Source organism: Papaver somniferum, chromosome 8 (genome assembly GCF_003573695.1).
Source record: "Papaver somniferum cultivar HN1 chromosome 8, ASM357369v1, whole genome shotgun sequence".
NCBI lineage: Eukaryota > Viridiplantae > Streptophyta > Magnoliopsida > Ranunculales > Papaveraceae > Papaver > Papaver somniferum.
In genome coordinates this window covers 151,557,126-151,629,214 of record NC_039365.1, presented here as the reverse complement: position 1 = coordinate 151,629,214, position 72,089 = coordinate 151,557,126, and the positions used below count along the sequence as shown (strand labels likewise).

General features: G+C 37.0%; 2 protein-coding genes and 1 long non-coding RNA gene across 3 annotated transcripts; 1 reads left to right on the top strand and 2 right to left on the bottom strand.

Annotated features, from left to right (window-relative positions):
• Window positions 1-48,601: 48,601 nt before the first annotated feature.
• LOC113303521 lies at window positions 48,602-50,678 on the top strand. Its single transcript, XM_026552559.1, has 6 exons — window positions 48,602-49,189; window positions 49,310-49,388; window positions 49,492-49,551; window positions 49,772-49,893; window positions 49,997-50,068; window positions 50,210-50,678. Exons 1-6 carry the CDS (start codon window positions 48,705-48,707, stop codon window positions 50,310-50,312), a joined length of 921 nt encoding a protein of 306 aa, XP_026408344.1. The 5' UTR covers window positions 48,602-48,704; the 3' UTR covers window positions 50,313-50,678.
• Window positions 50,606-58,972, bottom strand: LOC113303520 (testis-expressed protein 2-like). Its single transcript, XM_026552557.1, has 7 exons — window positions 58,575-58,972; window positions 56,534-56,769; window positions 55,322-55,994; window positions 54,284-54,635; window positions 53,723-53,817; window positions 51,778-51,972; window positions 50,606-51,510 (listed from the first exon to the last, which is right to left on the bottom strand). The coding sequence occupies exons 1-7, from the start codon at window positions 58,749-58,751 to the stop codon at window positions 50,851-50,853; spliced, it is 2,388 nt and encodes a 795-aa protein (XP_026408342.1). The 5' UTR covers window positions 58,752-58,972; the 3' UTR covers window positions 50,606-50,850.
• Window positions 58,973-71,334: 12,362 nt separating this feature from the next.
• Window positions 71,335-71,835, bottom strand: LOC113304007. The gene is made up of 3 exons (XR_003337977.1): window positions 71,740-71,835; window positions 71,485-71,566; window positions 71,335-71,352 (listed from the first exon to the last, which is right to left on the bottom strand). It is a non-coding gene; the product is annotated as an uncharacterized LOC113304007 (long non-coding RNA).
• Between the last annotated feature and the right edge of the window lie 254 nt (window positions 71,836-72,089).

The following is a 72,089-nucleotide window of genomic DNA, read 5'->3' as shown; positions in this document are numbered from 1 at the left end:
CCAACATTCATATAAAGATTCTCCCACATTTTGCTTCATCCCGAAATCTCCTTCCGAATTTGAGTAGCCTTTGAGGAAGGAGAATACCTCTCTAAAAAAGTTTCTTCAACCCATTCCATGTTGTGATACTTCCGGGAAGTAAATAACACAACCAATCCTTAGCACTATCCATCAATGGGAATCGAAAAACTTTTAACATTGCACCATATGCTTCAATATCCGCTGGAAGCATGGCCGTGACAATGGTGTGGAAGTCCATAAGATGCTTGTTTGGGTCTTCATTCACCATGCCATGGAAATTTGGTAATTATCTAAGCAACCCCGGCTTGATCTCAAAAGTAGAGTTTGTTTGAATACACCCTTGTTGTGTATCCAACTTGTGAGATGCCAAGTCCTTGAGTGTACGATTTGCATCACCCATTGCTTCTTCTTCTTCTTCTTCAAAATGTGGTTCTTGTTCAACCGGTTCCTCTTGTTCTAGAACTTCTTGTTGTAACTCTTCTTCCACTTCTAACTGTTGATCTTCCGCTGTACCTTGACTTGGTTGGAGTATTGTGCCTCTTCGAGTGGCTATTCCGCACCTTGGATAGTTCCAATCTTTAGAAGCCAGGGATTAGGTACCTGAAAACAATTCTCGCAAACAAGTGAGAAACAAGACAAGAAACAAAAAGCAAATATGGAAACAGAAGTAATGATAAGAAACTAAAAACTTAATAACAAGTCGTACGCCTCCCCGGCAGCGGCGCCAAAATTTGATCGGTTGTCAACCGTCAAATATAATTTCACTTTCTTACTTAACTACAATTGTATGGTAAGTGATAGGAAAGAGTTCGTATCCACAGAGAGGCTTTTGTTGTTATGTAATTTTCAGTTTCTAAGATAACCAAGGGGGATTTTTGTTTTAGCAAATAAAATAAAATAAAGTAAAGCAAAGCAAATAGTTGGAATAATCAATAAGGAGAAGATATTGGTCATGGGATAGTATCAATCACAAACATGTATTTTCATCAATGACTAGAATTGATATTTTAATCTCTCATCTATTAAAAGCCCTAGGATACCTTGATCGCAAGAATATCCCGCTAATTCCCTAATTTCATCACAACCACATTAAAAGATGCATATGTGAATTCTTCCTAGAAAGTAACCCAAAGTGTAAAAGCACAATTAAGTTTAACTCCCTAAAAGCTTTAAGATTTATGGAATAAGACTAATCAAAGCAATCAAACGTGTAAAAGCACTAATTCGATTTAACCAAGGTTATGATTCATATGTGACTAGTAGGATATATCTCTACAAGCACTACCCACAATTATGCTACTTAAAATCAGGGACAATCAACTTTTTCGTATTGAAAACCCTAATATAGCTTTAAAGATGAATGCAAATCGGATTGATTCCGGACTCAACCAATCAAACAATCAAATCCTATAACAATATAGACCATTAATCATAAACAATAAAATATTGAGATAAAACTAATCCATAGATTCAAATAACATATTTGAGAAATCAACTTTTATCCCATAACCAATAGTAGTATTTAGTTACTCATAATAATGGAGTTCATCATAATCATAATCATAATCAATAAAATAAAGAAGATGAAAACAAACGAAAGCAAGCCCTAGAATAAGTTCTCTCCAAAGCTCAAAGTAGAAAATAACACGTGATATCCAAAGTTGTAGAAAGCTTTTCCTTTTTGTAGCTTTTCTCCCTTCCAAAACTAGGTCAAAACTTCAAAGCCCATTAGATAAAAATCAATCCACGTGGCCCAAAAGCGAGATGAACCCATGTAGAAACTCTGCCAAATCTTCACCGAAAAGTGGCCGGAAGTTGGCCGGAGAGTTGCCGGAAATTGGGCTCAGGTGACCTACAAAGTCAAACTGGTCACCGATCAACGGGTCAACTCGGTCTTGGTCAATTGAGTCGGACTGGGGTCAATTCGGTCAAAGTCAGACCGAGTCAGCTGGATAGTCAGATGGTTAGTCAGAGCTGCATGAACTGAGTATCCATGGTCTCGGCTTTTGCACTGCATGAACTGAGTATCCATGGCCTTGGCTTTTGCACTGCCTGAACTAATGCAGCGCAATCATTGTGCATCACCAACTCTTAACCAGCCATGATGGTTGTTCCCTGTAAGCTTCTATACTCCTAAATATTCATCTATATTCATTCTGTAGCTTCAGTCATTGCTACCACCAATACCAGCAGACTCCATGATGCTCTTGACTGCAATCCCAGACTCATAGCCACTATTACAGCTGCACATCAGCCATTTCTTCCTTGCCTGCGAGTTCAATTTCATACCCATTTTCTTTGTTTTCTTGCAACACCAACAACACAATCTCCTCTGCAATCAGTTTTGACACAGATGCAATACCCCATTAGCTCATCATCAATTCCATTCTCAAAACTTCCCTTCATCTGTGATCTCTGAAATTCACCACAAATCCTAACATCCTTCACAGCTGCAACTCAGCACCACCAGGACCACCACCTCAGTTCAAATCTCTGTCCCAGCTCCAGCTGCACTTCATAGCAGCATCAGATCCCTGCAGTTCTTTGTTGGCTGTGAACTTAGCCAACTGCAATTTCAGTTCAATCCATCAACTTCAGTTCAGTTTAGCCCACACAAACCGTTCCATTACTAAATTCCCTTCACGCTGCTTCAAACTCGAGCCACAACCCTGCAGTCCATTGCCAACTGCAGCTGCATCACTTCAGTACAATTCATGCATGTACTTCCATAGAACTCTCAACAGAATTTTAGCTTAACCTGCGACAGCTTCTATCTCAGGCCAAAACCAATTCCACCACTGCATTGCCATCAGCATCACCTGCTCTGTGCAAACTCAACATCTTAGCAACACCAATCTCATCTTCCATTCACTGCTTCATGGCATCCCAGTAATCAACACCAGCTACCACCTCCCTCCTTCATCACCAGTAGCACTAACAGAACCAGCACAACCGACTCCACCTGAAATATTCATTAGCAGCATCACTGTAACAAGCCTGCAACTCAGACTTGAGTCACGCAAGGACTGAACCTGTACATCATCACCACACTGTACAGATGCAATTTTAGTTTCATACCCTCAGCTCAAGCCTCAATTCTCATCTCAAGTTCATTCCCTGCCTTTACCACCAGCACTGTGAAATATCTCCTCAAACTTGAGCAACTCAGCTCCATTTCCTGCATACTACCATTCAGTTGCAACACCACTAACATCAGCCATCATACCCTGTAAACCTAACATACATCTACAAAGAACAACCACCATCTTCTTCCATCTGCCATTGCAGCATCATCTTCTCAACCTTCCCTGTTTCAGATTCAAAACCCCAGCTTATATTCTTTCTCAAACCTGTACCAACACACCCACAGACAACATCTCAATTTCTTCCTCAGACATAAACCCTCCATCTGAGTCTTCCTTGTTCTTCTTCAATCTAAGAAGCAAACATCAAACCCCTCTTTAATTTGTCACCATGTAGCTTCTCAATCTTCTCCACAGTAGCAGACTCAACTTTCTCAGATCCTCTTTCTCACAGAAACCCCTTCAATTTCTCCTCCATAATCACCAGATCGAAAATTTATCTTCATCAGATCACTGGTTCAACCCCCATTTCAACTCTATCAGTAGCACCACCATCTCTGCGTTTTACGCTTCAAACCATATCAACTTCTCCATTGTTTTTACGAATTCACACAAACCCCATCTCTTAATTCCTCTATTCAACTCAAACACAGCAAAACCCTAACCTGATGGTGAATATTGGTAGTGATTTCATATCTTCTTTCTTTGATTCTCTAATTCAAACTAAATCCAACATTTCCCTGACAGCATCAGCAGTATCAATTCAGCTCAAATCCTAAACTTCCATCTCTGAGATTTACTACTGAGCCATTTTAGGTTTTGTTGTAATAAATCTAGAATGACTAAAAACGCCCATGGGTGTTTTTAACAATTATCCATAGACTCCAATTGGGTGCCCCCTATCCTTGACTGTGATCCAGATGGCATTTGGCTCTAAAATGACCTCTTTGCCCTTCTTTCTCCAAATGAATGTTCTTCCTTGAGTAGCATCCGCCTCTCATTTCTCAGACCCACTTTATCTCTTCAATTTCTTGACATCACTAAAGTTGTCATGCTTTTCAGACAGAAATTTGCATCACTAAAGCCGACATACTTTTCAGAAAGAGATGAAGAAATAAAAGCAAACAATGAGAAATAATACGCCTCCACAACATTTGCACCTTTTTGCTCCAAATGGACACTTTCTTCTTCTTTTGCTCCGAATGACTCCAAAGTACCTAAATACTCAAAAGCAACCATAAGATACATAATTTACAAGAAAAGTAGCAAAGAAAGCATAAATACTAGATATAAAATTAGGTGTTTTAAACACCTATCATTGGGGTTTGGGAACGGCTTCTCCGGTTGGAAACAGCTGCTTCCCTGATGCAGTGCGGTTGAGGGCTGCAAATATTCCTTGACGTTGCGCCTTGGGGAAATATAAAGTCTCACATAAATGTTTCATCATAGACTGCACGATTTTGCGGGCGAAGTCCCCAGAAATCATGCATCTTATGACAGGGAAAAAAGTCTTTGTGAACTCATGGGGGTTGCTGATTTTTCTTTACTTCGATTTTGGAGAAGTCGTTCCTGATCTTTTCATGTAATGAAATTAGATTGCTGATTCCCTTCTACTGGGCGTTCAAGAGTAACGCTGGAAGGATGCAAGCTGCTGGCGCAGGGAAGATGCAAGCTGTTGTAAAGATGCAAGTTGTTAGCGCTGGAAAGGATGCAAGCTGCTGGCGCTGGAAAGATGCAAGCTGCAGTAAAGATGAAAGCTGTTAGTGCTGGAAGGATGCAAGCTGCTGGCGCTGGAAAGATGCAAGTTGTTAGCGCTGGATCGGCTTGGAATGGGCGCTGGATTGGCGTGGACGGTGGCTTGGAATGGACGCTGGATTGGATTTGGTATGGCGCAGACTGTCGGCTGGGTATGGCGCGGACTGTTGGCTTGGAACGACGCTGGCTTCGCGTGGCGCAGACTTGTTCTTGCGGGCCCAGTTGCCTCTTTCTATACGTAGTTCAAATAGGAAATCATTTCCTTATTCAAATTCCAAAAGTATTATGCGTATGAAAAGGGTTAGCTCTCCTTTTTATCTCGTATCTTTGTTCTCACGTCCTGGTGTTAGCGGTAGCAATAAAGTGGGCAAGCATATTCCATCTATGTACTTCAGTGTTTCTCTTTCAATTTGTTTTCTTGTGTTGGTGCAAACCTTAGCCATCGGTATGCATTCCATAAATATGTAGAAATATTGTTCTTCTTAACTGGTGTAAACCCTAGCCGTGGGTATGCCTTTCATAAACTTGTAAAAATACTTCGTCATAAACAATTCCTCTTCGAATATCACTGTAGTAATGTCGGCTACCTCATGAATAGTGACGGGTAATCATTATTATGCAAAGTAGGCACGTACGGGTAGGTGACTATTTTTTTTGAAAGGCAAACAAAGCGCTTGGTTTATCGTTTTGATTTTCTGGATTTTTGGGTTGATAGACAAGTATTACCCCTGAGGGTTTTGGATTATTATTTGGAATGAACTGTTTTAGAATATTGATATTTTTGGTTATGAATATAAGTGGCATGAGTACCTCAGGGAAGTCATGGAATTGTGAATGTTGTGCGATAGTAGAAAGCATTGAAACACGGGAAAAATATGGTTATCGGTTTTTATCTCCCCAGTGAAGATTTGAAGTAGTAGACCATGTATTTTTTCTGGCAAGACTTACTCGGTTTTTCGGATCTCCTGATGAAAAGGAATCTCCCAGGTGTAAGACCGACTTTTGTGGGAAGCACCGTCGTGACTGTGGAAAGTCCCCAGTCATCCCTTGTCGTGTCATGACTGGTAACCGGGCCGTCTGGTAACTGAGTCGTCGATCCCCGGGCGGGTCTTTTGGATTCTACCGTCCTGACGTCTGGGTCGAAATATGAGATCGAGGATTGAAAGTTGACATTGTAACCGAAAGATCAATCTCCCACTGTGGTCGCCAATTGTTTGAGGGTGAAAACGGTTTCTGCTGATTTCGGTAACTTCGGGTGTGTGGGTGAGAAACGAGTCTAAACCCTAAACAATATACTGCAATGGAGTACTTTAGATTCAAGAGATCAATCTGTACAAATCCATCCTAAACCAAGAAATGGTCGTTCCAGACTTGCTTCGGTCACAAAGAGGAGGAGAAGGATTGGTTTTGGGGAGGGAAGCGAAGAGAGTGTTGAGACCAGAATAGTTGATCCTGGAAGAGTAGTTGTTTTGTGACTTGCATCAGAAAGTAGGAAGCTAACAGATGAGAAAGCTAGCAAACGTTTTCTGAGTGTTGTATGCTCCTGACCAGAACTTGTTGTTCGGTGGAAATAGGTAAGACTTATTTATACAAGTCGAAGTGAAACGTATTCTGGTCTCGTAAGAAATGGAAAACGGATGAGTAAATGGAAGGAGGTGGTAACTGGTAACGCCTGGAATTGATGTTCCATAAAAGAAAGCGTTTTACCATTACTCTCTGTAATTTACTAACCGCCTCATCCTTATGACACTATCTTGTAACGGGCATAGTGTACGCCACACGCTGTAAACCGCCAAACCGATACCCAATGAGCATCCCCCAGTTTGTGACATGTGTTGATGTCTCGAGTGTTTTCGTGGAAAACATGTAGCATGTTGTTGTTGTTTGGCAAGTTGAGCTTGGGAGACTTGCCGGCTCGGTGGTGACCTTCGACGGTCGAGATTTTGCATCTTGAGAGGAAGGGTAGACGTTAATTATTGCAACACTTCGTTTGGTAGCCAGTGGCATGAAAGCATTACCGGCATGGATTTAATATGGCCTATTTTAGGCGTGGCCAAAAGCTAGGGTTTTGGCATTGTTTGGGCGCGACCAAAACTAGGGCTTGGCGTCGAGCCAAAAGGTTTCCCTGCGTTAGCTGGTAACCTTGGACGACTAATATCCGCGTTTTAGATGGAAATGTGGTCGTCAATTTTTGCAAGCCTTCGTTTTGGAAGCCTTAAAGGGAAGGCCGGCATGGTATGGTTTAGGCGCGGCAAGGTAGCTGGAACGACATGCCATTGACACATGTGGCATGGTCGGCATGCCTTGACGCGGTTTAGGCGTGGCCAAAAAAGGGTTTTGGTGTTGGGCCAAAGGTTACAATGCGTTGGCTGGCGACCTTGGACGGCTAAGATTTGCATCTAAGATGGAAGGGTGGTCTGATTGTCGCACGCCTTCGTTTTTGCAGTCGTAAAGGGAAGGCCGGCATGGTATCGTTTAGGCGCGACAAGATGGCTGGAAGGGCATGCCATTGGCACATGTGGCATGGTCGGCATGCCTTGGCGTGGTTTAGGCGTGGCCAAAACTAGGGTTTTGGCGTTGGGACAAAGGTTACCATGCGTTGGTTGGCGACCTTGGACGACTAAGATATGCATCTCAGATGGAAAAGTGGTCGTTGATTGTTGCAACCCTTCGTTTTGGCAGCCAGCGGCATGTGGCTTTGGCATGGAATCGCGGATGGCATGGTTTTCTATTGGCATGGTGGTGCGGATGGCATGGTTGGCATGCCTTGGCGCGGAGATGTGGCTGGCACGGTGTCGCGACTGGCATGCTTTGGCGTGGAGACGTGGCTGGAATGGTTTGCCATTGGCACGGTGGTGCGGCTGGCATGGTTGGCATGCCTTGGCGCTGAGACGTGGCTGGCATGGTTTTCCATTGGCACGGTGGTGCGGCTGGCATGGTTGACATGCCTTGACGCGGAGATGTGGCTGCACGACTTGCCATTGGCACGGTGGCGCGGTTGGCATGGTTGGCATGCTTTGGCGCGGAGACGTGGCTGGCATGGTTTGCCATTGGCACGGTGGTGCGGCTTGCATGGTTGGCATGCCTTGGTACGGAGATGTGGCTGGCACGGCATGCCATTGGCACATGCGGCTGGCATGGTTGGCATGCCTTGGAGCGGAGACGTGGCTGGCATGGTTTTCCATTGGCACGGTGGTGTAAGAATTTAGGGTTTGGTGTACGAAGGTGATGTCGGCCAATACTAAGGGTTCTACCGTGGAACATGACACATATATATGCAAAAAAAAAAGGTACCATGGTAATTCTTACGTAGGCGTGTTGAATGATTCAATAAATGTGCTAGTGGTCCTAGTGACATCATGTCAGATGTAAGGTTTTACGATTTTAACCCTAAGCTAAAAACCACCATCAACAACCTCATACAAGGATCGGTTCCCCTTTGTGATGTACTGCACCTCTTACTAAGATCGGTTCCCCTTTCCCATATCTGGTCAGACATAAAATCACAAACCCGATCATACCATCTCAGGTGATTACTTAAGATCAGTTTCACTAATAAAAGTCATACCAATACACAAGTCAGGCCTTTGTGAATAGTTCTACCAAGAACACAACAAGTCGTGAACGATTATACTCAATCACACATACTGGTTGTTCATAAGATATGCAATGAATAACAAAACCAATAACGCCTAGAGATTTCATTTTCGATTCACAAACAAGTTTATGAACTAACTTCCTTAGAACACATGTAAAACATTGTTCCCTAGGATGAAATCCTCACCTTATACCCATACGTAATCACAATAGCATTCAAATGATTATGGCGATGTATTATCTACAAAGTTTAATGGTTAAGCAATAAACCTCGTATTGTATTCCTCAATACTATGTCTATCTAGAGTTCAAATATGTAGTTTTGTTTTCAATATGCACGACTTGAAAGCTACGTTAGGGAATGAAACAGTTCAAGTCAAATATCACTAACCTCAAGTGTAAGGATGATTGTTGTCTTTGTAGCTCCTTGATTTTTCACATCTTCAAGTCTTCGCAATACTTGTAATGTCTCATTATCCTAATACTTTCAAGCTAACCTATACGAAGTTGACTCTAGTACATAATCAAGTGACTCTTAACATGAGTTTTGATTCACTAAAATATGACAACCAAACTTGAAATACCAACGTTTGGTGGGTTCAACCGAGCAATGCTCTAACAATATCCCCCTTTGTCAATTTTAGTGACAAAACTCTTACATCATATGGATAAACAAATTTCAAGAATTCATTACACATACGCTTGATTCCCGATTCAACAGCACAGTAAACTGCTTACATTCAATCCTTGAAAATGCTGTTGTTGACATTATAATAACAAAGAAAATACTCCCTCTAAGGAAGATAGGTAGATATTCAATCCACACGTCTTTGTTATACCAATTCATATGACATGTTACTCCCTCTTTCGTTTAGATAAAACGTTTAAGCACCAATGTTCTTTTCCTTAGCGACACCAATAAATATCAAATCAATGCCAGTATCACTTGTTTACTCCATATATTTTCCCCCTTTTTGTCACAAATGACAAAGAAACAAAAAAATAAAGGAAAGCACGAAAAAAATCTTACAAATATCAAAATAAATTTGCAACCTGTAGAGTTAGGAACGAGGGTTCCACATATCATGTTTCGATAACCAATATCAAAACCGAAACTACATGTAGTTTTATTTTGATATGTTACCAAGGAAACAATTTTCCGAAACAATTTTTCCAAATTAGTTTAGCAAAACAAAAATCAACTAAGCACCTTAGTCCCTTTGCTAAACCGATTGTTCAAAAACAACCGCTTAATTCGATAAGACCAAAATAAAGATAAATCTATTTTTCTCATCAGGTTCTAATTATCCATAAACTTAGACCTTTCAATTTTAAACAAGACAAGTACTAGGTTAGTTAACTAGCATTTCTTGTTAAGGCATTCGATTAGACTTGAATAACCGAAACCTCACTTTGATAAGTCTAACTAAGATCAGAATTAACTTAGTTTCTCTTATCCGGAATCGAATTGGACTAAACAACTCATCCCGTATTCCTTTTATTTCGTTAAGCCATAAATAATTCATACAAACCAACATAAATCAACTTTCATAATTATTCACCTCAACTGGAAGCAATTGAAACAAAATAAGCAGTAAGACACCGCAATTGCACCGAAATTTTGTAAGCCTATACAATTGATACCACACAATAAAGCAAGATAACAATAGTTTTTCTTAACCGGAATCAATTGAATCACACACATCATGGAATAAACGTCAACTGAACCGAAATTTTATTAAGCAAAAGAAATAAATATATATGATATAAACTTAGGCTTTTCTTAAACATGAAAACAATTAACTAACAAGATTGTTACCTCAAATTTTGCATCCGCTTCTTCAATATGATTGCATCTTCGTCCAGGGAGAATTGTTATCGAAATATCATCATGTTGTCATCCTTATGTATAAAAAAAAGAATAACAACAACCAACCTTTACCAGAGAAAGGTTGAAAATCGGTTTTAAAAATTGCAAACAAAAGTTGAAAACCGTCAAAACATATATGCTTTTATGCTAAACCAAAACCGATTCAACATATTGTGACTTTTTCACATATTGTTTCTACCAGAACCCCTCATGATTCTTTGATAAAGCCTACCAACATGGGCTAGAACTTAATCATGCTAAGTCACCCAAACCACAAGGGTTCACAATGTATGAGATCGAATATAAGGTAGTAAAACCGAAATCAAACATCCCACAGACATACATAGCAATAAGATAAAAGCATTCAAGCACAAGCTATTTAAACCGAAAACTATCACAAGAAAATTTATAAATCAAATAATTTTGTTCATAATAGACTAATACAATCAATAAAAGATATCAAAAATTGATGTCTATTTTTCTCTTGCAACCTAGTCCTTCATATCAGAGCTGAATGAAGGTGGATTACTACTCTTCAGTTTTTGAATTTCTTCAAGTAGAAAACCTTGTTGCTTGACCAGAATCTCTTGCAGATGAGAAATTTTCATGAAGGATTCTGCAAGAGCATGTAATTCTGTCTTTGATTGAGCACAAAAGTATGTCAATGCCTCAATACACTAATCTTTCTTCAGAGTATTCTCTCTTTCCTTCTTGCTAAATCAATCTCCCTTTCTGATTTTACTCTTAATATCAAGGGATGATCCGGACTTAGTTTTAAGATGATCTTTATGATCTAACATCTTCTCTATAGAAACCATTTTATCCAGACCCATTTGTTTCGGACAAGGAATGGCCAAATTAGAAGAAGGATCTCTTTATAATTTTCATACTACCGAATATAATATTCCTAAAAATACGAATATATCAAATATCTTCAAATACTAGATATTATTTTCATAATCTACACAAAAGTGCCTTGATTTTTCTTCTTCCTCACTCAAATATTTGACACACGTGGTGAGGAAAGAATTCTAATACCGATCAAGTGGCATTAGTATGAGATGTTCTCTCATTATGGAATTTTGAACAACCAGAGTGTTCTTGATCTAGTATAGTATGAAAAGATCTCATTTTGTTACCCCGAACTAACGAAGTATCTTTAGATTGACTGGATTTGCATATGCAACTCTTAGCAATTCTGTTTTTAAGACAGTTTTTGCATCTTGTCTTATTTTTCCCTTTACCATTAGGTGATTTAATAACATCGGAAGACATGTCCATTCTTAAAATGGGTAAATCATTAATGGAGGAGGAAGAAATAAGATTGAAAACTAATGCAATATTAGATGTTTCCTCTTCTTCAGAATCGTATGAATCAGAGGTCTCATCTAGAGTTACAGCCAATTCCATGCTTCTAGTGTATTTCTTAAGATTGAGACGGTCTTTAACAATATGACCAAACACTTTACACTTGAAGCATTGCGGCTGATATTCATCATCTTATTCATGATCCTTTTTGGCAGGAACTCGATCATGTGGGCGAGAAGATCGATAAGTATCCTTAACGAATCTCTTGTTTCTTTTCTTTAAGAGATCTCGAAACTGTCTAGTAATTAATGACAATGATTGTTCAACTTCATCATCAGAATTTTGTGCAATCTGTTCATCTGAATCATCCATCTGTGTATTCCTTTCCATTGGAGTTTCGGAATTCTTGCATCTTTAAAAGAGATTCCTTTACCTAGAATAGACTGTGATTCATGATCAAAGATATTTAACTTGCCAACGAGTATGCTTCGTGAGAGAGTTGAAAGATCGTTTGTTTCTATGATTGCATGCTTCTTAAAATCATATCTAGATGGCAACGATCTGAGAATCTTGCATACTATATCTTTTTCAGAAATAGTCTTTCCTAACGAAAAAGAAGCATTAATTATCTCAGAGAATTTAATATAAAACTCTTCAAAAGTGTCGTCGTCATCCATTCGAAGATTTTCCCAATCGGAAGTGAGAGTTTGAAGTCTAGCTTCTTTCTCTGATGAATTTCCTTCGAATACGATCTGAAGATTATCCCAAGCTTCTTTCGAAGTTCAACATGTTGACACATGATGTTGTAAATCACGACTTACACCATGAATAATAGCATTCAAACCATCTGAATTCTGCTTTGCACGTGCCTTTTCTTCGTTTGAAAAATCCACTAAGTGTTTAAACTCAGTTTCCAAATTTTCTATCTTTGGAAGAATATAACCATCTACGACTAATAGCCAAGTATTAAAGTCTCGTGATTGATGAAAAAATCTCATAGCATATTTCCACCATAGATAGTGATAGACACATTTTTGTGTCTGAATTGTCCTCAGTGTCTGTATTGCTAGTGCTTGATATTATATTTATCATGGTGTTTTTATGTTTGTGTAGGTGTTTTTGGAGAAATACACTTGTGTGGAAAAAGTTGCTCAAAAAGTGCTATTTGGACCCCTGGAGGACATTTGTTATACGGACCCCAGATTTGGCTAAGGGACACCCAAGGTTATGAGTAACCCAAATTCATCCTCAGCACCCAAATTTATCCTCAGCACCCATCTGCTATTCACACCCTAGAAAAGGATAGGGGCACTTCATCTTCAACAGTTCAAAAATAAAAATGGCGGGAAAAATATTCACTTCACTAGCAGATTTTTCGATCGGATTTTGGAGGGGTTTTTGTGCGATTCAATCGTTGAAACTTCATGGGTAGTTGTGATATGTACTAACAGAGCTGGTATGGGTGTTTGTTTTGATCAAATTTGGCTAGATAACTTGGTTTAATCCAAATAGGGAGTTGGAGGAAAAACATGAGCTTGCACGAGTTGTGAGGAATTTAAACGTGTTCTGCTCATGTTTGATGACTCGAGCAACGCTTTGGACCTTGACAAAGATAAATAAGGAGATTTTGCAGATGTAGAAACGCGTGAGAAGCTAAATCAAGGAAGAAAATATTCCCAGAATATTTTTCATCAAGGCCGATTTAAGAGAGAATTATCTTGAGTTATAACGAGATTTCTTGGTGCTACTGGGTATAAATAGGTTCCTAGGATCACATAGAAGCGGTCTGGAGAGTTTGGGAGAGTTTAGAACAACAACAGAGGAGATTGATCGTGTTGCAGAGAAAACTTTTCTGCTGCTGCTAGGAAGAACACGAAGAACAAAAGACCACCAAAGGCAGTCGTTTATCAACAGTGACAACGACAGACACACGAGGGTCGCAGAGATACAACAACAACAGTTTTTTTCTATCGTTCTTTGTAACAGTGTTTTGCAACAATTATAAACGTTGCAAACACCCGATTTTTCATTATTTTCTCTCCATTTCATCTTTGTAAACAAATTTTGAGCATGAATCAATACTTTGAGCAAGTTTATACAACGATGAGCTAAACCCATCCTCTGGGGAGACGGAGGAAGCTATTTCGCCAATAAAATGTGGTAACCTCTATTTTATTTAATTTATGCAATTATTGTATGATTATTTTCCTTGATAAATAAATAGAAAAAAATGGTTTTTGTTAAACAATTGTTATTTCAATTGATGGAGCATGCTAGCCTAGGGTTTTGATGTCCCATACTTTCGATTTACAATTGTTATTTCTAAAAAAATCAACTTTTGCAATATTTAGAATCAATTTGAACGAAGGATTTGCATAATTATAATTAGAGAATATAAAATCACTTTGATATTGGTAATTAATGGAATCCATACCCCCAGTCTTCTCCATATTTTTCATATCACTTTTATTTAAGTTTCCTATATTTTTATTTAACATTAAGTCTAAAATATGCTTTCACAAGTCTTGAACGAATTTTATTACTACAACAACTTTGAAAACACATCAAATTTTTGGCGCCGCCGACGCGGACTTGTCTTTAGGCTAGATTTTTTTAGGTTTTTATTTTTATTTTTATTTTTATTTGTCCTTCTTTACGTTTTTGAGTTTTTGTCTTTTTCTTTCAGATTTTGGAATTTGGAGCGAAATAAAATTTTCCAAAGCTTTTGGTGAATACTTAAAGACTGGAGTAAAAGGAAAGGCGAAAGGAGCGAAAGAAGAAGATTTTTTTTATTTAAAAAAAGAGAGAAAAAAAAAAGAGAGACATTTTTATTTTTGTAGATTTTTATTTTTTTTAGACATTCTTTTTCTTTTGCACTTTATATTTTTTTTTTTTGGACTTTGGACTTTAAATTTTGGGACATTATTTTTAAACCCTACGGAAGGGTAGTTTAAATATAAATTGTTTGCAGAGATGGACGGTGATTACGATATCACCTCGTCCCCTCGGGTTCGTACATGACATAGGAGTCGTGGCCCGAGTCGACTACAAAGGTTCATCCCCCGTCTGGTACGGGAGGTAAGTTTGTCGAAACACTCGCGAATCCCCTGTCAGCGAGTTACTGTCTTCCTTCGTATGCATATATGTTGAGGACTTGAAAACGGCTGCTTTAATTTCCTAGTAAAGGGCAAGGACTGGCCATACAAGATAAGGGTTCGGATTTCATCACCGTTCTCTTCTTGCCCGCCTTAGGAAAACGACACCAAACGCGAACCTAAGCCTAAAATATTGACTAGAACGAGACCGATAGGGTAACGAGCTTAACAGGAAAGTCATTCGAAAAATATTGGTTACTCTTTTAAGCATACTTCGAAGTTCTTGACGGTTTCTGTAAGTTGAATGCGTGACTGCGCCGCCTTGTAATACCGGTGAGGCTTTGGGTATCAAAGCTCCACCGAGCTTCCCTCTCCTCTATTCAACTTACTTTGACTCGGATTGATTCCAGAGGGGTTTGCTTAAATTGTAACGAATTCCCGTTCGAAGGATTAGAAGCTGGTATAGAAACAATCTAAGTGGAGCCATCATGCTTTTTGTTTGCTAGAAATCAGTAGGTTTGCTGTGGTGGAGTCAGCCTTGTTTGTGTTTGCATAGAACATCCTTTCCGTTTTAGGACTTTTTGATTTTGTGTTTCTAGTGTATGCCCGAAGTTTTTAAACGGGATTGGAAAAGAAACACTCTAGGTCGTCTGATTAGTGACAAACCTAGTAGTTCTTCTTGTGAAGGCGGGGAGCTCGAAGACTCTTCTTTTGAGATCCCCGTTTTTGGAAACTTCAGTTTTGAGAATCTGTCTCTTCGTGAGGAAAGTGCCCCTAGTACTCCTAGTCCTTTGGTAGTGCCAGAAATGGCAACTTTGAAAGCTTTGCTAAACCCAACTAGGACCTCTCGTCCGTCTTGTATCAAGTTAGCTGAAACCGAGGCAAATTATGAACTGAAACCTGGGACTTTACAGATGCTCCCAATATTTTTAGGGAAGGAGAATGAGAACCCTTATTTTCATGTTAGCGAATTTGAGAAAGTTTGTAGTACTCTGAAAATTAAGAACCTAAGTGATGATGTGTTGAAACTTAGGTTATTCCCCTTTTCCTTAAAAGATAAAGCCAAATCTTGGTTGTATAGTTTGGACTCTGAGTCAATTGAAACCTATGACCAACTTACTTCTGCCTTTATACATAAGTTTTTCCCAAGGCATAAAACATCGTCTATTAGGACACAAATATGTACTTTTTCCCAACAAGAGGGAGAATCTTTATATAGGTACTTAGAAAGGTTCAATGACTTGATATCTCAATGTCCTCATCATGGTTTGGAGAAGGTTAGTTTAGTTCAGATCCTCTATGAGGGTTTAAATTATTCAACAACAACCATGGTTGAGTCCTTATGCACAGGTGGGTTTGAGAATAAAACTGTTGATGAAGCGATGACATTTTTGAATGAAATCGCCGATAAGACCCAACAATGGGAAAATAGGGAACCCCAGAAAACAATTCTTCTAAGTAGAGGAAATGTTAATAGGGTAGAAGGATCTCATGAGTCAGATGCCAAAATAGCAGCTATAGCCAAAAGGTTAGAAGCCTTAGAATTAGGTCATTCTGGTGGTAGTAGTGGAAGAAATGAGCCTTTTTGGGAAGGCCATGCTGTTGAAGAGCAAGCCAATGCTCTTTATAATAACACTAGGTTTGATAACCGACAGAAGTTTGACCCATATTCAGAAACCTATAACCCTGGCTGGAGAAACCATCCAAACCTTTCTTGGTCCAAGGGACAGAATCAAGGTCAGTCTAGTAATGCTCAGGTTCCCCCAGGTTTTGGCTATACTAAGAATCCTTCAGCTCTGGCACAGTTTCAGAACCCTTCGGATAAGAAGATTATGAGTTTAGAAGAGTTTCTTGCTTTTTTAACTCGTAACATTGTGCAGTTTCAGCAATCTGTTGCTCAAGGTTTAGAAGAAAATAAGAGAATAGGTCAGGCTAACTCTCAGGCTATTTCCGAGTTGAAAACCCAGGTTAGTCAGATAAATGAGTCTTTAAGAGAAAGAGGTAAGTTTCCTAGTCAGACTCAACCCTACCCTAGAGGAATTAATGAAATAGGTGAAAGACCATCTGATCATGTGAATGCTATTAAAACCCTTAGGAGTGGTAGAGAGATAGATAAAAAGGTTTCCATGCCTGATAGTGAACATGTTGTAGTTCACATTTCTGAACCAGAAACTGAGGAGACTGATAGAGTCTCTAAAGATACCAATGAGGGTCATATAGAGCCCGGCTTTGTCCCTAGAGCCCCATTCCCACAGCTACTAGTTCCAACTAAGAGGGAGTCCAATTTTAATGATATATTGGAGGTTTTTAAGAAGGTAACTATCAACCTTCCACTACTAGATGCAATTAAGCAGATTCCCTCTTATGCCAAGTTTCTCAAGGATATGTGTACGCGAAAGCGAAAGCTTAATGTCCAGAAGAAAGCCTTTCTAGCTAGTCAGGTGAGTTCTATTATTCAGAATACCACTACTCCTAAGTATAAAGACCCAGGGTCCCCTACCATTTCTTGCACAATAGGTAAATACCGTGTTGAGAAAGTGTTGCTTGACTTAGGAGCTAGTGTGAACTTACTACCATATCATGTGTACCTTAAGCTAGGACTTGGTGAGATGAAACCTACCCATATGACACTCCAGTTAGATGATAGGTCCGTTAAAATTCCTCGTGGTGTGATCGAGGATGTTCTCATAGAGGTTGACAAGTTTATTTATCCAGTGGATTTTATTATCCTAGATACCCAACCTGTCCCTGACCCAGAGAACCAGATACCGGTAATTTTAGGTCGCCCGTTTTTAGCTACATCCAATGCGATCATTAACTGTCGAAATGGTATTATGAAATTGTCTTTTGGTAATATGACTATTGAGCTGAACATTTTTAATATTAGTAAGCTACCCTCTGAACTAGATGACTCGAACATAGAAGAGGTGAACATGATAGGAACATTAGTCGAGGAGTCATTACCAAACACTTTGTTAGAAGATCCATTAGAGAAATGCCTAGCTCACTTTGGGATTGATTTTGATGATGATAATGTGATTAATGAGGTGAATGCTTTGTTAGATTCAACCCCTTTGTTAGATACTAGTAATGGATGGAAACCTAAAGTCGAACCACTACCAGTTTCTAAGTCTACCCTAGTTCCTTCGTTAGAAGAGCCTCCTAAGTTGGACCTAAAACCATTGCCAGACCCTGAAATATGTTTTTAGGCCCGTCTGAGACTTTACCTGTGATTATTTCTTCCGTCTTGGATAGTGACCAGGAAAGTAGGCTAGTAACCGTCCTTCAAAACAACAAGGAAGCTTTAGGGTGGACCATATGACATTAAGGGTATAAGTCCCACTGTTTGTATGCATCAGATCTATTTAGAGAGTGATACCAAACCTTCTAGGGAGATGCAACGTCGACTAAACCCTAATATGAAAGAGGTAGTTCGAAACGAGGTCCTTAAGTTGTTAGATGCAGGCATTATCTACCCCATTTCAGACAGTAAGTGGGTCAGCCCCGTTCAGGTTGTACCCAAGAAATCCGGTATTACTGTAGTCCAGAATGATAACAATGAGTTAATCCCGACCCGAGTGACCACGGGTTGGCGTGTTTGACTATAGGAAACTATAGGAAATTGAACAAGGTCACTAGGAAGGACCACTTTCCCCTTCCCTTCATCGACCAGATGCTAGAGAGATTAGCTGGACATAGTCACTACTGCTTTTTAGATGGCTATTCTGGATATAATCAGATCGTTATTGCCCCAGAAGACCAGGAGAAAACCACTTTTACCTGTCCCTTTGGTACCTTTGCGTATAGACGCATGCCTTTTGGGCTTTGTAATGCCCCTGCGACTTTTCAGCGTTGCATGATGAGCATATTTTCTGACATGGTAGAACGGTTCTTAGAGGTCTTTATGGATGATTTTTCAGTGTTTGGTTCGTCTTTCGATGAGTGCTTGCATCATTTGTCACTAGTGTTGACTAGGTGTAAGGAAAAAAAATTAGTGCTTAATTGAGAGAAATGTCACTTCATGGTTCGTTCAGCAATTGTTTTAGGGCATATCGTATCTTCTAAGGGTATAGAGGTAGATAAAGCCAAAGTTGACCTTATTAAGACTTTACAGGTTCCAAAAACCGTAAGAGATATTAGGTCATTCTTAGGGCATGCAGGTTTTTATCGTCGATTCATTAAGGATTTTAGCCTAATTTCTGGACCTCTTTGCAATTTTCTTGCAAAAGATGTTAAGTTTGTCTTTGATGATGCTTGTTTAGAGGCTTTTGAGAAGCTTAAGAATTTACTCACTACCACCCCCATAGTCCAGGCACCCAACTGGAACCTACCCTTTGAGATCATGTGTGATGCTTCAGATTATGCTATTGGTGTTGTGCTAGGTCAGCGAGAAAACAAATTACTTCATGTAATTTACTATGCTAGAAAAACTCTGAATGATGCCCAGTTGAACTATACCACTACTGAGAAGGAACTGTTAGCCATTGTGTTTGCGTTAGACAAGTTTAGACCCTATCTCTTAGGTTCTAAGATCATCATATATACTGATCATGCTGCTTTGAAATATCTTTTGTCTAAGAAGGATACAAAACCTAGATTGATTAGGTGGATCCTTTTGTTGCAATAGTTTTCTCCAGACATTAGAGACAAAAAGGGTGCCGAAAATGTTGTAGCAGACCACTTGTCTAGGCTAGTTGTTAGGTCCCCTGATGATTCCCTTCCTATAAGGGATAGCTTTCCTGATGAACAATTGTTCTTTGTTACCCAATTACCTTGGTATGCGAATATAGTGAACTATCTTGTTACTGGTCGAATGCCCCAACATTGGGGTAAACAAGATCGTTCTAAGTTTTTAGCTGAGGTTAAGCACTTCTTTTGGGATGATCCTTATTTGTTTAAGTATTGTCCAGACCAGATTATTAGGAGATGTATACCTGAGAGTGACTAGTCCAGTATTATTTCCTTTTGTCATGATCATGCTTGTGGGGGTCACTTTAGTGCTAAGAAAACTGCTGCTAAGATATTGCAGTGTGGATTCTATTGGCCTTCGTTGTTTAAAGACTCCCATAGTTACTGTGTGACTTGTGAACGTTTCCAGAAATTAGGAACCATTTCCTGTAGGAACATGATGCCCTTGAACCCTATTTTAGTTGTGGAGGTCTTTGATGTGTGGGGTATTGACTTTATGGGTCCATTTCCTAATTATTTTGGTAACTTATACATCCTTGTCGCTGTAGACTATGTCTCTAAGTGGATTGAGGCGGCTGCGTGTAAAACCAATGACCATAGGGTTGTGATTGAGTTCTTGAAAAATAATATACTTACACGTTTTGGTACACCGCGAGCTATAATTAGTGATGGAGGGTCGCACTTTTGTAATGGACCTTTTAGGCTTTTGATGAAGAAATATGGTATTACACATAAGGTAGCTACCCCATATCATCCACAGACTAGTGGTCAGGTAGAAGTTTCCAATAGGGAGATTAAACGTATATTAGAGAAAACAGTTAATCCTAATCGGAAAGACTGATTGTCTAGGCTTACTGATGCCTTATGGGCTTACCGTACTGCGTTTAAGACCCCCATTGGAATGTCACCTTATCGACTTGTGTATGGCAAGGCATGTCACTTACCTGTTGAGTTAGAACATAGAGCTTATTAGGCTGTTAAGCAGCTAAATTTTTCACTTGACAAGGAAGGATCCCATAGGAAACTCCAACTCAATGAGTTGGAAGAGATTCGTAGAGATGCATACGTTAGTGCTAAGGAGTATAAGAACAAAATGAAACTTGTGCATGATAGAAATATCTTAAGAAAGTCATTTTCTCCAGGTCAAAAAGTTCTTCTGTATGATACCAGCTTGCATCTTTTCCCTGGGAAGTTACGTTCTCGGTGGACGGGTCCTTTTATTGTTCGCACTGTCTTTCCTCATGGAGCTGTTGAGATCGAGACACCGGATGGTAGTAGTTCTTCGAAGGTTAACGGTCAGAGATTGAAAACCTTTTTAGAGCCCTTTCCTACAGGTGATATTGAGGAGGTCCCTCTAGAGGACCCTGTTTACCCTTGATTGACCATCGGGGCGATTGTATGTTGTTGTATATTAGTTTTTGATTTCTCTCTTCACGCAGGTACTATCTTTCCGACTTCTCTCTTTACTAATTCCTCATGTTACTTTACTATTTGGTATTGCTCTTTCATTAGAAACATTGAGGACAATGTTAGATTTAAGTTTGGGGGTGCGGAAGAAACTTTTTGTTAGCTTTTAGTTGCAATAAATAAACTCCAGAGCCTAGAAATTTATGCTTATTAAGGTTGGCACTAACTAATTTAAGTGGATGGGAACATATTGGTTATAGGAGTTGAGGAACCAATCTTATTAGATGGAAACATCTAAAGAGTCTATTCATAAAAGCACAGAGCTCAGGTGTTAGAATTAAAAAAAAGCATGGTAGTTTCGCCATATCTCGTTGAATCCTAATCCTTCTGGGTTTTTTTAAGTGATTTGGTGGGGCACACGATTCAAGTTGTTACCTTTGCTAGGGTGGAATAGAGTGATTGAGATACAAAAAAAAAAAAAGAGACCAGACCATTAGACCAACCGGAATAAATTCAATAAAGTCGACCACTGGTGCCCTTGTATATGCCAGTTGTGTTGACCTAGAGTTAGGTTTATCGACCACTGGTCCCCTTGTATATGCCAGTTGTGTTGATATCAGTCAGACCGGTATCTCAGTCCATTAGGATAGGTTCACCTTGACATAGGCCTTCAGACAGATATGGGAAACACCGTTCACTTTTAACCATCTCTTATCCATCTTCGTAATCTTTCCATGTGATTGGTTGACTCCGGTTATGATGTACAGAAACTATCTGAGTAGAGCTCTGTCACTTATATATGAATTTTAGTATGTTGAGTGCAAACTCGTGTACAGCAATTGGAATTTCGCATCAGGGTACTTCCTCCTGTAGTCAATGAGAGTATGCCAACCAAGGAGATTCTTTAGTGCTTTCCAAGGTTCTGCATAGATAGCTAGGGTCTGGAGTAAAGGTTTTGTGGGTACACCTCTGGTAAACCCTCCGGAGACAACACTCCGCCACTAGGGCCACCTAGTGGTTTAACGGCTTGTTGCACGTGCTAAGTGTAGTCATTTTTATTTTCTAGATTAGATTTGCTCGAGGACTAGCAAATAATAAGTTTGGGGGTATTTGATAGACACATTTTTGTGTCTGAATTGTCCTCAGTGTCTGTATTGCTAGTGCTTGATTTTGTACTTATTATGGTGTTTTTATGTTTGTGTAGGTGTTTTTGGAGAAATACACTTGTGTGGAAAAATTTGCTCAAAAAGTGCTATTTGGACCCCTGGAGGACATTTGCTATACGGACCCAAGATTTGGCTAAGGGACACCCAAGTTTATGCGTAGCCCAAATTCATCCTCAACACCCATCTGCTATTCGCACCCCATAAAAGGATAGGGGCACTTTATCTTCAACAGTTCAAAAATAAAAATGGCGGGAAAAATATTCACTTCATTGGCATATTTTTCGATCGGATTTTGGAGGGGTTTTTGTGCGATTCAATCGCTGAAACTTCATGGGTAGTTGTGATATGTCCTAACAGAGCTGGTATGGGTGTTTGTTTCGATTAAATTTGGCTGGATAACTTGGTTTAATCCAAACAGAGAGTTGGAGGAAAAACATGAGCTTGCACGAGTTGTGAGGAATTTAAACGTGTTCTGCTCATGTTTGATGACTCGAGCAACACTTTGGACCTTGACAAAGATAAATAAGGAGATTATGCAGATGTAGAAACGCGTGAGAAGCTAAATCAGGGAAGAAAATATTCCCAGAATATTATTCATCAAGGCCGAGTTAAGAGAGAATTATCTTGAGTTATAGCGAGATTTCTTGGTGCTACTGGGTATAAATAGGTTCCTAGGATCACATAGAAGCGGTCTGGAGAGTTTGGGAGAGTTTAGAACAACAACAGAGGAGATTGATCGTGTTGCAGAGAAAACTTTTCTGCCGCTGCTAGAAAGAACACGAAGAACAAAAGACCACCAGAGGCAGTCGTTTATCAACAGTGACAACGACAGACACACGAGGGTCGCAGAGATACAACAACAACAGTTCTTTTCTATCGTTCTTTGTAACAGTGTTTTGCAACAATTATAAACGTTGCAAACACCCGATTTTTCATTATTTTCTCTCTATTTCATCTTTGTAAACAAATTTTGAGCATGAATCAATACTTTGAGCAAGTTTATACAATGATGAGCTAAACCCATCCTATGGGGCGACGAATGAAGCTATTTCGCCAATAAAATGTGGTAATCTCTATTTTATTTAATTTATGCAATTATTATATGATTATTTGCCTTGATAAATAAATAGAAAAAAAATGGTTTTTGTTAAACATTTTTTATTTCAATTGATGGAGAATGCTAGCCTAGGGTTTTGATGTCCCATACTTTCTATTTACAATTGTTATTTCTAAAAAAATAAACTTTTGCAATATTTAGAATCAATTTGAATGAAGGATTTGCATAATTATAATTAGAGAATATAAAATCACTTTGGTATTGGTAATTAGTGGAATCCATATCCCCAGTCTGCTCCATATTTTTCATATCACTTTTATTTAAGTTTCCTATATTTTTATTTAATATTAAGTCTAAAATATGCTTTCACAAGTCTTGAACGAATCTTATTACTACAACAACTTTGAAAACACATCAGATATTTTGTTCCGTCAAATCTTGGCGGTACGTTAATTGAAGTCGATTCATGAGAACTCGAGTTCATTCTTATAGGTTGGATCGCACCAAACATAGATTGTTAGATCTGTTCGTGTTTGCCTGCTCTGATACCAATTGAAAAGGCGAGGGTACCCAAATATACCTCAATTTAAACTTTTCCTACCTATAAGTCCTTTCTCCGAAAGTGATTGTCTATGGGCTGAGTCGAGACAACATAACTAATCGGTTCACACTTCGTGTGATCGTCTATGGATATGAGATCGAGACAATACAACAACGAAGTATGTTACTTGATAAAAAGGTTCGAACTTAACCAAACACAATAGGATTCACTTATCAAGTAAATAGGAATTAACGTTTGTGTAATTTACTTTAATTATAATAAACAATTATAATGCAGAAATATAAAGTAAATGACACAGCAAGATTTTGTTAACGAGGAAACCGCAAATGCAGAAAAACCCCGGGACCTTGTCCAGAATTGAATACTCTCAGGATTAAGCCGCTACACAAAATTACACCTAACTTCATATAGTTGAGACCAAGCAACTAAACCTATAGTTCGCCTAGTTCCGTCTGTATTCCCACACCTCCAACTTATAAATAAGTCACGTACTTGGAACAATTCCTTTGGTTCGTATTCCAAACAATAAAGGAACAACAAATTTGTTTGGTATCACCTATCTTCAACCAAGTGATATGAGTCGGACAAAGGCTCTTCTGTTTATCTTAACATAAACTCCTTCGTCAGGTACTTAGATCTATCTTATGTTCAATTACCGAAGTAATAATTTAAGATTAAGCCAACAACATTATTAATCCAAAGAATTGTGTTGATGCTGATCTACTCAATTAATCAATCAAAATCTATCACAAGGATAAACCGATTATTAATTAGATCCTCTTTTACCGAAACAAGTATTGTGCAAACCAAAGATTATAAACCCACAATTCAGAAATCTTAAATATCTTCTTCGTCTTCAAATCTTCTTAGATCTTTAATAATAACCTGCACACAATCACTTGGATATCTTGTGATCAATCACGCACAGAACGGAGTCTGTTAACAATAGATTATCACAAGATCGTCTATAGAACTAACAATAGTCTAAAGATCCTTGTCGAAACTCTGAACTAGTTTGAGTGAATCTTATATCAGAAGAGAAGATTCTCAAGCATAAACAAACTAGGTGCAATCAAAGTTCAACCACCGTTAGTCAATCAAATCAATGAAAACAAAAGATAAACGCAATTATCTAGTTTCTCACAACCGGTACACGCTAGAGCTTCTCAATCCCAAAGAAAACTTTAAACTGAGCGGCCGTAAGAGATTTCGCCTAATTAGGTTACTCTCCTCTCCGAATAGGCGGCTACACCAGTAACAACACAACAAAGAGGAAGCTTGTTGTTACGAAGGATTAGTTTGCTAGAAAGGCAACTTCAAGTATTTATAGACAAGGAAGTTTGGACACCAAGGAATTTGCAAAACCGAAAATGTTCTCAAGATATTCATTAAAGCACAAATTCGGTTTTCATAATTCCTGGAAATGCTCTGTCCAATAATGATCGAAATCTCTCGGAAAATCTCTAATTGGTAAATGCACATTACTAATTCTTATTTCCCTACAAAATGAAATTAATAACCTTAATTAAAAGATTCTTAACTTATTTATGTTTCGATCCTGGGATTCTCTTCCCTTAGCTATTAAGGAATAACTTTGAACAATTAAAGAAATAAACATTCACAACACGTGTTCAAAGTATGTCGACATCCTTACTTTGTAAGTTCTCTTTCACACTTACAACCTTGAAACCGATTTGCCCACTTCCAAACAAGTTTAGAACTGGTTCATCTGAATTTCAAGAACTATGTGATTGATCAAATAACATTCAATCACAATCATGGGTTTAACGTTTCTACCAAAACAAGTTTCGGTTTTACCTTCCATGTGAGTACTGTGCATAGTCACACTAGCTTTCCAAAATTCGGTTGTCTAGGTACTAGGATCGGTTCCCCACATATATATGGTATCTAACTTATATGTGTTGCACATGTACATAGGATCGGCTCCCCTTTTCCTAAAAACGTGCCGCACATGTTCATAGGATCGGTTCCCCTTTCTGCTATAAACCTTGCTGCACCTCATACAAGGATCAGTTCCCCTTTGTGATGTACTGCACCTCTTACTAGGATCGATTCCCCTTTCCCATATTTGGTCAGACATAAAATCACAAACCCGATCATACCATCTCAGGTGATTACTTAAGATCGGTTTCACTAATAAAAGTCATACCAATACATAAGTCAGGCCTTTGTGAATATTTCTACCAAGAACACAACAAGTCGTGAACGGTTATACTCAGTCACACATATTGGTTGTTCATAAGATATGCAATGAATAACAAAACCAATAACGCCTGGCGATTTCCTTTTCGATTCACAAACAAGTTTATGAACTTACTTCCTTAGAACACATGTAAAACATTTTTTCCTAGGATGAAATCCTCACCTTATACCCATACATAATCACAATAGCATTCAAATGATTACGGCGATGTCTTATCTACAAAGTTTAATGGTTAAGCAATAAACCTCGTATTGTATTCCTTAATACTATGTCTATATAGAGTTCAAATATGCTTCGCATTTTTGTTTTCAATATGCACGACTTGAAAGATACGTTAGGGAATGATACAGTTCAAGTCAAATATCACTAACCTCAAGTGGAAGGATGATTGTTATCGTTTTAGCTCCTTGCTTCTTCACATCTTCAAGTCTTCGCAATACTTGTAATGTCTCACTATCCTAAAACTTTCAAGCTAACCTATACGAAGCTGACTCTAGTACATAATCAAGCGACTCTTAACATGAGTTTTGATTCACTAAAATATGACAACCAAACTTGACATACCAACGGTTGGTGGGTTCAACCGAGTAATGCTCTAACACATAGGTTTATTAATCATCCAACAAGTGATTTCAGAGGTTTGAAACACATATTCAAAGAGAAGGCCAATTCAAAAGAACTGGGTACTAAAGGAGTACATAAGAATCTTCTCCTAATCAGAACCTTTGTACTATCTGTACAACCAGTCAAAGAAGCAGTTTAATCGTTGATCGAGCACATCTGTGAATTGCTTTATTTGTCTAAGGCTCAAAGGAATGACATGTTCGCGGCTTTGAATCACATAGTGTCCGGGAAACGTCTATCCGTTCCAGAAACGCTACCTAAGCCTCCGGTCACTGACAAAGAAATGTATGACCCGGGACTTCTTACCTTGGTCAATATTAAAGGAAATGAATTCAAGAGAGCATTGGTCGATGTTGGCATGGATATTAATATTATTCCTTTGAAAACTCTCATATCTGCAGGCATCACTCGATAAGACGCCACCCACGTTCAGAGATCGCGAAGAAATACCCAGGGACGCGTTTGGCTACATCATTCTCAAAATGAAAATTGGTTCAACCTGGGCGGAGACCAAGTTTCACATAATCAGGGAAGATCCAGGATATGACATGGTCCTCGGACGAACGTGGATTCATGCTGAAAAGGTAACTACAACACCTTCGACTGCACAGTTTTCTGTTGAAGAAAGCTCTGATTCGAAAGAAATAGAGGATACTCCATCGTTCGAGCATGCGGATAAAGTTAAAGATTTGATGGAGCTAACACAAAAACCTGAAGAAAATGCACACACATTCTTCAAAAGGTTTCACACTCAGGCAAGTCTTATTCCCCCTCATGCATCCATATTATCAACTTTCAAGCATGCTTCCCTGGTCCGGGGACTTAATCCTTCTCACAACCTAGCTATTACCAAATTTTATGAGTGGGTAGTCTCGCCTCAACAATATTTTACCAAATGGTTGAATGTGGAGTCTCTTCAAACTGAGCATCCCACAGGAAAATTTGTTGCTGAGATGATGAACAATTGCAATAAAGAATATCTTGGGTATTTTCCTGCAATTTTGCATGAGTTTCCATATATACCACAAGACCAAAAAGTTTCAATGACCGCACGAGCATGGATTTCCACTGTAAGAGGAATACCGAACCAGCATAAGATTTTCAAGGCACGAGCAATCAAGCCTAACAAGTTTCATGAAGGAGATATAGTTCTCAAAGCAACTAAGCACAATATTCATTCTGCAAAAAACTCTAACTGGGAAGGACCTTTCATGATCGCTAAGTCCGTGGTTGGTGGATACTACAAATTGATCAACATGGATGGCAAGACAAACGTAGCAATAATACACGAGAATTGGCTCAAAGATTTTGACGTCTGAGGCATTCGATGTTTGAGGTGTTGGACGTTTGCACAGACACTAAAGCTGCTTAAATTTATTTCTATATTCCTCCAAAACGTATGCAATACTTGCATTCAGTATTTGAATTCATCAATTAATCAAAGTTCATTTACTTCAAAGAAAATCCCTATCAAATCCAAAAGAAAATCCTCAATCATCTACTTATCTGCAATCAATCAAAATAAAAACCAAAATAAAACCTCACACCTCTCAAAAGTTCAGAGTTCAAGGGATGGTGGAAAGGAAACTAAAGGAAATCAGCAAAGAAAGACTTTTGCTCCTCTGCAATCTTCAGGTCTCGCAAGGCTGCCTTCTCCAGCTCCAATTCTTCCATCAACTGGGCGATCTTAGCCTCCTTCTTCATCACAGCATCATTGGTCAGAGGTACATTTTTCTCGACTGCTTCTTTAATGGATTCAATTATTTCACGAATCCATCCCACATTAAAACCCAGCTTCTCAGAATGGTCAAAGTTGTACTCCCAATCAAAGAGTACATCTGAAGTGACGATGCTTCTAGCTCTGGTTTGTATGTCGTCTATAAACTGTAAGATAGCTCCTACTTTCTTTGTCAAGAATTAACTTCGTTTGGGGTCTTTGGTAACGACGATATGACCATATATCTTCCACACTCCTCATATATGCCGGCATATACATTAGGAACTTTAAATCCACCAACCAGTTCATGAAAAGGGAGTAACTCACCAAATTGAGGAGCGAAAACTATTCCTGTAGTAGAATATTTATGCACTATCATGCGAGTCTCAGATATTGGAACAGCTTCCCCTATCTGTAGAATAATTTCTTCTATCGATGGAGTAGGAGCAGTTTCTTCTATTCCTGGCCCAGTTTCTTCCGTCTCTGAAGTCATGACGACTTGAGCATCGTTCTCCTCAACAACTTCAGTAGCAATGATCTCATGACCCTGAGGTGCGGAGATGGTAACATCATCATCTTGATTCGTCACATTGTTTGAACCATCATTGGCTCCGTTATTCTCAACTTCAACATTTGGCACGTATGAGGATTACACGGGATTAGGACACTCCAAGCATGGAAATCAAAATAAATCATCAAAATCAGAATGTAGGTGATCTAACATCATTAAAGTTCTTCATTATGCATCCAAGACATGAGCAAATAGTGTAAAAGTTATAAAAAGACGTTTGGCAACAAACTCATCTGAGGAGATTTTACACTTCCCTGTATAAGACGATGAACTAGGAGCAATTAGTAATGAATATAAGGATGAGTCATATGTCATTCTCTTCGTATGGATGTTATTTATAGCATGTCCAAAATTCACAGAAAATGGATAGACGAGTAAAACGATGTGGTCAAAACATCGAACAACATGACAGCTGGAAATTTTCTGAAAACTTCCTGGAAGTTTACTATTTCATCAATTTAGGCCCCTAAACATGCTCATAACTCAAAAATATTCTATGCAAAAGCTTGGAAATTTCCTGGGAATGAAAAAACATGGGTAGATCGCGAAAATCTGACATTGGACGAAGATTCTACAACGTTTTTACTAAAAGACTGAATTCTGAATTTTCTGCCGACGTACTTCGCTAAAAATTTTCATTCATCCATATGGGTTCTCACGTATTCATACACAAATCAGAAATTTACTTTTATAAATAAAGTACAGGAGGAACACTTACTTGAAGGGTCTCTAAGCCGTTCGAAGGATTAATGTTGTCGAGATCACCGGCAGTAGCATTATTACCTCCATTCGGTTCCGGGTTTTGAAGATTCTCCATCTCCTCATTTCACAAGAAAGAATGTGCATCGTCAATATTTTTTTATGCATGGTAATGTCCTCCTGGATACATCAACAACAATTATTATTTTATTCAAGGAAATACCATGATCGCTTGCACGAAAGAGATACTTACATCGATTTCTTCTTCATCGACACTGAGTTCGGGAATTACTTTCCAAGAACCGAGTTGCAGACCATTAATGCTCGACGGAGCAAAATTCTGAGGCAAATTAGCAAATATTTGTTTTGAGATCATAATTACGCGGATAAGAAAAAGTCATGATGGAAGAAGCATTAACAACTCACTAAAGAAACAGTTGGGGACTGTACACTGTTTGGTAGCATCCTATAATATTTACTTCTTGGTTCTCCACCCCGGGGGCTTTCTTCCATTTCCTTGAAGTCTACATCTATCTGAAATCTCACTACACGATCATCCTATGGTAAAATTAATGAAGTGATTAAGATACGATTATCATGTCTCTATAAAACTCATGAGAAGAATACTTACTTGCAAGCATCCGGAAAGCACTTTTCGTTTATCGCCACTGGAAGGATACTTCAATCTCGATCGAACAGAAATCGTCTCAACAGAAGGAGGCTCTTGTACCAGGGTTTGAACAGCCATTACAAAATCATGTAAACGTTCAAGTTGCTGATTCCATAAATCTATATAACCTTGAGTTGCGTAGGCGGCACGGTCAGAGCAAGGGTACAGATATTCACGCCCATTCAAATGCGTGCAATCTAAAGAAGCTTTAAGTTCTTCAACTGATGGTTTTTCTTTCCGAACATCCAGGACACACTGGTCAAGACCCATTTATCGAGCTGCTCTATCGATGTTATATTCCTCCACCAGAAACTGTCCATGTATTACTGATACTAAGTAACCAGGAGTACAAATCAGTATGAAGGATCTCTCACCATCCCTCAGGTCTGTACCGGATTTCAAAATAACATTTTCTTCAGAATCATTAAAAGTGATCAACTGTGAGACAAAAGAAGGAATGGATACCCAAGGATGAAAATTAAACTCAGACTCATTGTCTAAGACACTGGTAGACACTTGTTGTCAAAGGCGTGTCTTGCGTCGAGGCTTCTTTATAGACCAGCCATAATCCTGGCAATATCCTTCTCAGAGAGAACACAACGAGTATCAACATTTGGTCCTTGCAAGATGCTACGAGGGGTTGGTGCATAATTCTTAAAGCGCTCCCACAATAAGGCTTGGAGAAAAATTGTATTAACATATGTTTCAACTTTCATAAAACCATTGGAAACATTGGAATCCATGACCAATGAGTCTAAATTGGAGAATAGTAAACCCAAGAATAGACTACCAACGGGAAGTTTCTCACCTTGAGCTATGTTAATGGCAAAAGGAATCACAAATGGTTTCAGCAAGTTTCCATTATCTTCAAATACATCTATAGACAACTACAAGCACAAGAAAGCAGCAATGTTTAATATGCCGTCCACAGGTCTTTCAAGAGTTCCATCTCTCGGCCACCAATGCCTCAACCATTGAGCATAACAAGATTTGCTGGATAATTTGTTAATATCATGCATCGTAGCTGTCAAGACATCAAATATTGCATTCTCATCTTCCGAAAGTGTTGCAGGAAAATTACCCGTGACTGGAAGATGCAATAAAGCAACCACATACTCTAAAGTGATGGTAAATTCTCCCCACCTACATATGAAAGTATGAGTAGGAATACACCAGTGAGCGAGCAAAAATATTATACCTCTCACATCGTGGTAAATCAGCAAATATCCAGCTGCTTGAATAGCTCGTGTCACCTGTGCACGATCTAACATGGTTCTCACATGATTATACCCCAACATATGTCTTGCCCATCCGGAGAATTCTGTTAAAGGTTTTCGGGAAAGCTTGAAGTCTATGTGTGAAGCGGCATAATGCCCTCCTTGTAGACAGAATCGGTTGATCGCTCGAGGAGACCATTCCTCTCAAAGATATTATGAACATGTTTGTCTCGATGTCTAGGAAACTTCTCATGAGAATTTATTCTTGTGTTTTAAGAAGGATAACTAGAGTTTGGAATACCAATTATTGTGAGTACACATAGCTATTGCCAACAATTTCATCTTGCAATGTTTTTAGATTTATTTATTTAAATTCTAAAGTTTATTTGGAAGATGATTTTGCAGTAATTATTGGTTTTATATATTGCAAAAACTTGTTATGGGATATGTGTGTTTGCGTCCGTGAACTATGATTGTCCCATATATGTCAAAAGTTAAGCCTCGTATGTCATTATGCAAATATTGATGAAGGATATGATGCACTTTTGATTGCAAAGATTAAGTCTATTATATGTTTTTATGCAAACATTGAGGAAAAATAGAACGAATCTTTGAATATTCCGCAGTATTGATCTTTTCCTGCTCCACTTCTATGTGAAAGTAATGTGCGGCTCCATAAGTTCTCTTGTTGAGCATTTTCATTTAAATTAATCATGGATTTTCTCGTGGTTAATTTAATTGAGTATCCTGGACACAAATTATGTGATTTGTTAATGTCCAAAGAAATCCTTATTTTCTTGTAAAAGTAAGGTCGCTCTTGTTGTTCTTTCGGGAATGCCATTTTATGGGGGAAGAGTTCTTAATTGAACTTGTGCTTAATTGCCAAATCCTTATGGGTAGTGCGACTATGGAATATTGTAGGAGTTTTCTTGTATCTTTATTAACTCCTTTATGAATGTATTTATTTTCGATTATATGATTACATCTAAACAAAGTTGATATGTTTTCTTTTGGTCATGAAGTATCTCCATGATAATTTCATTATGATCCCACTAGTTTTCGTACCTTTGCCAATTTTATTGATAAAAAGGGGGAGAATTAATATGTAGTTCACACTACAATTACATATGTTTACAGATCATTATGTAAGGGGGAGTGGTTTTCATGTGAGATGAAGTATTGACTAAGGGGGAATGATACATATCACCATAGTATTTTTGTCAAATTTGTGATACAATTAGATTATGATGATGTGTAATAATACTATGACATTGTATGACAATGATTGAGAGTTATTGTTTTCTCATTGTTATATCTACGGATCTTCAACAACTATGATGCTGAGTTGAACACGTTTAGAATCACTTGAGTACTTGGAAATGACGAAGATTTCGAGTAATGTTGAAGAACCAAGGAAATTAAGCATTTGGATGAGAAGCTACAAAGTTTATTTATTTTGTATTCCATATGTATTGATGGTTTTTTCAGTAAATTACAAAGGGGGAGATTTCTCGGTCGAACTCACAAGCTTTGTTATCTCAAGTTTGTTTTTCAAGTTTAGTTGTCAAAACTATAAGTCTTGATTTCTAGTCTACTTATATCTGAGTCTCGGATTAAGATAGTAAGTGTAGTCGAGCTTTAGACTTCACGGCGTTCATCGATTGAATACAAAGAACTACTAAGGGGAGCTTGTGAAACTTCATCAAAAAAAGGTATGTGGAAATTTGAACTCATCTATCACTCAAAAGTATATCTACTTCATATCCTATTTGAGACAAAAGTCGTATAGCTATATAGACTTCAATTATACACATTTGATATTTCGAGCTGAGTTTAACTCGCTTACATATTTCTCGAAATATGTGTTGGTAAGCTTTCGCTTTAACCAAGTTCATCTTATATACTTGATGAAAGTCAAAAGATGATCATGTGAAAATCGCATGATAATATCTTACATGATTTGTGTGAGACAATCATTTGATGTAGACTCGAAATGTTTCGTATTGATCATTCGATCACTTGAAAATTGCTTTGAAGCTAATAGTTTGTGTGAAACATCTATTCTCGTCTTCCGAGAATGTTTCAATGATTGAAATGAGAGTTTATAACAAATAACCATGATTGGATATAACACAGTATGCATACTTGTATGCTAACTGTTGCAAGTTATTCCAAGTCTGGGAACCATGGTATACATACGCGTATGCGTACTGATTGGTTTAGTGGAGGTCCGGGAACTAAGTACGCATACCGGTAGGCGTACTGGCATGAGTTTCAAGTTCCGCGACTTAACTGAGTTTGGTGGTATGCATACCCGTTCGCATACTGGCGAACCCAAACTTAGTCCGACAACTTAGGTATGCGTAAGCGTTCGCATACTTGAGTAGTTTATGTTCTAAAATCGGTTTGTTCATGAACTAATACATTTATATAACAAGGAATGCAATATTTTGCAAACTGTGGCTATAGTGTTCATGAATTGATTCGAGTGAGTCAAAATCGATGTTGCTTCAATGGTGTCTTGTATACTTTTATGAGAATATAAACAATTGAAAAATTTTATAACTAGTTCATTTGAGTCATTTGAACTAGTTATGGTTAAGATGAATATGGTTTATATGAAAATGTTCATATGGATAACTTCGGTTAACTATTGTTGAGCCAACAAAGGTGCACAAGTTTAGGTACGGTTACTCATATCTAAATGAAGTCACTTTTCATTTGTATGTAACAAGCTAAGTATGATCTAACGGTTGAAAGATATTAGCTTGAGTCTAATCAGGTTTTCATCTAACGGTGAATATTGAATGCTTTGTTACCAAGGTAACATTGATTGCAAACCCTGATTTGAAGACTATATAAGGGAGAACTCTAGTAACTGGGAAACCTAATCCCCACACCTCCTATGTGATACTATTTGCGACTAGAGTCGATTCTCCTTTAAACATAGGTTTTTCCAAAACCTTGTAGGTAAATGACTTGAAGACTTCACTGGGATTGTGAAGCCAGACCCAACTATTTTCTCTGTAGTTGTGTGTTCTAATCTTGTTGTTTTCTATCGTGATTGAGTACTATATTATCTAATATTGGCTCGAGACTTAATCTCCGATAGGCAAGATAAAAAGTAGTCACAAACATCTTCGTCTCATCGTTTATGATTCCACAATATCTTGTTCCGCTACCATACGGTTAAGATTATTGTGAGGTGATTGATATTTCTAGGTTGTTCTTCGGGAATATAAGTCTGGTATATCAATTGGTTCTTGTTCACCTTGATTTATCAAAAGACCGAACAAAATTCATAGGTATATCTGTGGGAGACAGATTTATCTATTCAATAGACTTTTCTGTGTGAGACAGATTAGTTTATCAAGTCTTCGACTTTGGGTAGTAGAAACTCTTAGTTATGGGTGAGATCAGCTAAGGAAATCAAGTGTGTAGAGTCCTGCTGGGATTCAGAGACGTAAGGAGCGCAATTGTACCTTGATCAGTGTGAGATTGGTTAGGGCTCAACTACATTCCATTCCGAAGTTAGCTTGGAGTAGGCTAGTGTATGTAACGTCTCAATACAATGTGGTATTCAAATCTGGACTAGGTCTCGCGGTTTTCTGCATTTGTGGTTTCCTCGTTAACAAAATTTCTGGTGTCTATGTTATTTCGTTTTCGCATTATATTTGTTTATATAATTGAAATATCACAGGTTGTGCGTAAGTTCAAACAATTGTGCATCCGACCTTTGGGTTGTTGATTAAATTGATTGACACTTGGATATTGGTTTTTGATACCGTCCAAGTTATTTCTTATATTCAATCGGACTCGCAAATTTCTATTTGTTTGATTGCAGATTGAATTGAGAAATTGAGATGTAACTCGTAGATATACTTTTCTTAAGATTGAGTCTGGCTGTCTAGTTGATTTACTTGAAAGTATATAGGAGTTAGTCCATACAGATTGCTAAGTGAAATATTGGGTGTGGTTGTTAGACCCCCGCTTTTTCAGCTAGCTTCCAAGTGGAGTGGGAAAATTTGACACGGTCACTCACGGAAGAAAATTATTTTGTAAATGAGGGTATTATGTTTGAAAATTTGGCTAGTTACCTAGAGGTTATGGAGTATTTGAAAAATGAATTATTGGATCCCCAACAAATAAAAATTCGTCAGTAGGTGGTTAAACAAGCATAAACATTATGACAAACCCAAGTTGACGATGAACTCTATGAGGATTGTACATCACGAACCTTGTCGGATGATACAAACGTTCATTGTAGCTTGAAACACTTGAAAAGATGAGTTCGTCAACTCCATCATCATATAGATTTATCTACGGGTCAAACACCACCTTGTCCACTGTCATAGTATCTAAATTTGTAGATGGTGGTTTTTTGACAAGGGAAAAACTTGTAAAAATCGCTTTTGAACCTACACCAGAGACATATCTATAATGATATATACTAGAGCTTCACCCAGCTGAACTCTAGGTATTATATATATATATATATATATATATATATATATATGTCTATAAATATGTATAAATTCCTGACCCGGCATCAGAATTATAGTTTCGTACTTCTACATCATATTCCACAAGAGAATTGAGAATGCGTATCCTGCTAATGGCCATACTGGCCTTCAATATGCCTGCAAGATTTTAGAGGTTCAACCAGCTGAACTCACATTATTTTATGCACGACCATATGAATAGTAATGCATTGATCATCCTACATTGATGCTGCAATTATAAATATTCAGAATAAGCTACTACGTTATTCTGAATTACCAGGGCATAATATTTGGAATATTACTTCGAGTCGGAGATCTTCCACGGCTGAATTCCTCGAATATGTTCTGTATGCTACAAATGAAGTGCCAACGCCAACATGGTCGCACTCCATAGCCAGGCTAATCTGGTTGGGTCTCATAACCTAGCCATGGCCACTGATGTCCTAGCTATCCAACTCGCTATCCAGGTCGTGGCCACCAACTATCTGGCCAGGACGTGGCCACCAACTTCCTAGCTAGCCAACTATCTAATCAGGCCACGACCTCCTTGTCTTCCTAGATATCCAACTAGCTAATCAGGCCACGACCTCATTGCCTCCCAGCTGCGGCCTTATTGTTTCTCATTTTGGCATGGACCACGGATACCTTGCTCTAAGCCTATCCTAGCCGGACACCTTGCCTCTCAGGCCGCATCCTCCATGTCTTCAGGCCTGACTTAGCCTAGACACGCCTCCTTGTCTTCAGGCCTGACTAACCATGACCACGACCTCCCTGTCTTCAGGCCTTGCCACAGCCTCCTTGTCTATTATCCTGGATAACCATGTCCACGGTATCCTTGCTAGTTGTCCTAGCCTGGCCTGATCACGACAACGACATCCCTATGTCCCGGCTTGCCCTATCTATATAGCCATGGCCACCTTGTCCCTAGCCTACCTATCCAAGGCCACCTTGCCTCTTAGCCAAGTCATGTCTTTGGCAAATGCCTCCTTGTCTCTCATCCTAGCCTAGCCATATGTCCACGACTATATTTCTCCAAGCCTAGCACCCATGTCCATGCCGACTCGACTATCTATCAATTAGGTCGAGCCCGCGCCACGACTTAGCTAGACATTGGGTTGGCGCCCATATCTTGGTGACTTATTATGGTTAGTTGTTTACGACGCCATCTTATGGCAATCTCGTTAGTCACACATACTCTTGGATATAGTTGTCTCTTCAAGCTATGCCGACAAAGTGTGGCTAGTCTAGGCTATTATTCAGTCAAGTATCGTGATAATCTAGATAATACTAGAAACAAGTCCATGATTCTACTAATTCCTACAAGAAATAAAAACACATTACATGGGGGAATTATTTATGGGTATTAGTCTGGTGGTTTACAGCAACGTGCGGCATGGAAACATCCCATGATAAGAAAGTTACAAATAGTGGAAACAATTGAGAGCGGTTAAAATAAGTGGATAAGTAATGGAATGATGGTTTACGGGTTTCCAGAAACTTCCCTAACATCATGGGTGTAAGCACACCATTATCCCACTATCTCCATCTCTCCATAACCCCCGCTACTTACGAGGAAACAGTGAGTGTTCCCTACAACTATAAATAGACTACCTTGTCTATTCAGAAGAAGAACAAGCTTATTATTCCGTATCTCTTCTTATTACATAGTTCAATAACCTCACACCCAACTCAATCACTACTGATTTCCTTAACTTTCTTTGCTTCCCCCCCCCCCCCCCCCCCCCAAGATCAACCCATTTTTCTCTTGTAACCGAAGCAAAAGTGAACGACCAACTTCTTGGTTTAGGCTCGTTTTGTACGATTTTGATTTTCAAACCTAAAGAAAGTACTTTAACAGTACATTGTTTTACCTAGGAGCGTTTTTTTGGGTATTAACAAACTTGAACCTAAAAACTCGGCCATCAATTTTTATTTTTGCTCCTGTTGAACTCTATCTATAATTGTATGTCTAATACTTTCTTCGTCCATCAATCCATTCTTTTCCTACTATGAAGGGTCTTCAAACTTTTACCTCAAACTCTTCAATTTTATCTTTCGTGCAATGAGGACTGCTTTCATTACTCATTCCTTGTTTCTTGCGCTTTTGGCTCTAACTTTGGTTCCAGCACCAACTTCAAACTCTTCTCCGGCCATATGCTTTCCCAGATCAAGACATCTTGATCCAGCTCATAAATCTTTTAAAAATGCATGGACTTGTCAAAATCTTCAATGACATCTTTACCTTCCACAGGGAACTCAGTCGTAATTTGAATAGCATCATCCATGATGGTAGTCACCTCGCCGGACGTGAAATAAAAAATGGAGATTTCGAACCAAAATATTTCTCTAAATCCAAAAAAAGTAATTAACAATACAAAAATCCTTCTGTGCATACACAATTACAGGCCATAACCCCTAAGATTTTATCAACGCTACAATCGCTTCACATTCTCTATCCAACGACCAAAAAGGGGTCGTTTGATGCTTCAGTTTAGGGGCCCTTTATATGATTCTACCCAAAACATAAAAATGTCGAAGATACATAAAACAATGACAAATAAAGAAATTATGTATATAATTTTTGAGAAATGTTTTTACCTATCGAGCACATAATCTTACAGGCGATGAAGTTTCGTAACCAAATAAAACTTCGACCTATCTCTAGGTAACCTGTTATAGGGGCGGCATGGTTTATTAGAGGGGTGGCATTCTAATAGGACAAAAAGGGTCATTACATGATCATTCAAGGTGTCCCTTATAAAAAAACTGGAAATGACAAATTAATCCTCATAATTGATAATCTAGTTTAATGATGATAATCAAGTTTAGGGTTAATGATTAATTTCACTTATATTAACTCAAAATTAAAACCAAAATCAGATTTTTAGAGTTAAAAAAAGTTTAGAGGAGAAGGTCAATCTCAATCAATTGAAAAAATTAACCAACAAAATGAAGAACCATGACCTGAAAATGATCGGGTATACTTCTAAATTAGTCCCAACTAGCTTTTTGTTGCTCAAAGATATCTAAAATACGTAAAAAATTCATTTTTTTTACATTTTCATAGCTAATTACGGTTGGAATTTTGCTCATAATCAACCATAAATCGAAGTTACGGTTCGTAAAAGATGAACTACCAACCGCAACTGGTTAAATTTGAAGAAAAACCAATCGTAAAACCAGTTACGGTTGGTAACCAATATGCTCGATACCAACCGTAACTCATTTACGGTTGGTAACCAAATGCTCGATACCAACCATAATTGAGTTACAGTTGGTAACTAAATGCTCGATACCAACCGTAACTGAGTTACAGTTCGTAAACTAAAATGGTTACCAACCGTAATTGAAGAAAATTCGTAGATATAAGAACATACGGTTGGTAATTGAACTATTACCAACCGTAACAACATCAAAATATCCAGTTACGGTTCGTAATTGAGTTAAAATCAACCTTAACTCACATAAACCCAGAAATTTCAATTTCAATTTTCATCTAAAACCCTAATTTTTGATAGAAATTAAACTTAAAAAATCGAACAAAATAAAGCAAATCGTAACTGGGTTTTCAAAACATACCTTATATAAGTCGTTACATTACCCTTGATTAATTTTCGAATCGTCGATTAATCGAAGATGATGAAATTTTGAGTTTTAATGGAGGTTATGGTTGATGGGAGGAGGAAAAGAGAAGAAGAAAGAAAACAAATTTTCAATTTAGCTTTGATTTAGGTTAAAAAATGGGGAGAGTAATCTAGTTAATTTACACCCTTTATAGGACAACCCCTAACCAAAAGGGACATTACTATCACACTGCCGCTCCTCTAATAAACCATGCCGCCCCTATAACAAGTCACTACATCTCTAGGCTCACCACAAGCACTTCCATCCGCCTGGGGCGGCAATAACTCCGTAGGCTCAATTATTTGTTTTGCTAAAAGTGAAGATGGATACCTCTTCTTCTCTTTTCCTTTATTTGTAGGTTGAACAAATGAAGGAACACCGTTTCTATCTGTTTCTTGAATTTCATTTATTTGTTGAGAAACCACAAGCGTACGTTCACTCACTTATTCCCTTGGTCCACCTATGCCGAGTGCACCTTTTTTCCCTTTGCTTTGAACCCAATGAAAGCTTTTTATAAGAGGTTAGAGTCCCCTATGCCTTGGTTGTCAATTCCTAAAACATGTCAACAACTATGTTTAATACACATATATAAAGTAAACAAAGATCAAAAAATAAAAAAATTGGGATGCATAAGAATCGTAAAAGAAAATCTACCTATGGTTTGAAAGACCAATCGTTGGCAAACTCAGAAATACCTACAGTTGGGAAAAGGTTTAAGTATAACTACATACAGTTGGGACTATATTTTTTAGGAAACTAAACCTACGATTTTGGAACACCGACCGTAGAAAAGTTCAGGGCTACCTATGTTGGAATGTCTATTCAAATTATAATTACCTACAGTGGGAATTGTTTTGCTAAATTTTTTTCACGTACAATTGGAACATCAACCGTAGTCAAATTCAAGGGTCACCTGCGGTTGGGATTCTTTTGCAAAATCATTACTTACGGTTGGGATCATAATTTCTTGAGAAATTTACATACAGCCTGGAACCCAACTATGCATATACCTACTTGATTTCGGGGAAGTTCTCTACGATGGAGAATTCGTCTTTCTCAAATTATAGAATGGATGCAAAATATTAATGTTCCAACCATATACAGTTCTCAACTAAATTTTGAAACCTAATTTCGTCGAACTAATCTATAAATGTGAACTCTTACTTGTAAATTAACTGGTGTTTGAATCCCTTGATTGTTCAATTCTTCTTCGTCGTTATTTGGTAGTAGATTATTTGAAAAAAGTGATCCAAATTTTGGATCCTTAGTCTTGGTTGTATTTGTCTCCTTCGCTCTGATCAATCTGTGCAGAGTGGGTGCTCTATTCAGCAATACAGGATGCCCTTGCATAACTTCTTGAAGTATTTCCCTTACAATATGTTCTTTTTCCCTCATTTTACTTTTAACAACTCCTATGTTTGAAGCAACCTGCTGTCTGATTAGACCACGAATTACAAATGCCTGGAAAAGCTCTATTGCTATTTCGCGGGGTAATCCACATCGATGTAATGGAAGTGAGGGGCCCACGACAATTATGGAACGCCCCGAATAATCGACATGTTTACCAAGCAAAGTCTCACTTTTTTTGAGGGGTTTACAGCTTGTTGCTAAGCTACCCGCGTGTGATTTCAACCTTCGAGGTTCTTTATTTAAGGTATGTGGTAACTGGACCACATGTAGAGGAAGTTTAAAACAAAATAGCGTAAAACAAGAATTGGAAGTTCCGATCACCTATGTAAAGGTTTAATCAACGATGAATAATAATTTTGAGAATCGACGATTATTCGTCCTTCGGAAAGAAGAAGAGGAAAAAGAGGCGACGAGGGAAGAAAAGGAAAACTATTTTTTCTTTTAATTTGAATTTAGGTTTAGGAATTTAATTAAATTCATGTTGGATATTAAAATATGAAGTGTTTTTTTTTTGGCATTTTTGTTATATATTAGGTCCCTTATTTACCTTGCGGTTTCATATAGTTTTGCTAGTTACCAAATAGAAAATTGGACCCAAGAAAGGAAAAAGGAAATCACATGTATGATAAAAGAAAAACAATTGGCAAGTCTAATACAGAAAATGGAAGGTTAATTGTTGCCGGTCAGAAAGTCAAATCAGGAGTCAACTCTTCCATACAAGTAGGGCAGAACATATCTGGCTGACTTTTGTTTATCCATTTGATTATGCACTCGTTGTCGTTGTGAAATAGATGCTCACAAGGAAACCTTATAACCTTATTTCCTTTCTTAAATTCATCCAAGCAAATCACGCATCCCTCCGCATTGCCACCATCATCAACCATGTTCTCATCCAACTTCTGTATACGAATGGTCTGGAAGATAGAAATCATACGTGATTGAGTCTTTTCTTGATCTTCATTACTTCTGCTTTTCAGCCTACAAAACTCCATATGGAATCCAGCGAGTTTCTCTTCCACTTCGTTGTTCCAGTATTGATGTGCTACGATTAAGTGTTCTACTCTTACGACTATGTTTAGCACGCTTCTCTTAGACTTAATATTGCGTTTCGTAACTTTATTACCAAACCTTGATACAACCCGTTTAAAGAAATTCCAAAATCTAGCCTTATAGGGAATATCATCTAATATATCCATAGATGAAAGTGGCTCAACACTACAATTGCGAAAGATATCCGAGGCTAATAAGTCGACGAAGTTAATCTGAAATAGTTTTACAATCGTTGGCGTAAACAGTTCACGGGCTTCCACTGTTGCTCTGGAACCAAGATCGAATAGTAAATTGCTTCTCGTGAGATATACAAGTTGAGGTTTTGTTCTAAATTGAACTTCAACAAATACTTGTGTCTCATCATATGGATTCTCCACCCTACTTCTCGAACTAACCGTGGTTAAAGGTTTCATACGGACACACGAAAAAGTGCTAATTGCATCATTCTCTTCTGTACACGACATTGCACCTAATAATTTCTAGTAAATCCTTTATTAATAAGTAAAAACAACGGACAATATCACAAGTTATTCAACGATACGGTGGGTGCACAGAGAGCCCTTACCTTCTCACAGTTGCACAGCCGTCACCCTTACTTCAGCCTATAAGTTACACATCTCCATTTATAGTCTGATGGTGAAGGTGATAACTGGAAGCCAAGTTAATACTAAGAAACTAGTCAGAGTTAGAAAAGGAATTTTATATGTATTCCCAAATTTGAAATTTTATTTCGGATTAATTTAATGTTACTCCGCCATGCATATTATTTCTGCGTTATGGCATCATGGAGTAAGCATAGGAGTCGAAACTGCTCTAACAACCAAAATTTGGTATGGTTTAACTAATCTCCTACCACCAAAATTTTCGAGAAACCATGTTTGTTTTTTTTTTGCATTTGAGCACCTAATTTACACAAGATTCACTGGCCTACATATCTCTTGATATTGGTTTTAGCACCTAATTTACACAAGATTCACCGGGTACATATCTCTTGATATTGTTTTTTTTTGCGTTTGAGCACCTAATTTACACAAGATTCACTGGAGTACATATCTCTTGATATTGGTTTTTCTTGCGTTTGAGCACCTAATTACACAAGATTCACTGGGGTACATATCTCTTGATATTAGATGAATGGAGTTAATCTGTAAGATTATTTTTCTGCAGCAAATCACTTTGACCCATAAATTTCCGATGATCAAAATCTGTCATTGTAATTTATGTTCCAAATTATATAATTTATTTTCGGTTATCAAAATATGTTCCAACATAACCAAACCCCCATACAACAACTCAAAATTTTCCTCCGGAATCAAAAATATAGTAAGTAAAGTTGATCTGATTTCTAAAAAATAAGCTTAAAATTTTGGACACTTCATGAACCATTCAAAAACGAAAAATCTGCGAAACCAAAAAATCCAGTTGTTCTAATAGTCTTAGTAATGTTTGGCGGAAGAAAGAGCGGTCGGATATCTTAACAAATATCCGGCAGTTTTTCCATATGTTCGGTTGAAGATTTTAGAGACCGATGTAACTTAGAAAACATTAATTCCGGATGATGGACCGCTTGAAAATCGTCTGGACACAAATAGGTGGCCTCATGGCTGGGGAATACCAGGGGGGTCTGGTTTTTTTAACATCCAATATTGCACATTAATTATAAGGATTTTATGACATGCTCAGTCCGGCACAGTCTCATATAATTTCGAAGCAAACTTTTCTTTTTATGAATTTAAAACTATTACTAATATGTTTTTCTTGTTTAAGGAGAATCAGAGGTGAAGGTAGAAGATGTAGAGACAAGAAAGAGGTTATCTTATCATAGAAATTAGTAGTTGTAATATATAGGTTTCTTTATATACATATAAAGGGGAAACCAAGTTTTTTGGGAGCTTTGGAGTGTGAATCTCAATCATATTTTCGTTTCTGCTCCTAATTTTTTCAGGAAAAAGCAATAATATAAAAAGTTGTGTAAGCTTTCTAGTTTTATTTCTCTTTGTTTGGTTTTTGTTTCTTCGAGTTTAATACTCGATTCATTTGTAATGATTGAGTTTTTTCTTTGGTAATAAAATTCATGATTTAGCCAAAAAAAATAAAGGGGAAACTAGATGAACCGTACATCCATGGGTCGTAGGCCCTGTAACACTCTCCTTTGTGCGGTTTAATAACATTCTATACATAGTGCTTCATATATAGTGCTTTGAATGTAGTTCTTCAAATGCCATTTTCTCCTTGATGACTTGTGCCGAAATCAGTTTCCTTACTAAAACTTTGACAAGGAAAAACCTAGTGGGATAAAACTATGATACAACTCTTCACAAGTAGCACTTCACATGTTGTCTCGTACTTTACATGTAGTTCATCACATGCAATATGATCTTCAAAGATCGACGAGTCTAAGTTAATTGCCTCATTGAAACTTCAACAGGAAAACCCATAGGGAAAAAACCTGAACTAAAGAAAAAGAGTACAATATTAAGCAAACCTATAACATAGTTGGACTCGAATATGTTGCCTCATTAAAACATTGACAAGGAAAGCCCAGTGGGATAAAACTTGACGAAAGGAAAAGAGTACAACGTGACAAATGCAAGTAAAGGTGATCCGTTACGGATGATCACTTTTCTCCGTGGAAGTTGACTAGTTGATTCACAACTCATAAGGTAGAAAATCTTCGTGGGATAGACAATAGCCTTAGTTGGGAAATCACTTCCCGGTTTTTGTTGTTGTCTCATTAAAAACCTTTCCGAGTAATAAAACCCTGTGGGAAAAACTATTCTCGATCGAAGGAAAAAAGAGTACAACACAACTTCAATTTCGAAGTAAAATATGTCGACATCATATCCTTGGATCCTCCCCCTGATATCGGCATCTCCTCCTGATTACTTTCAGAGTTGTTCCAGACAGTTCCTTTAGTCATGAGCTTTTCGAAACTGAATATAAGTAATGACTTAAAAAATAGTCTACCATATCTCTCCTGATTACTTTCGTTGGAGAAGAGATTATTGTTCCTTCATAATCAACAACCTTTGGATTGCAGTTCCTTTAGCATTCATTTTTTTTATATCTTTGCAGGGATAAAACAAACTAATGTCAATGGTTACTTTTGAGTATATGATTACGTTCATTATACCATTCCAATGACATTGCGTTGGCGCTGAGCTCTACCTAGCTAACAATTTCACTGAGAATGTAACATTTGGTCGAGTACATTATGCTAAGTACAATAATGCGTCTATTATACTTAGATAAGGGAAATTCATCTCCCGACACAACTTCGTCATCTTCCTTTATACGAATTGGTCATTTACTTACATTCGAACCTCGACTAACCATGAGAGTGCTAACAGGATGCATGTCCTTGTTAAATTTCTTGACAACTTTAGGCCTATGCAAACTGGTGGAATAATATACCACAAGCTCAATTTTCGATCGAGCTTTCCCCAGGTTTCTCATCTCAAATTTGGATTTAGAGTATCTTGTAGGATATTTTATTACATTAAGAGCTCCCATCATGTTCGTACCATCGATATAGATATCTACAATTCCAAATCATGAACTTGCTTTTGAATACGCAAGGAAAAAATACCTTACTTGTCTATCCCCTCCAAATCAAATAGCCACTTAGACGTTTATACCACATTTACATGATTGTTTCAATCCGTAAGTGAACGTCCAGTCTAATAGTAAACGCACTTTTTGGTTTAAAATCACTTGATTTGGGTAACAAAAGGCTATCAAGCCATTTTGTAAATATCTGTTATCTCTTGATTCTTTCGGAGATACGTAAAAAGCACATACATATGCTGCATTTCAAATCCTTGTGAAATTACCAAGCTAGCTAAATAGCGGGAGGTTGTTACAAGAGTACAATCCCAGGGCTTTGTGAGAAACCTCGTGCCACAAGACGAGTCTTGATACTTTGAAAATGGTTCAAATGGACGAATAAAAATTATTATGGGTGAAATGGACACCAAAAAAATACCAAGGATGAAACTGGATTCATCCTGACTTAAATTTAAAAAATATCAAGGATGAAACTGGATGCATCCTGATGTAAATTAAAAACACAAAATTGGTTAAGAAGACCAAAATCAACAATTCCTGGGCGAAAATGACATTTAGATTTTGATACTGTTTAAATGGACAAAAATGTAGAAATAGCCAGGATGTAAACAATTTCATCCTACCCATTTTCAAATACTTTTTCTTATTTCGGAAAATGGGTCATTTGTCCAAATATTTTTAAATCACGGTTCAAATGGACGAGTAAAAAATAGTTTGGGTGAAATGGCCAAAAAAAAATAGTAAGGATGAAACTGATTTCATCCTAGCTTAAATTTAAAAAATAGTAAGGATGAAACTGGATACATCCTGTGTAAATTAAAAATAAGAACAAATATTTGAAAATGGGCACGATGAAACTGGTTACATCCTGCCTATTTTTACATTTTTGTCCATTTAAACAGTATCAAAATCTAACTGTCCATTTCACCCAGGAATTATTGATTTTGGTCCTTTTAATCAATTTTGTGATAATAGAAACCCATTAAAAGGAATATTAATGATTCAATCATTTTAAACTGGAAATGTTCCAACTTCCAAATAAATCCAACGACTAAGTAAGTGAAATTGTAGACGAAGTCTCTATGTATTTCTAGTCTTTTTCGAATTTCTTTCTTCCCTACCGCACTTTGAAAGGAAAGAGCTAAATATGAAAAGCTTAAGACGTTGCTGGTTCACACTGGGTAGGCTCATCCATTATATACTAAACACAAAATGACGCATCTGATTAAAACAAACAAAATGGCTAGTAAATTGTTACGAATCATAAAATAAAAGAAACATATTTACATACAGAAAACAAAAGAAACATATTTACATACAGAAAACAAAAGAAACATATTTACATAATAATACTTCATTCTTTCCATTGTGTTTTATGATAAATAATCATGTATGTCCCATAGGCTTTGTACTTGGTTGGTTAGCACTACCACACCAAATACATGTATATTTGTCAAAGAAGCAAGTTCTACCTGAATTGTGTAGGAAAAATGTGCTTTTTGTTGACATTAAACAATAAAAAGCATAGTTCAATCTCATCGTTCTCTATTTCCTTGAGCAACTATATATACAAATAATCATTAATATGCTCTCACAATATTTCCACTGACTCGTGTGTGTTCTTATAATCTTTTAGGATTTCATTGTTCTCTAGAATCATTAAACTTCGGAGCGTCCTCCAGTATTGATTCATGGACATAGTCAGAGACAATCAAATGAGATGATTTCATTAATGATACAAATTAGGTTGTGCGTTACTCATCTACTTCCTTTCTAGGTGAGCATTGATCGAACCTGGTGGTCACTCTATCTTCCTTTATGGAGCCACGACCTTTAATACACTTCCACCAAGTATAGTTGCAACACCTTAGTTTATGGTGTACCCCATACTGGGGATTTCTAACCTTGCAGGCACATTTGCAGCTGGTATGTGTGATCTTGTCACGTTGCCGATATCAGTGCACTTTATGAAATCGATTATTCATTTCACTTTACATTTACATTGTGGAGTACAAGAATCAATATGAGACTGAACGGGAACACACCACGACAATTTCTGTCGTTCCCTTAGTTAATACTTCTCTTATCTCACCCTAGCGATGGTTTGACTAATCTCCTACCACCAAAATTTTCGAGAAACCATGTTTCGTTTTTCTTGCGTTTGAGCACCTAATTTGCACAAGATTCGGTGGGGTACTTATCTCTTGATATTAGATGAACAGAGTTAATCTGTAAGATCATTTTTCTGCAGCAAACCACTTTGACCCATAAATTTCCGGTGATCAAAACCTGTCATTGTAATTTGAAATATGTTCCAACATGACAAAACTCCCGCAATAAATATACCTGTAGAAAAACTCAAAGTTTTCCTTCGGGATCAAAAATATGTTAAGTAACGTTGGCCTGATTTCTAAAAAATAAGCTTAGAATTTTGGACACTTCATGAATCAACCATTCAAAAACGAAAAATCTGCAAAACCAAAAAAATCCAGTTGTTCTAATAAGTTTAGTAATGTCTGGCGGAAGAAAGAGAGGTCGGACATCTTAACAAATATCGATCCGGTAGTTTTTTCATATGGTTGAACATTTTAGGGACCGGGCACATTAATTATAAAGATTTGATGACATGGTCATTCCGGCACCGTCTTATAATTTCGGGTCTTGTTAACTTGAATACCCGTATACATGTTAAGGTTCACTAAAACAACAATTTTTTGCATTGGAAATAAGATTTGTTTATTTTATTGCATTGGAAACGGTAATTCTTTGCATTGGGAATAAAATTTTTTATTTTTAGCGCAAAAAAACCCAATTTCTAATTGAATAAGACAAAAAAACACGATTTCCAAAGAAATAAAATAATTCTTTATTAAACCTTAACATGTATACGGGTATATAAGTTAACAAAAACCTCTAATTTCGAAGCAAACATTATTTTACATTCTCATCAAAGTTAGTGGACCATGCGGCACAAAATGAGAGCTATATCTTCATTGCTACGAGCCTAGGGCCTTCACGATTTTACGTGGGTGGAAGTAACAAAGCTACAGATAGCATTTTGATACCCATTGGAAAAGTAGGTGAACAATATTTAACTCCGTGAGCAAAACTAGTAGAAACTAGTATAATCTTTTGGGCTCTGCAACAATGGAGGTAAAAAGGAGATAAACTAGAAACAGAAACAAAAAAATAATAATCAAAAGACACAAAAATAACACAATGAATTGCTTCAGTTGTAACATCTTCACCAGTCCATTCCCACCTTCCTCACCAATACAATTACACTTCCAAAATCAAAATCTTGCCCCAACATTTTCTTCAAATACCCCCAATACTCCTCCCACGAGGTCACTGAAAATTTGGGTAAGAAAAAGTATCATTCAAGGAGAAAATGAAGAACCCATTGGAGTAGAAGAAGTAACAGCAAAAGGATCAGGAACAACAGCAAGAGGAAGAAGATTACTGAAAGTAAGAGAAGAGAAAAGGAAAAGAGAATATGACAGAATTCATAATTATCCAAGTTGGGCAAAAGTACTTGAAGATGCCTGTAAAGATGATACTGAACTTCGTGCTGTACTTGGTGATAGTATTGGTAACCCTGAATTGATGAGACAAAGGGTCGAACAAAGAGTTAGACAAAAAGGTCGTGATTTTAATAAAACTAAAACTGGGTCTGTTCTCGCTTTCAAAGTCAGCTTCAGAGAGTAAGTATTACTAAACCCTAAATAGATTGGTACATAGATAGAAAAGCAGTTCATTTTATTTGCCTTGTTTTAATTTTGGCTTAACATCTAATTGTAGTTGTGTGTGTCAATTGTTTGCAGCTTTAATCCAATTGATTCTCACATTTGGTTTGAGTTATATGGAGCTCCTTCAGATAGAGATGTTGAATTGATTGGTAGTGTAAGTAGATTTGCTATGTCTGTGATTGTTGCAATTATTTCTGAATTAACCTTAAACCCTAAACCCTAACATTGACAATTTTACGGGATTGTGGATATTGCAGGTTATTCAGTCATGGTATGTGATGGGACGCTTGGGAGCTTTTAACTCTTCTAATCTTCAGGTTTACTCACATACCCCTATGTTTTGTTTTCAGTGATTTAGTATGCAGTTTGAGAATGATGTGAATTTCCTGAACTTTTACTGAGTAAAGCTGTTATGCATTATGATTCTGGATTGTCGGAATTCCATTAGGCTCTGTCTAAACAATCTGCAGTTAAACTAGTATACGGTTTTGGGATATAGCTAGAAATGCTTTTTAAGTTTTCGTAAAATGTATGCAGTTGGCTAATTCATCCATGGAGCATGATCCCACTTATGACGCAGACAAAGGTTCTACCATTATGCCTTCATCCTTCCATGATATCGGTGATGTCGAATTCCAGGATAACTGGGGACGCGTTTGGTATGAATTGTTTGTTTATTTTGTAATGTGTTGTATGTTTAATTTCGAAAGTCTGCACACAGTCTATATGTGAATAGGCTAACATATTTGATTCGTCAAACAGGGTAGACCTTGGAACATGTGATTTCTTTGCCATTGATGTTCTACTCAACTGCTTAACTGTGTTGAGCTCAGAGTAAGTTATTTTGATGAACTAGGTTTACATATTAACTAGTGAGTTTCAGTTTAGGTTCCTTTACTTGAATTGTTGTTCAGCATTATTCAGAAAGACCATTATATGAACCGTCTTTGCTGACTTAAATTCGCTCCATCTCAGATACTTGGGCATTCAACAAGTGGTTTTTGGTGGTCGGCGAATGGGCGACTGGGAAGAGGGAATGACCAGTTCTGAATATGGATACAAGAACTTCAAGATATGAACTGAAGTACGAGTGTCTTTTTCCGTTCAAACCCTAGAAGTAGTAGAGACTAACTACATACAAGCTCAAAGGAAATGTTCATCTGCTTCAGAATTTCCTATACATTAGTTTGCGATCCTGTTAGAAAGGGTGCATACAATCTGAAACAAGTCAGGGCAGAATAGTCTGTCAAACACAATGAAGCAAGTTAGTTTCTGTTCTGTCCATGCGCTTATTTTGATGCCATGCTGTACCATTTTGAAGAACTGTATTTGTACACTGCTCTTGTAAGAAATGGTTCAATAATGCAACAGTGAAGGAAATTTTGATATTTCTCTTATGAATGTAAAAAGAATTGTTGATTGAATCATCAGTACATGTTCTAAATATTGTGGTCCCTTTTTACAGTATTATGGCAACGAGGAATCTGAATTGAATTCCTTGTTTTCCTTGTATCAATATATTTAATCAACAAATTTTCTGGAAAGTGAGCTCTCTTGCTTTTCAATCTACTTTTGGGCAATCCCAGTTCTGCTCATAACCAGAGGAGGTAAAAGTATCATGGTCCTCGCATCTTCTCAACAATGTTTCTGCCCTTTTCTTCAATATGTCTCTTCTTTTCTTCGAATTTCTCAGACACCTTATTCCTCAAATCCATCATTCTTGCTCTCCTACTGCCCATTTTCTTAGGATTTGGATCCTCATTGAAAGATCCAAATCGTCTTTCCCTAATCATGGACTCGGATAGTGGTGATTGATTCTCCACTTGGCTTTCCGACCTGCTGTAACTATATGTCTCATTGTGTGACTCGTCCTTAATTAGCAACGGAGCTTTCAAATCTTGTAAAGAACGGTTGCTGCTTGTGGATTGATTAGTGGAACTTGATGCAGATAAACTAGGTTTTGAAGAAGATGACAATTCTTCAGACTGTCCATTCCTTTGATGTAGGCTCTTCGCATTTTCGTAATCCTTTACCTCTAAATAATTACTGCTACTCGCCTGTTTATCACTACTCTTCCTACCTTCTTCAACTATGGTTTCAGATTCCTCTGGTTGACAGTTCGATAACTCGAGCGCTGCAGGATCACTAACCACTTCCTGTTTAACCCATATATAGGGAGCATCTTTACGAGGAATCCAGTCATCCTTTTCAGCTAACATCCACGGAACACATACACCTTCACAATTTGGAAGAACTAACATATCACGGATTGCTGCCTGCAAAAACAATAAGCGTATCAAGCAAAAGAACGAAAAATTGCACTTGCGCGCTGAATAGTGAATCATCTTCTTTTACTGATCTTAGTGATTTTTATGAATGCATGCACCTGATGATCCTAACCCTACAACTACAGTTTACACATACAACCTTGCTTGAATGGTCAAGGTACAAATTTGATGAGGATTCCGGGCCAACTACTTCCTTTCAATGACAATAGAAATAACAAACGGAACCAGAAGCAGGAACACTGACTGACTGCTTACCTTAAACCGGTTCCCCAGGATCACAGCAACATGTCCACTGGTAATTTTGTGGTCTCCAACCGAAGAGTCCAAGTCGAACTGAATGTCAGGCATTGATGTGAATCCAAACCATAGCTGATCAGAAGGAGGTGGCTTTATATGAATTCGCAAGGTCCCTCGAATCGATGCAATCCTTATACCTAAGCTAATGGGAACCTGTAGAAACAAAGCATTCAGTTCAAACAAAGTTGCAGAAACATTCCAGGAACTGCTGCTATGAAAGCTAACAATAACGAAGAGGGAAAGAAACTTGCAAAACATCTACAGCAGCCATTGCCTTTTAAATGAGAACTTATCGATCACATAAGTTGACTAGTAGACCGCCTAACCTCAATAAGACAAGGGGTTCCATCACATTTATTAGCTATGTTTTGCATGAAGAGCTCGATATTTAATACAAGGGGGCACAAAAGTAGCATACATGAAATGCACTAGATTGAATTCCCACAAGGATTTCTCATTCTGAATTTATGGCATATGGTCAGATACTCTCAAGGCTAGACAACTCCCAAGCGATGCAGCTGGAGTAGCTCCACAAGCTATGATTGTAACAAGTAAACTAAGATACACTTGCACCTTGGCTAACTTGAACGATTTCGAACCCTTTATGAGAAGTACTTTCAATGGGATCCGAGATATTTTTATGCCTGGAAGGCAGTTTTCTTTTTTCTTTTTTTCTTGTGGAAAGAATAACATGCAGGATATTTCTGAGCTTTACAGTCCAGTCTGCGGTTCTTGGCCACATAAAGAATGGAATTGGCTCTCAGGAATTCTGGATTCAATAAGAAGATGAGGAAGGGGTAGAAGATAAAATTGTCTTAAGGATGATGTGCCATTATGAAGAGGGGGCAAAGAAGCATCTACTTTAGTACTCCAGTTGATGGTCTGATTATACAGTGAGAAAGAGAGTTGCAAAGAAAGATGTATGGGAGAAGTTTATTAGTAGAAAATACTACCGCCATTTCAAATGTTCAACCTTTCTACTAAAGCCAGTTAAAAGCAGAGCACTTATGCTATTATTTTATTCATGCAGAGCCAGATTGTTGGTTGTGAAGTTAGAATTCCAAGTACTAAAACAATAATAACAATTGATTAGCAGGCAAATTTGATACTACATGCTAAAACAAATTTGATACTACATGCTAAAATAATACAGTCCAGTCTGCGGTTCTTGGCCACATAAAGAATGGAATTGGCTCTCAGGAATTCTGGATTCAATAAGAAGATGAGGAGGGTAGAAGACAAAATTGTGTTAAGGATGATGTGCCATTGTGTTAAGGATGATGGTCTGATTATACAGTGAGAAAGAGAGTTGCAAAGAAAAGATGTATGAGAGAAGTGTATTAGTAGAAAATACTACCGCCATTTCAAATGTTCAACCTTTCTACTAAAGCCAGGTAAAAGCAGAGCACTTATTGCTATTATTTTATTCATGCAGAGCCAGATTGTTGGTTGTGAAGTTAGAATTCCAAGTATTAAAACAATAATAACAATTGATTAGCAGGCAAATTTGATACTACATGCTAAAACAATTCCTGGATTCGACCTTGCCTCGATTCTGATCATTGGTATAGACATGGTCTTGACTCAGCTCAAGATCTCATTCTACTTAACCAACCTAGGTCCATAAATCATGTGAGACATATAACAAAAAGTCAGATGCATACATTCTGTAATCAGTGATATGACTACTACAAAACAATACTAAAAACCCTTAAAAAGTAGGAGTTGATAGCATGTCATATATCAACTACATCTACATGAACTAAGTGATGTAACCGAACTATCATTATTAGCTTGGCTATACTTAATCCAATTTTATTCAATTAAATCATTGCAACATCCCTCAGTTTATTTTTAAATTAGTTTAGTAAACAAACTAGTGCAATGGTGAAAATTTGCTAACCTGTGAAACATGGTTGGCAACAGAATTCACAATAGATTTCCACTTTGAAACATAAGGCGATTTCCAACTACTGCTCTTTGAAAATTTTGTTTCATCTGCATAAGGAGCAAAGTATATGCATTCTTTTAAGAAAACGTAAAAAATTCAGTTTGATACACCAATTTCTCTGAATCTAAAGAGCGGGCATACAAATTAATTAAACAAAGTGTGGTAACCCCGATAGTAAGGGTGATAACTTCCAGGATTGGCAACCAAACAAAAGAAAGTCATTTTAAACGAGATTGTGGAAGTTTGGGACTACATAACCCACTCTATTCAACACATCACTAAAATCACCATAAAGATATGTGGAATGTCAACAAGTTTTTTGAATTCACGGCTGCAAAATCCTTCGTAAAGAAAACTAAACTTGAAAACAGAGATTGCGCATGAACTGATAAAAATTATCTTGTAACTCTTCTAAATATAAAAGGTGCAATTCAGGAAAATACCCAGAATAAAACATAACTTAAAGACCATCAACTATTTCTAAATGAAAAAATAGGGAATATTTATGCTTACCGTGCTTGTTCTCCACTTCTTCTTTCTTATCTATCTCAGCAACTATTTCTCCAGAAACTAATGACTGGAAACCTTCTAAAAGATCTGATGTAGCCCTCCCAACAGAATCTGACTCCAAACCTTTATTTATGATACCCTTCTCAAAACCAGGCTCACGAACTTCAAGTCTCGTTTCAACATCTAACACTAGGCCACCTGAATATTCCAAGTCCAATTCAATGGCCCAAACCTCATTCATGTCCATTGGCAGAACCCTCATGCCATGGATGTTAGGCGGGAGAGTTCCAAGATCTAAACCTGTAAGATTTACTCCACCGATGTAACTAGGGGTTCTCAAATTGAGTAATGTTCTCTGTTCATACCAATAAAAACAGTTATCAGCAATATATATACTCTAATAGTGCACATATATTTATACGTGACATATAAAAACATGGATTTTCAATTTACTCATGGGGTATTAGGAAATGCTAGATTATTTTGGCAGACAATTACTCAAGAGGCAGACAAAATTACTCAACAAAACGATAAGAACCTTCATATGGTATTCACAAACATTAGACACATAAGATGAAATCCTGCGAAGTTAGGTGAGGAAACAAATTTGTCGACAACTATACATTGTTAAGAATATCTTCAGCGAGGAATTTTTTTTATGACAAAGGGTGCTGAGTTCTCTTACTTTTATGAGTTTACATTAGTTATTAATCCTCAAACATCCACGAATGAAATCAGTCAGCCAAAAAGCATATCATCATCCAGAAAATGCCACTTGTTTATGTTATTTTCAAATCCACAACTTTGCTTTGATTACCAAGGTTCATACAGTTATAAAGTTGAAGGTTAAATTTTTTAAATCTAGGAGCTTTAGAGTAAGTCAGCCCAAAAAGAGTATACGATATGCAGTGTTGGGTGAAGCACCTGCATGTGTTAACATGCCAATCTCTCTTTGGTCAGATAAGAAATCTCATGATTCCACTCACACAAAAGCATATTTTCCACAGGTGCATATTTAAGAACACAAGAGATTAAGACTACCTGGATCCTTTCTTGTATGGAGCTTTTTATCGCATCATTTCTTTTGGCGTCGAAAAATAACCGTGAAAGTAGCAAATTGCAACAAAGTGTTCCTTCGTCAACACCAAATTTGTCATCAAAATCTGCATCTGAGGTCACGGAGGCTTGACTTTGGCTTACTGAACGTGAAAGCACGGGATCCTCATCCAAGGAACTGCTAGTAGTCTTTTCTGTCAAGGGATACCTAACAGAACCGGTTAGCCCCACTAAATCTTGGGCTGAACGTGACTTCTCACCCATCTTCCTCTCTTCACGAATTGATGCTGACACACTATTTCCCTTACTATCAGTGCCACTCTTAGAAGCCTTTTTTGCAAGTTTTTTTAGAAAGCCACGAACTTTTGACGTAGAACCATCATTTTTAGTAGTTCTATCCATGGGCTCGGCAGAGAACCCAAAAGGATGTTTCTTAAGAGAAGGATATCCTGCATTTAAAGATGTAAGGTAATTGTAAAACTCCTTGTTCAATTTGGCATACCAATTAACTCTTTCCTTGCCATCACATGTAGCAAGACGAAGGGCCTTACACCATGATTCCTTCTCCCAGGAAGTTTCAAAATATATATAAAAAGTTTTGCTTCCGTTATACACAGCTGACGTTTTGCCCTCCACTTTAACTGGGTATCTTTTTGCCCTACAATCCCATATAAAACTAAATAAGAGCTCAGGAGTCAGGAGACTAAATAAAAAACTCATACATGAAGCCTAACATCCAAACTCTACTACAACACCAAGTTAAACTGTTACAAAAACAAGGAATTCATTCAGGATTCAGGGTTTAAAGAGGCAATTGTTAGGTCCCTGCCCTGCAGAGTACAAACATCAACAGTCCATCTGTCAAGGATACAGCACTCAACTTGTACCCAAGGTGATGTTTTGGAATTGACTTCATCAGAGGCGTACATCACCTCTTCACCATGAGAGTGACTGTAAATTCGTGATTTCACATTCTGCGATCACCCTAATCAAGTCAAGTTTGTCCCTTGTATCACACAAGTAGAACAGATAGGGGAGGACAGCATTTCAGAATCCTCCAGCACAGGGCAGAAGAACATCCTATACAACATGACAAATGTAATTCCACACTTTCCTACTAAGTGATTAATGGGTTTGCCTTACATGTCAACACAAAGAAGCATAAGCAGAAAGTGCATTTTGAAAAAGGAAACTTACCACTTCCTTGAGGAAAGATTTGATGCTGAAACAGACAGTACCATGCAATCAACAAGATCAATAGTAACCTGAGAACCATTTGAATTGGTGATAATAAGTGAATGGTCCTTAATCTTTGCATGCTTTTTGACAGGAGTGACCTCCACTATCTCCTTCTTGTTTTTTTGATCCTTAGGTAACTTGTCCTTGGCCCCTACTTTCGCAAGCTTTTCCGGTTCTAATATCCAAATCACACCCTACGACAAAATTCAAAGCAAAACAGAATCAATAAGCTGCTGCAGCTAAATAAAAAAAAGATAACAATAAAAACTTGCGTAAAACTAAGTGGAGAAAAACACAGTGATAAAGTTTATGAGCAACCGAAAGAATAAAAAATCAGCAGATCAAGATTCTTATAGCATATAAGCAACACATGGCATGGACGCTAAACTTTAAGCTGTAATTCATCCTCTTAATTAATTCTAGATTATTAAACGTCCTTCTTCATGGAATTCAAGGAAACCTTTCTGTATGAAATTTCTCTTTTAGTTTCTGCTTCTGTTCAAACTGCAATATTGGTAGGAAATGCCACCCAGAGTTGTTGCAGGCATTCTAGAAAACCAAAAAGGTCAAATAGAATAGAATAAAGTTGGACTGCTTACTCATCTTTACAAAATTGAAACTGGTCAGTGGGGGCTAACATAGAGAAATAAAAACTATGGGGTTGAAATGTTAGATACTTAACCAGGAACTGGTTGTACAGGGCTCCTTCTCTGGCTATGTATTAAAGATAACAAGGCATCTTGTGGGTAACCAGTTCAAATAGAGGAACACCAATAGCACCAGTGCTTATTTTCCTATACACCAGCAGCATTTTTTCCTCTCTATTCAGTAGTTCATATGAAGGTACACAGCATACAACCAATTATGGGAACTTGAAAGAAGAATAACGAAATATATATCATAATAAAGTCACAAGTAAGAAATATATTGTTGTTCAGACACAGCCTGAGTTGATAAATTAGTTGAATCGATTCTTAATATAAGCAACTCCTCAGTGATAACACAGAACAGGTTTTAACCTAAATCTATGAAACAGAATGTCTTTTTCTTTCTTTTCTGTAGTGTAGAACTAACTATAGTGCACATATAGTTACGTGACTTCAGTCCATATCATCCGCATATGCACACTAAACCTATCCAACGAAAACGAAGGATAACCCAACAGATAGGAAAGGGGATTAGCCATACAGAAGCGTCTATGTAACTCTATCCTGCATATACCTAAAGGAATCTCAGTATCAATAATCTTAAAAAAAAAAAAGAGTAGTAGAAAGACTCTAACAGTCACGTCTAACAACCACTCAGTAAGTACAAACAATTGGTTTAATAAATTTTACTACCACTTCTACTCATTACATCCTCAAGACTGCGTATCTTCTTCGATTACACAAGATGACCCCCTTTCACATCACCACTTTAAAAGTTAATCGCCTAACTCATGATGACAAATGTGAAGGTTGAAAACATGTACATTTGAAAATTGGAAGAAACATCTAAACTAAAGTTCTTCATATATCTACAACAACTTCTTCTCTCCTTTGTTCTTCATTTTCCTTTACTTTTTTTCTCTACTAGTAACAAGACCAGTGGCATTGCACCATGATAAATATGCCAATACCAAAAGTTTCATTCATACCCACGATCCCTAGGCACAATGTTCATGAAAATACTCAAACTGCCAATAACAAAGGTTCATTCACAATATTACAAAAAAATATACACATGGGGTGCATAAAACAACAACAAACCTTCAACAGTTTTATACACCAAAGAGTCAACAAAATCAATACCAACTTTTCCTACTTCTCTGAACATGCTCCCCCCAAATAATATGAATGTCCTATTGTTCCATGTCTAGTGGGAGAACATGATAGACATTGATTTCAACAGCAAGAATCACAAGCACTAGGAAACCAACAATTTCTATGGCAAACTTCCTTCTAAATTCAACAACAAAAATCAATTAAAAAAAACCTAAAATTGAGAAGTGAAAACTTACCTGTTTATTGTAAGAGAACGAAAGAGATTGTTGAGGATCAAGATCTTGCTGAACCAATTGAGATTTAAACTCATACTTCTTAGTTAATCGATGAATAAGATGATACAATACAAATGCTTCAACAGCAATGATTGTAAGGGCTCCAAGAAGAAACCCAAAAAATAAAGATAATAACATCGAATTCGATTGATTGGATTTAAGAAATAACTCTAAGACAAACCCCTTTTCAGAGTAATAATCAAAATTGGGTGAAAGTTAGAAAGGAATTAGGAGAGAAACTTCTTCCATTATTGAGAGAGTATGGAGCTTTGTTTTGTTTTTCTCTATCCGTATTTAAGAATGACTGAATCAGAAAAAATAAATATTAATTTGTTTTTGTAGTTAATAACAGAATTCGATCATTCTTTTCTTTTTATTTGAGAAGCAATCTTTTTAGTATTATTATTAAAGTTATTAACGTACTGCGATATCTTTCGGAGTATGTCTTTCTCTAGGGACCAAACACTTGTCAGTTCTAGGATGGCTTTGGATTTCAGCGCCTGAACACAGTAAAAGACGAGCCAAAAGGTTCCACTGGATACCGACAATGGGTCGGTCGTGGAGAATGAATGTGCCGCAATCAGTGGAGAGTTCCTGGTGAACGTGCCGCAGTCACCCAAATAATAAGCTTTGGATGAGGAACAAGGAGTTTCTAGAAGCATTCGTGCTCATTTTCGAATAATCTCGCTATTTTTTTTGATCATCAAATCATAAGTATTTTATTCCACAAGAAACGTTTATGTGATGGTTTTGAAGAGAAACAGGTATATCATAACATGAAACAAATACAAAGAAAGATACAAAACGTAAACAAATCGCGAAGAGAAAGAGCAATCTACCACAATAACACCCAAATCTTGTATTCTGAGATTGGAGAAGAAATGATATTCGAAATTATAAATCGACCATTTTGATAGATTTTCTTCTTGGAAAAGAGATGCTCCTATGAAAGAGGAGTGATATGCTCAATAATCTCGCTATTGTGCATGTCAAAAATCTGGTCTTGCTGCCTGATTATCAAAATTAATCAAGAAAGCGAAATTAGAATGTAAGGTGAAAGCACGCTATAGAGTGTGCTCAAAACCGGACTCAAACTCACAACGACTTTAAGCATAATGGCATCACAATTTCTTCACTTCAAGCCCATTAGATTTTTCATTTTTTCTTCTAAAGTTTAATCAGTGTTTTAACCTCGATTTCTAGATGTACCATCGACGCCTTCCATCATAAAATCCAGGGTAATAACCACAACCGCAATAATTTATGTGATAAAAATATTCAAACTATATATCGTTGTAACTGTAATACGGTAGTAAAATTATTGGACGATGATGTTAGTGATTTGAGTTCAAAATTTGCAACCACCAAATTTTTTATCAATCAAAAAAAAATGTGAAGAAATTGATGTAGGTCGTGGAAAAATAGTTTATAAGTATAAGTTGGTAACCAACCTCGTCCAAAAACATGCACTAACATTTATTAACAGATGGACATCATTTATTCACCCCCATTCTTCACTATAACTTACAGTTATTTTGATTTAAAGGTGTTTTCGGTTAGAGCAGTGTTAAGCAGTATAAGCAAGCATGTTATAGACCGTCAGATCATATCATGTGTGGTCGGATTAAGTTGGAGTCATTTTCTTTAATAAGCTACAGCTGGCAAAATTAACATATTTGACAAACGTCCTTTAAGTTTATTTTCTATTCATCTTACGTCCTTTCTTTTTTACGTTTATGTTATGTTTAGTTCCTTAAATTGTCTGTATTTGCGGATCCCTTTAAGTCTGAAATTTTCACTTCCATACACAGACGAGCAATGCAATCTTTGGATTTTGGGTTGGCCCACAAAAAGTTGTTGTGTTCATTTCATTATCAGAAAAAGAAAAAAGGAATTAAGATAAGAGTTTTTACGATAGATGGGTAGCTAGGTATGCAAGTAAAAGACAGATTTTCTGATAATGGGTGTGATGAAAATTCCTTTATTTCGATCTCTTATGTTATTTAATGGTGAAAAACCAATACATGGGTTCATTCCGAAAGTTGATTTTGAATGGGGTTTTTGGATTTGCAGTTGCAGACAGTATTTGTGGGTCTTTTGATGAACCCAAATCCTTGATTCAGGATGTGAATTATTATTATTTTAAGAAATTTGGTAATTACATATGATTAACAGATGGAGTTAGTGGAGTTTTATAGATGGAGATTCCAATTATGTGGTGGTGATGGGTTAATGATGCAAGCTCAAAAATGATAACACGGCAAATTTCTAGGACTAGAGCTTGGGTTTAAGCAGATTCATTCATTTCTCTCTAGTTGCAGTCGGATATGGAATTCTGAAAACTTCATCTAACAGTGAAACAAACCATCATCTTCTGCCTCTTCCCTAATCATTTGTTCATATGATGATCAGGTGATGAGATAGAAGGATCAAAAATGAATCGAAAATAAACTAAAAGGACTTTTTTCTAATCCATTAAATTCGCCAGCTGTAGTTTTTTTTTGTGAAAGATCACATAAATTTGATCTAATGGTACACTACTTGATCTACCGGTCTATAAACTGTTTGCTTATATTGCTTTCCCGCGTAGCTGCGCGGGATAGCACTGCTCTTCCGGTTATTCTTTTTCTTTTCTTTTCTTTTTGAAAGGTTAACAAGAATTTTAGTATAAATATTGGACCTTTAGTTTACCATAAATGGACTAGTAGCTAACAGCGAGTCATGCCACACATTTTCAAATGAAAAGTATGAAAGTTTTTGTTAGGGAGAAAATAGATTATTATTTATTATTATATTGATAAAAGGAGAAATTGCCTGCAACTGTCACTATACTCCTAAAGATTAGCCTTCGGTTCAAATTATTTTTATAAGTTTTTTTGCTTAGATATTCTCATTAAGAGCGGATCCCAGCAGAACAAACCTTCTTTTATCTTCTCTTCTTCCTAACTATCGGTCCTTTATTGATTTTTAGTAATTTTTATTATGATTTTCTGTTTGGAGTTAGTTCTGTTATTGTGTTCTTCAAATATCGTAAGTTTGTGTTTATAATGGTGATTCAAGCTAACGGTTAGTGTTAAAAAATAAGTTCTTGTTGATACAACTGTAGATCTCTTCCAAAAGAACAACTTCTTTAACATCAGTGGATACTACTTCAAGAAAAACTTACATGGCAACGTCTTCAATAACTCCTCCAACAGACTCATCAATAGCAGTAGCAACAAGAAGAGATACCAAGATTCCGATACCGCTCAAACCGATTCAGATCGATTTCAACCTACTTTGACAGTTCTAAGAGATACGTATAACTGCTAATGTTTTTTAGATAACTGTTACAATTATTCTTTTATATAAGAGATTTGACATCCCTATTTAAATCAAGAGACTTGTCTATGAGATCATTGTATCCTGCTATCATCAACTTCATGTTAGCAAGTTGAAAAGCTTCCTTAACCGGTAGCTCCTTAGATTCCTTATTTTTTATCCAAGCCATAGATAAAGCTAAGTTTTCATATTCACAAACGCTACATGAAGTTCGAGGAGTATCCAGTATACGTTGCAGTTCCAAGGCATTTTTCACTAGGCGTGCCTCAAGTGAAATAATTTGCATATCACTTCAGCTTTTTCTTCGAGAAGAATCCTTATTCGTGAATCCTTTTCATTAACCTTACTAATAGTATTATTGACATTGTTTTTCAACCTGTTAACCTCATAAGCCTGAATTCTAAAACGTTTAAGAATCTCACGCTTTCCTTGGTTGTTTCCCTTTCCACTTCAGTATCAGACTCGTCAGTAAGATAGAAAGGATAACAATTGTCAGCAATAGACTGTTTTATGTGAATAAAATGTTCATCTAATCCTGAGAGAGAAAGTGGTACAATCTCATTAATAGAATCCATAAAGACGACGCTTTCAGTAACCGGTGATACATTTACAAAGATCGCACTTTTATCCATAATTCAGATCGCCACAAACACAGACTTATTAGGTGTCTAAAGGTATTTGCCTGCTCTGATACCAATTGAAAAGGAGAGGTACCAAGTACACCACCAAATTTTTCGTTCGACAAACTGTATGGACAAAACCTAATGCAATTGCAAGTAGGCCAACTTAATGATACGTGACAATATGTATATGGATTTTATATCTCTATCTCTTCTCAATCAGAAAGTATAGACAATGGTGTTCTTGAACCTAATTATTAAGAAGAGTACTTGGATGATCCCAAAATCAATATCCAAGATCAATCTAGTCGTACCCAAATATTCTGATTGGAATTCTTCCAATTGTGAGTTTGTTATCTATCTTTCAAGATACTAATTCTCCAAGAAACAAGTCTCATAATCAATCTTAACTATATGGAAGTATCTACTAGAATTGAATACGTACTACTTGTGTAAATCCTATTATAAAGGTAAATAATATAATGCAGAAAGGGAAAAACACAAGACGCCAGAAGTTTTGTTAACGAGGAAACCGCAATAGCAAAAAAAACCGATACCTCATCCAGATTCGAACATTAAGCTGTATTAAGCCGCTACAGACACTAGCCTACTATCAGACTTCTGACTGGAATGTAGTTGAGACTGAATACACACTCCAAGTGATTCAATTACAGTCGTGATCCCTGCGTTTCTTGAACCTCGTAAGTCTCTACGCAATTGATTGCCTTAGCTGACGTACTTTACAACCTAAGAGTTGTGTCAACCTAAGTGAAGAGTTTTAAAAATAATCTGCCTCTAACAAATAATCCTATTTGATTTCCATTTAGATCAAATATCAAGGCTTGGAAATATATTTGCAATGGACAAAGCTACCAAACCTCACAATCCGGAACACTTACACTCAGCTAGCTGAGAATCCTGGATCGTTAACCACCTATTAAGAACAATCTTGAACTTACCAATTAAGAATAGTTTTCAGATATCTATCTTGAGGAATCACAAAATCTGAAACGAAAAGAGCTTTGTGATTTTTATCTATCTTTCTTGAAAGAGATTACGAAAACCTCGATAACAGAACAACAAGATCGGGATACACGAACTATCAAGGCAAAGATAGTCGTACCTGGCTTCACGAATCTCCAAGTGAAGTCTTTAAGTCGTATACCTAATTATGTTTCTCATAGGAAACCTAAGTTAATAGAGGACGAATCTAGCAATTAACTAGGACATAAGGTGTCAGGGATTGAATTTCCCAGTTGAAAGAGCATCTTTATTTATAGATGTTCAAGACCGATGGTTTCTTGGAATTCAAGATAAGATAACTTGAGATTCAAGAAAACACTTTATATGTTTAGATGAAACTCTAAAAGGGTTTCAAGTAAGCATGTGAGAAGTCCGTCGTGAACTTACATAGAAGAATACACACAGTGGTCCGGTTATGGAACCGTGTACAATAACTGTTCTAGAAAATATTCCTTATGAACTAATAAGCAATTTGATGTTCATTTAAACACTTTAAATTTAATCATGATCCACATACCAAGTGTTTTAGTAATCAATGATGTCTTAGAGGTGTTTATGAGAGTCATAGCAATGAAAAACGCATTAAAAAAGTAAGTCTTTGAGCATCTGCTAAGGTTAACTAGGACCTTTGGTGAAACGGTTCATGAACCGTATAGGAAGTTAAGGAGTGAGGGTGCAATGGTTCATGAACCGGGTTCGCCAATCCTACTGCGTCTCGTGAACTCAGATGACAATAGTTCGTGCACTAGGCTTGCCAACTGTTAGCCTTTTCCACCAATATAAAAAATTCAGGTCACCATGGTTCGTGAGCTGTCCCATTATGAACTTGTGGTTCGCGAACTGGTTCACTAATCTTTATTCCAGAAACTCATATATTTATGGTTTGCGAGATGGTTCTCCAACCTACCCTGAGTGGAATTGACAAAAGTTATGAATTTCTCTCTTTGATGTTTTAAACATTCCCAAATGATAACAATGATCCACAAACTAATTCTTAAACAATAAATTGTTTCGGACTAATATTGTTGAGGACCTTTGAACATCTAACGCTTGAATCATATCTTGAGATGTTTAACAAGACAAGCTTGACTCAAAATTTCTTCTTTACGATAAATCTACTAAAAGTCATGACATAGTCTCATATAGATAGAATGATGATGCATGTGAGTAAATAAAATGGTTCAGTCTTCACATACCTTGTTAATGAATTTCTACAAATGTCTTCGTCGATCTTCAGTCTTTGAGGGTGATGTATGATACTCAAATACCAACTTTATACCTAGTCCGAGACCGGACTTAGTACACTAGAAATCAATATATAGTTCAGATCAACTAATATTGAAAACACGCTTGAGATAGCAAAACTTGTGGCTTCAACAGAGAAGGGCTCTAACAGGTTCTATCTATTAATATATAAATGAGGTGTTCCCTCTTTCCTGAAAAAATCACATTTTCTTTGCATAACGCTAGAATATAATTCTCACCCAAATAAAGAAAATGTTATTCGATGAGATAAAATGGAAAGTGTCACCGTATGATGACTACAAACTAATTGAGCTTTAACATCTAAAACTACATTTTCTGATGTTTTAGCTATAGCCTAAAACACCCTTGTATTATTCTGCTTCCAGACTACCTATGTGATTGCATATGGAAGGATTTTCCATATCTTGTTATTCCTTCATTTCAAACTATTAAATGTCCATGCTTCCAAATTTTCCAGTAAATATTTATGCATCACCCAATATATCTTGAACAACTTAATGAAATAAAACCATACACCTTTGTTGAGAGATCATTATAGGAAAAACAAGTGCTCTTCATCTTCCATACTTGTTTTAGCTTTATTTCTTGCATATTACCTTTATGATTGTTTTATAGTTCATGTCTTTTTATAGGTGAATCATATAAAAAGAAGTGGAAATGGATATAAAATATCTAAGAAGTGAAGTACTCCAAATATCCAAGTTTCTAGAGCCAAGGAAAGTGAAAGAAGTGCAACCAAAATGAGCAAATAACGTTGAAAACACATGGAAGACCAGCAAGTAAGGTATTGAACCTTTAAATCAAGAATTTCTTCTCACAATATTGTAGAAAATTAAAATACAAAGAGGACGCCAAAAGAATGAGGTCATTCCGAGTTCGTACGAAGAATTTATGAGCAAAATGGTAAATCCAATTTCGATTTGGTTTCTATTGGGCCTGTGCGAAAAGAGAAAGAAGGAATGCGTTTTGGGCTTGCTATGACGTGAATATTAGGGTTTTTAGTGAATTTTGAGGAGGTCAAGTATTCTAATTGAATCATGTTTTGAGGCATACTCAAATGTTTTGAGGCATACATAATGATGCCAAAATAGGGTCACTAGGTAAAAAAATCCATCACCCCTTATCCACCCCTTTTTTGACAATGGCAATTATGCCCTTATTTAATTAGTGTTTGTGATTATGATTGGATGTTAATGTTAATGATTGATTAAAATTAAGTTATTGGTGGTAAATTAGTAGAAAAATCAGATTTGTATGAGAGAGTTACGGTTTTTGAGAGGAAGAAGAAAAAGCGAAAAAAAAAAACTTTGCTTTTGAGATTTTAGTGATTAGAACCAAAATTTTTGATTCAAATCAGATTCACAGGTATACTTGTAGAAGATGTTTAATATCCATTTTTTAGGTTGAATTCTTCAAAAAATTGAATTTTAATTTACAAACTTTTTCGGATGTTCAGTGATGGGTCGGCTATAGAATTATTATCTAAAATCTTGTTGGGAAGAACCGTTCGGATGATGTTTCTAAAGGCGAACCCCAATGTATGAAAAAATTATATGACATTCGTCTTATTTGAACGGCAAATGTTGTTGGCCGAACTTGTACTTTGTAGTTTAGTTTTGTGTAAGTTGCAACTATGATACAATCGAACCTGGTAGTGTAAAAACACTGTTTATAGGTTCGGATATATAATTGCATTTACAATACGAGCCGAACCTTACAAGCTAAAGGTTCGGCTTGCAGTCAGCTGAACCTTACCTTGTTGAAAAAATTTATAGGTTCGTCTAGTAATCTAGCTTTTCGAACTAGACGAACATGGATTTTATCCGAAATAAACAAGGTTCGACTAAAAATAATATACATCAGATAATCAGCCGAACCTAAAGGTCTTCTTCATTGTAAACTGGGTTCGGTTAGAAGCATGATATTTCAATATCAGCCGAATTGATCTTCTGAAACATAAAAAAACGAAGAACAGTGATCTGGGTTCTAACATGCGGACATAATTCTCTTTCGAAATGCTTTACACGACCCATTTTATGCTTGTGGTTTTAATCAATAATCAAATGATTATGAATCAACAATTAATCTCCGACGAAAGATAAAATCAAAACGGTTTGATAATGATTAGATTAGTTTAGGAATGAAAATGATTTTTTATTTTGATTAGCTTAGATTAATTTAAATTACTTGAATACCTTTCAGCTAAATTTAAAGCATAAATATAAGATAATCAAAATAAAAAATTATTTTTCTATCTAGGGTGGATTTATAAGCTAGCAGTAGGTAGATATGAAAATGATTGAGTATGCCTCAAAACAGGATTCTTCTAATTGGATACGGATAAGAGGAGGTGGAAATACTTGATAGTTATCAGGTTTCCTAGTTGGATACACATCAAGAGAAGGTTACAAAAGTCTAGATACAACTTTCACATTCAATTTTTTCTCTTAAACTTCTTCTCTTCTTCTCTCTTTCTACTATTATCGAATATGGATGATTTCAAAGTCCTGAAATGGAATTCTAATTCTTTTTACAAGTATATTTTAAGTTGATTTTTCTTGTCGATTATCTCTATTATTTTTATCGTCTAAGAATTATTACTGGGTTATTTAATCGGCCATTTAAATTAACTTAATAACAATTCTTCTACTAGCTTTGAGTTGTGTGATAAGTGTAATTGTCAAACTCTTTACACAAGTAGTAAATCGCAAAAGCTGACAGAAGGATTCTATTAAGTGATTGTGTATAGAGATAACAATAGTAAGCAGACCGAGCTTATGCGTCTGATGCTAAGATCAACCTGATACACATAATGTAAAGTATTTGATTAATTTTACATCTTGAGAGCTTATTCTTGGTGGGTTAGTTTGATAGAATCTGGTAGAATTTCACATGAAGGTAGAGTTAGCTTGCCCCCCTTACGACATAATCATCCCCCTTATCCGCTTCGGATCCCTTGGATGGTTCCTTATCAAGATCGCCGGTAGGCTAGCACCGCAACATGTTCAACTAATGTAGTACACGCTGTTGGAGCTCAGCTTGTTGCTAGACTTCCAACTAGTTTCTTGTAAAAATAATCTTTATCTAGTAATAAAAAAAATTTAAATTTAAATTTAAGATATATTAAACAAAAAAAATCTTAAAAATATAATAAATATTTTGAACCAGAAAAAATGAAGAGATCATATCTGCTCCTCTACTCCAAGGAGTAGGGATTTTCCGAAGTTTGGTAGTTGTTCTCGAAGGAAATATTCAAGTGCGGGAGATGAGAGGAAGAAAACATGGAGGCTTTTTTTTTACTTGTTTTTTTTTTATTTCTTTTGGTTTTAAAAAAGTAGAATGCGTGCAACTATCATCACTATCGAGTATTGATTGTGAAATAACTGGTTTTTACCTCAATCACGAATTCTGATGATGATTAAGTTGTTGATTGAACTGTAAACAAAGTTGAGGGGGTACCTGCAAAGAATCTTGTGATGCTTAAGATAGCTCGATTTTTTTTTCACATGAGATTGTGCAGAGAAGATTGCGTACCTTTTAATGTCGTATAAATGTTTGTATCATGATAAAAATTGCCACATATTGGGCTAGAATGTTGTTTGGACTAGCATTCAGCTTTCATCCAGGTTTCCCGTCTAGCCAACCTATACAGCCCACCAGCCTGCCTAGTCTGTCATAAAGTCAACTGTAGGTCAATGCTCAAGTTCACCCGACCTGGTCCGCCGGTTCATTTTTTCTGGCCTACTTCATCAATCCAGTTCGTCCGACTAGACTCACCCATCTCGACCCATGGACTCGATTCTCGCAGTTCAATCAATTTATACAAATATTTCGGCCATGATACAAGCCAGTCTGCTATCAAGTTATCCAACACATGCTTCTCAGCCATGTTTCTAGTCGTGCTATCAACCGTGTTTCCATCCAGTCAAGTTTTCCAGCCATGTTGCCAACTAGTCTGCCATCCAGACTACCAGCCCATAATGCTGTCAACTAATCAAGTTAGTCTGTCAGCAAGTCCTGCCATTCAAAGCTCGATAGTCGTAGTCAACATGCATCCATCAGAAAGTCAACCCGTCGGTCAATGTCAAGGCCCATTAGTCAAATCCGCTAGTCCATGACAGCTTGGACCGTCTCTACATATCCAGTGCCAGAATCTGCCACGAAGGTTTTAGAAGTTTCTGGATTGGTTGTTGACCAAGTCGCTGCAGAGTAAGTTCTGAAACATTCCAAATATCTTGTTGGCCAAGTTACTTGCATAAAAAGTCTATATCAGAATTAGGTATATGTAGACTATATAAATACATATATCCTGAACCCTAAAGAGACATGTAATTCTAGGTTAGTTAACCTAGAGAAAAACTATTGTATTAAACAATCAATAAAATATCTCTTCAGTCATCTGTGAACGTAGGCATAACATGTCCAACCACGTTAAATTCTTGTCTCCTCTATTTATCTCTAATTCTCTTTTTAACCCTAATTGATATGATCATTTACAAATTAATCGTGTTTAGTATCTTAAAGTAATTTTCGGGTGCGAAGAAGTATATAACATTTAAGTACTTCGCAGAAGAATTGTGATAGATAAAAAGATAAAGGTATCAAACATATAAAGGTAATTATATGGCTAGTCATGATGTAAATGTTAAAGTTGGGGGTTTTCTTTTTCATAGGTTAGGTGTTGTCATTTAAAAAGCGATCGGGGCTCAGATTGTTGGTAGGTTCCCTTCCAATTTCTTGCAATTTGATAATGTATCTGACGAATTATATGTTTAATAAAAAAAATATATTAGGTTAAGTTTATGATCATATGGAATTTGTATCTTAACTGTATTTGGATAACAAACTAATGGAACCAACAGAAGGTATATTATGATCAATGGAAGCCAACACTCAACTACCACACATATAGAACCTTTGAGAGAGAATGGAATAAAAGGATTAAAGGAGCAACAACAAGAGGAATGAGATTCTTTTGAAACAATTTCATTTGTAGACTCAAGAACAGCTGCACAAAAAGAATTCTCAAAAATCATTTATGGAAGCTTAGAGAGAAGGAAAATGAAATAAAAGGAGCGACAATGAGAGGAACCATTTCTTTTTTAAGTAATTTCATTTTTAGACTCAAGAATCTAGCTACAAAGAAATTCGCACTCTAGAGTTCTTGAGAAGTTTGACTGCCCATACATAATAGCTATGTTCATCAACAAAGTAGATGGAAGAGACACAAGAGTAAACTGTCAATTGCAGAATACACCACTCATCATCTAGTAAATATTTGTATTTTTACGATGAGGTAGGATTCATGAACACTGTTAGATGGACAAGGTCAGATAAGATTTGCGTCATTTTATCCGTAAAATCCGAACAATAATGAATTTAAGTGTAATATTTTTATAATATGTTCTTCTTATAAGACTTTACATTCCTATAAAAATAAAATAAAAAATGAACACAATTCAAAATAATAAACCTCACCGTTTAGCAATGTTAAGTGGTTTGGAATATAGATTTGTATTTTTACGAATTCTCTCAATCATAGACAGCTATAAGAATGTGAATATTGTTAGAACACTTTAATTAATCTGAACTCCACACAAAAGGAGAATAAAAGGTACCAAATCTATATTCCAAACCAAACCTGGATTTCACTCGAAAATAATGTTATTCTGTTCTAAATTGTTCCACTCACTAATTTCTGTCCCTCTTTAACTCGAGTATCTTTTTCTTCATTAGCATTAAAACCTAACATTTTTTTCATTTTAAGCCATAAAACGTAGGGTGTAGCCAATAAGCTCCTCACACCGATTTTTTTTTGGGAATTTTAATAAAGTGCCACACTTCCAATATACAGTTTCTGAAAATGCCACCGTTTTTTTCAGAGTTTATTAAATGTCATATTCTTGATTTTTTTCATCCCGTTTTTTTGAGATAACGGTTAACGGCTGTTAGTCTCTGTTAGTGCATACGTGGCATTAAATAACCCGTACAAAATTACATAGAAGCCCCTGAATCAGTTAACAGGGATTGAGTTAATCAGTTATAGAGTAGTGAGTTAACCGGCTATAGAGTAGTGAGTTAACTCGCGACTCGGTGCACGTGAGAAAAACGTGCAAGATTTGCTAACGGTCGGAATACACGTGGGATCAATCTAATATAAACAATCTATACTAAAAATGAAAAATGGTATAATTTCCTCCAGAACAGGCTTGCAATTGAAGGACTGTCGCTAGGTGTGTTTACAAAACCAACTCCAATTATTGACAAAGCAAATTCAGAAAACAAAAACTTCTTCCAAAATTCTGTGAAATCCGTACACCCCGTAGTAACAAGAAAAAAGAGATTGGGTGCAGAACCTAATCCTTCAAGAGGCCTCGCTTCTTGAAACATTCTAGCATGGCAACACCAATCTTAGCTGGAGAATCGACCACGGTAACCCCAGCTGCCCTCAGGGTCTTGATTTTGTCCTGGGCAGAACCTATCCTTCAAGAGGCCTCCTGACACAATAGCTGCATTTGCAACAACAACAAAATTAGGATGACAAGGCAAATAACAGAGAAACCTCACAGCTTAAGTAAGATGCAGAAACAAATGAAACACGATACATGATATGCCCAGGCATCTATAGCTAACAGGCATACCTCCAGCATGACCCATACGACGACCGGGTGGAGCTGTAAGACCGGCAATGAATGCTACTATTGGCTTCTCAGTTCCACTTTCCTGTATCATAGATAACACAAATCAGTTCCACTCAACAACATGACACAATTTATGAATTAAAAAACTTGTCTGAATACTAATTTAGGTCCAAGGGCAAGTTTGCAACCCATAAGATTCTTCTTAATTGCCCTTTTTATACAACAGATACTCCACAAATTTATATTTCAATATACCTTGATTAAAGCAGCAACATCCTCCTCTGCAGTTCCTTCATCTGCAGCGCCAGCTCAACTCTCAGAACCAACCACTTGGTACCCTTCTCTGCATCACTAGCCACTGCATCATTGCTTCAAGCTCACTCCATAGCAGCACCTCAGTTTCAGCTGCATCACTACTACAAGCCTACAAACAGCTCACTAGACTCTGTCTTCAATCCACCACCAGTCACTCTTCACCAGCATCACTCTAATTCCATCTGACCAGCTGCAACAAACCCCAATTCCAACATCAGCAACCTGTAGCTTATTCTGCTCTTGCATTAGCTTTCTTTGCATCAACAACCAACATCAGCTGCCACCTCCTG

Excerpts from the sequence above, each read along its gene's own strand:
- LOC113303521 (XM_026552559.1), top strand. The coding sequence starts at position 48,705 with ATGAATTGCTTCAGTTGTAACATCTTCACCAGTCCATTCCCACCTTCC. Across the intron at positions 49,894-49,996 it reads GATAACTGGGGACGCGTTTG|GGTAGACCTTGGAACATGTG; the intron begins GTATGAATTGTT and ends TTCGTCAAACAG. Across the intron at positions 50,069-50,209 it reads TTAACTGTGTTGAGCTCAGA|ATACTTGGGCATTCAACAAG; the intron begins GTAAGTTATTTT and ends GCTCCATCTCAG.
- LOC113303520 (XM_026552557.1), bottom strand. The coding sequence starts at position 58,751 with ATGTTATTATCTTTATTTTTTGGGTTTCTTCTTGGAGCCCTTACAATC. Across the intron at positions 54,636-55,321 it reads CCATACAAGAAAGGATCCAG|AGAACATTACTCAATTTGAG; the intron begins GTAGTCTTAATC and ends TGGTATGAACAG. Across the intron at positions 51,973-53,722 it reads TTGCCAACCATGTTTCACAG|GTTCCCATTAGCTTAGGTAT; the intron begins GTTAGCAAATTT and ends TTGTTTCTACAG.